Genomic DNA, 72,089 nt, shown 5'->3' on the forward strand with positions numbered 1-72,089 from the left:
CAGGAGGCAGCTGATCGATGTTTCTAACTCTCTATCCTCTCCCTTCCTCTCTGTAAAAAATAAGTAAAATATATTTTTTAAAAAGTTTAAAAACAGCAGTGAAAGTTCCTAGTACTGTTTGTAATAATGAGGCTATCAATGTTATCAATTTCTATGTAATAAAGTATTCCTTAAATGTACATCTGAATAGAGCTTCTCAAGCTTTATCTCCACTCCCACATATTAATTTCAATATACAGTGGTCAAATTTGGAAAAGTTAATGTTCACACTATTAACAGGATTTCTGATTCTACAGTCTTGGGTTATATCACTGAACCACCATATTTTTTTCACTTTAAAATTATTATTGCATGCATGAGGACCCTTCACCCACTTTATTATATTCACTGGGCTTCCCTAAAGTGAGTCCAGTTTCTGTATGCCATCCATGACCTGCTCAAAATATCCCAGATGCACAATAATAAGATAGCATACTTTTCCATAATCCCATCTAAAAGGGCTACTTGTTGTACGTGGCCATGGCTTTGCTGTGTGGTGCCAATGGGTTCAGATGGGGCATAGAACTTGGGAACAGATAAACTTGAACCCACTGTGTGTCCTTGGGCAAAATACTTCTTTGAGCCTTAGAGTTCTCCTCTATAAAGTAATAACAATAGTAATAATAATAATCACAATCATCTCCACCCTCCTTGTTTTGAAGAGTTATAGTAAGTGTACAGGGAGAAAAATGATTTTTTAAAATTCAAAACAGAATAAAAAAATGGAGAGTATAATTGCTCTCCAGGTGACTTTATATATATCTAAAAATGCAAGAATATGAAAAAATCAAGTGGGTAATTTGCAGTGATGAAAGCAAAGAGAAAGCTGAACTTCTCTGCACAGTGAAAACACGTGGAAGTTTTGGAGAAAAGGAGAGCACAGAAGAAAGGGGGAGGTTAGGGGACCAAGAACACAGTGTTCAGGTGAGGAGATGGGTGGCTGTGGAGATCTGTGGAAAAACACCAGCACTGAGCAGTTCCAGTGATGAGCATCTCTAAGAAATTGTGAAGTGATGCCAAGTAATTTTATTGCAGCCAAACTCAGCAGATGGCCTTGCACATGAAAATTTGTACTGTGAATGTTGTATGTGGAAACCAAACATAAGGGGCAATTGGGAACCACATCTGGCCATGGAGAAACAAAAAGAGTACAGTTAATAGGATGTAATGAGACCCAGTTGAGAATGGGCCCTTGAAGGTGACAGGAAGCTGGAGAAAGAACTGAACTTGAGAAAGAGCACCATGCTACTTAGAATTTGGGGAGATCAAACACCCAAAGGAACTTGGGAGAGAGAGTTTAAACTACATAAACTCGTAACTCAAGGCCCCACTGTAATTGTTTGCAAATCTCAAATGACAAGGTGTCCCCAGCTGATATTCAGATTACTTAAAGATTTAAAATACCTACAGCCTGTTTTAAGATTGAATAAATCAAAATTGGAGCTAGGCTCGGGGAGTTTAAAAAATTACATTCCCAGATTGCTAAACATAATTCATACAAAATTAAAGAATATGACTTATTAAAGAAATTCACCCATTGGGACTTGAGTTATTCCTATTCATTAGATGGATGTGTTAACCCAATGGGGGAATTCTCTCACAATGTATATATGCATCAAATCATCACAGTGTGCACTTTAAGTATCTGAAAATTTTGTCAACTGTACTTCAATAAAATAATAAAAGAAGACGCGAGTCAATTATATCAATTTATTATCAACTATATTCTGTATTATAATATGTCTATATCTCTACACACATATAGCTATTAAGCTGAAAATCAAATGCATCAAAATCCTGTTATTAATGTGTTCTCACTGTGGAATTTGTAACCCTGTCGCATATGTGGTCACTAGCTCTTCCCTCTCCTAGGATGGCTCCTTTTCTTCCTCTTCTTAATCTTGTCCTAAGGTGAGACCTCTCCGAACTGCACTCTTACCAACTCTCACCTGCCCAGCACACTCCCTCCATATTCCTGCTTTATTCATTAGTGTATTAACACTCCTCTAAAACAGTTACCACTATCCAGCATACTATAAGTTTTACTAATTTATTTATTGTTATTTTTTCACAGTTTCCTCTCCACAACAAAAGTTCCATGAAATCAAAAGTTTTTATTCTTTACTGTTTTCTTCAAGATTGCTTCTCTCTAGCCCTTAGAACAGTGCCCATTCCCTAGTAGGCATGCAATGACTATTTATTGAATAAATAAATGAATTCTTAACCAGGAGTCCCATTAGGACATGCCATCTTCTCTGTTTGATTTGTCCTATTTTTCAGTTAATGTCCTGGGTTCAGAGTGGCTTGTTTATCTGGTACTACATCCTCTACTATTTGTAATGCATTCATATTTCTGAAATAAGACTTGGTTACACACAAGCGGACATTCTCATCATTTCTATCCAAACTTATTTTAAATTCACATTTTAAAGACAGAGTATTTTGGGGATATCACCTTTCAACATTGTTTTTTAATATGGTGGTATGTTATCTTTTTTAACTGGGAAAATGGTGTTAGTTGCTTCAGCTTATCCATTTTACTTTAAACATAAAATAACTTCTATGGCAGGGAAGCACGTGAGAGGTTGACCGTGTCATTGAGGCCTTCTCTGTAAGAGGCTAATTTCTCTTCTTTCCTCTCTTGGATGCTCAGCTGCTGTCCTGATTGGCATCTAAGCTGTTATTGCCACCTAGTCTTTTCCTCCCCTCTCTGATTACTCTGCTCAGCATCTCCTTCTTCTTCTGTTATCAAGGTCACTGGGACACGACAGAGGCTTAAACTTCAGGGACTTTTCCTTGCCCAGGCCTCTTTCTAGACCCATACATCATTTTATATTTCTAGATCTCGTAGTCTTTTCCTCACCATTTCCCTGCTCCCATACACATATGAAATTGTGTATGTCTTAGCCAGTTCAGGCTGCTATAACAAAGAACCTAGAATGGGTGGCCTAAACCAGGGGTCCTCAAACTATGGCCGGAGGGCCACATGCAAATACAAATATTGTATTTGTTGCCGTTTTGTTTTTTTACTTCAAAATAAGATTTGTGCAGTGTGCACAGGAATTTGTTCATAGTTTTTTTTTAAAACTATAGTCCGGCCCTCCAACTGTCTGAGGGACAGTGAACTGGCCTCCTGTTTAAAAAGTTTGAGGACCCCTGGCCTAAACAATAAACACTTATTTCTCACAATTCTGAAGACTGGGAAGTCCAAGATCAAGGTGCTGGCTAATTCAGTTCCTGGCGAGAGTTCTCTTCCTGGTTATGTCCTCACAAGGTGGAGAGAGAGAGAGAGAGAAAAAGAAAGAAAGTGAGAAAGCCAGAGGAGAGAGTGAGAGAGAGGTTGGAGGAGAGGGAGGGAGAGAGGGAACTAGGTGGAGAGGACTCTCTGTAGGGTCTCTTTTATAAGGGCACTAATCCTATTCATGAGGACTCCACCCTCGTGACCTAGTCACCTCCCAAAGGCCCCACCCCCTAATAACCATCACCTTTGGAGTTAGGATTTCAGCATGACTATTGGGAGGACACAAACATTCAAGCCATAACACCTCACAGAACCAGATCGGTCCTGCCATTGTCCCATGGAATTGTGTAGGGCCTAACAAACTTACCACATGTTATCAAAGATATTTATCTCTGTGGATAGTATTTATGCAGAGTATGGCCTTCTCAAGTCCAGAGTTTTGCCCTATTATCTTTTTATCCTGCGTGTGTGGCATGCAGCCAGATGCATAGTGGTCACTAATAGGCAACCACGGAAGTGATATTTTTTAGAAAGAAATGGCACCACAGTTCCAGGAATCCATCTCACTACTTTCTCACCCTATATTCCGGGTGCGGTAGGGGGAGGGGAACTTCTTTCCTTCCTGCCACCCATTAAAAGTTTCTTTGAATTAGTACCCAGCTCAGGAAGGAGCAGTTACATTTTTCATTTCACTCTTTTCAAGTCCGAGTTAAGCTGTTTACACACTTTGAGGGAACCTACCTTTATGGGAAGAGGGATGACATTTTTAGCTTTAGATCTGGAGCAAGCACCTATATTTGTATGACTCTGGAGAAATCATTTTCTATCTGTAAGCTTCAGTTTTCTTACTTAGAAAAAGCAAACAAACAAGCAAACAAACTCCAAGGGGGCGAGGAACCTGGGGAAGAGCAATACTTGACCTGGTAGAATCACAAGCTGTTCAGTAATCAGGTGGCATTTTATATATGGAAGTCTTGACACTACATAAATCGAAAGTGTTAATATTATTTTGAAGAGTAGGGGATAGCTTTTATTTACATAATCTTATTTATATGTAAACATGGGTTAGCATTACTCTTTAGTTAAATGATTATGATCTCCCAAGCTCACAAATTTAAACTCCAGGATCATAAAGTGATTCAAAGATCAAAAGAAAAAAAATACATAAGTGCACTCATAATTAAAATGTCATAATAATAAAGTTCACTTGCTACTTTTGATTTCTTGGGGTTTAGAAACAAACAACTCGCTCAGCATGTTTTGGCAGAACTTCTTTTTAGAAAACAAGAAGGTTAACTACGAAATTATGAGGACAGCAAATGGAAAAAAACAACCGTAATGTTGCCAAATATAGATATGAACACAAATTCTATATTGGAAATCAAACTAGTGTGTTTTAAATTGGAGGTTGTGTGGGTTATTTTTTTTTTTACTTTCTTCTTATATTGGATAAATTTTCCAAGAGTCTTATTATACTTGAAAAGGAGTTCCATTTTTTGGTTCCTTCCCCCCCAAAGAAGTATGAACTTTTTTTTAAAAAAACAACAACTCTGTGACGTCTATTGACAGAGAAATAAATATGTTCCTCTATTTTAGTCTTATTTAAATACATGTGGTACATAAAGGTGTGATTAGCACTAAAAATACACATTCCATGTGAAGAAATTGTGTCTTTAGGATATAACATGTAGGAATGCAGTAAGAGACTTTTTGTTGGACCGTGTGTGTGAAATAATATTTTATAGCTGTTATACTATTAACAGAGGGCATGCGTGTGGACTCGACCCACCAACTGGGGAGAAACATAAAGGGAGCCAGCCCCTGTGGGAGGAAGGCATAACTCGCCCTTACAATTCAGGCCCACATAGATTACCTTAAGAATATTGTACGGCTCTACCAATTTTGGGGTGAATCAAATTGCTAAGTCCACCGTTCACGTCACCACATACTTGAGCATTCGTAGATGCAGTTTATTAAAAAAAACATATATATCTTTCTTATTGCCAGGTAGGCTGGCAGTTTTCAAAAGATTTCACTAGTGAAACAAGGATGGAAACAAATGGGAATAAAGAGAATTTTCTTTTAATGGCTTACAGAGCACAGAAGGGCTATGCTAAGATAATTAAAAGTCACCTCAGTCTTCCTGCCTGACACTAGACAAGCATTTTCAATCACTGGGTTGACTTGGTTAAAACTCAAGGGTAAAGAGACAACCAAGCTGAAATGGCTTCAGGAGCTATTGTGAATCACAGACTATCTTCGAAGCTACTCTGTGGGGTTACCCATCGGATATGAACACATTGGTTTTACACTCTGGTTTCAGGGTTGAATGTCTTTCTCCATTAGGTTCCTCAGCAACCTGGGAGATAAACGTTATTTCCATTTCTGGTCCCTAGTTTTCGTCCCAAGTTTCAAATCACTCTTCACCCAACTTGCAGGCAACGTTGCTTTCGCTGTGTCACATGGTTTCTCTTACTCCCTGGTACCTTACTTGCTGTCCTGTTTGGCTTGCTTGAAACATAATTTTTTACCCAGTGCTTCTCAAATGATCAGAATGCAAAATAAATAAATAAAATACAATAAAAATGTTTACATGCAGAAAAGGATCCCATGGTGAAATAAGTTTGGGGGAACTGAGTTAATTGAAGTTAATCTGCAGAGTTTCTCAGGGTCGCAGTGTACAAAGTTTACATCCAAGGTGCTGAGCATTTGCCAGAATCATTTAATTGTGGAACATTTTTTCCTCAATGGAGAGTACTTTGAGAAGTGATGCTCTGTTGGAAGTTATATAATATTGATTCTACCCGTAAGCGAAGTTAAACCTTTCCATCTGTGTTTGCATTTGGCATCTGAGCGTCGTTAGTCAGCTCTTCCTTGTCCCCATGTTATTGGTGTGAGAAGATGGAGAGGTGGGGTGGTGTAGAGGATTGGGCACATTTTTTCAAAGATCCTGAACTGACCCCAATTACCTCCTCATTTTATAGGACTATTAGAACACTCAGTATTACTCTCTTCAAAGACTCCATTTTTCCTCTAAGAATTTTTGCTCAGTTCCCCAGACCCTCAAATAGTTGAAATTAAATCTGTGCTGACCTTAGAAGATGTATGGACTTTGAATGCCATACACTCAAGGTCTTGGCTGGCCCCACTCTCCATTTCTATTTGGTCCTGGTTAGAAGAATAGTGTGGTACAGTTGTAGTCTTTGTGACCCAACAACTAAATCATTAAAAATGAAATCTTACTAACAAAAGCCTACATGGTCCTCATGCCCTCATGCCGTGATGCCCTCACGCCGTCACAAGATGGCTGTGCACACAGCGGAGGCGGGGTTCCCGCAGCCACTCCATGTGGCTTCCACCGGGGCTCCTGCAGCCACTCTGGACCCCTGGCTCTGGCCTACCTCTTTGTGGCAATCCATCGAGGAGCCCCGGATGGGTGGGGCCTACCTCTATGAGGCGATTGATCGCCAGGCTCCCTCACTGTGAGAGGGCACAGGCCAGGCTGGGGGACCCCCCCCCCCCAGCCCCCTGAGTGCACAAATTTCATGCACTGGGTCTCCAGTAATAGTAATAACAGAGAGACCTTATTAGTTAAGTTGCTCACTTTTAAAATCTTGACTTCCAAGATTCTAAAGATTAAATGAAATAATGTGTGATAAGTGTGCAACAGAATGCCTGCTACATAGTGATTCAATAAATGGTAGGGACTCTTTGTCTATAACTAAATCTTATAAAAAGAATTATATGCAGAGAATGAAGGACTATTCTATGGTAATTCCAAGCTTTCTAACAAGGGTAACTGAGAGGTAGGTGACCCATATAATGGAGGGGAGGAAATGTGGACAAATCATTCTGCTAAGGCAGATACCTTAAAGAACCAACAGAATACCTGTTTCTCCAAAGCAGGTCACACACCTACAAGGTTGATGTGGTCATATACGTGACACAGTCAGAAAGTCAGTTGTGCTGAAAATAATTTTCTTAGTTTCTCCATAACTGATATCACCTTTGTTCATATGACTTCGACTCCAGTTGTACTAGAACAGGGGTCCTCAAACTTTTTAAACAGGGGGCCAGTTCACTGTCCCACAGGCCGTTGGAGGGCCGGACTATAGTTTAAAAAAAAACTATGAACAAATTCCTATGCACACTACACATATCTTATTTTGAAGTAACAAAACAGGAACAAATACAGTGTTTGTATTTGCATGTGGCCTGCGGGCCGTAGTTTGAGGACCCCTGTGAAAATGTAACCTTGTTATTCTAATGTAACTCAGTTGGAATCAATTAGATCTCATTCACCAACTATTTGGATTCTTCAAGGATTTCTCCTACTTCCTCCAATTCCCTTATTACCAGGCAAAGGGAGTGATCTAGATGCGTGGCTCAGGATACCTAGTGAAGAAGCAGAGAGGGAGCTGGGGTGGCTTGTAAATTGTCCTGGCATCAAGGAAAGTGTGTCCATTCTGTGGTCCTTGCGTGTCCTTGCTGGCTTCAGCTTGTAACCCCATTTTGCTCAGTGGCCTCTATCCCCAGTGCATCACTTGCCAATGTCCATAGTCTTGCCACAGCCCCCACTTCTTCGAGCCACATGTTATGCATCCTTGCTCTCCCCCGGTGAATGGTCACTTCTTCTCTTCTGGCCCTGAAAGCTATTTCTACACCTTGCTCAAGGGTTTTAGGATTCTCCAGTGTTTTCCCTACAACTTACTGGCATTGGCTGACACTTGTAAGCCTACACTCTGACATTTCCCACAGGCTTTGCAACTCTGGCACTCAGAGACCGGATTCTAGGCGTTTCCCTAAAATTCAATATACATATGATAAAAACAACAACAACAACACCGTTTCCCCCTACACTGTTAGAATTGTTCTTTATTTTTCTCTGGTTGAACACAACTTATTTCTTAAGGATTTCTGAGCTCTCATTTATTCTAACTATAAAGTTGTTTATGGATAGCTTGCATGATTACTAAAAAACCTATGTTATATTTTTAAGTGCAAAAATATTAATTGTTAATTATTATATTTGGGATTTGAGGATCCATACTTATTTTTCTTTACCAATCAATTAAACTACTATGTTTCTATTTCAATTTGTAGTATATATTTTTTATCTATCTAGCCAGCTAGTTATTTACTCATCTATTGCTATTGCAAGTAAACCAATTACTTTCAATTAATGATTAATGTTTATGGGAGAGATCTTTACCTTATTAAAGGTCTAAAAACAAATGATAACATACATACCAGATACTCCTCATAATTGTTTCTGGACACATCATAATTCTCCTATTACCCATGGTGAAAGGAAAGAGAAGAGGGCTTGGGGGAGAATTCAGAGTTGATTCCATAGTTACACTAAACAGAGTTAAAAATGGATTGAAAAGACAATTTTCTGTTTTTCAGAATAGAAATAGTATGTGGTCTTCTAGCAATAAGAAAACAGATATAGGGATTAAGAGCAAAATGAGATAAAAGATATAATACACAACTTTCCACCTGCAAATTAAAAGGAAAGCATTCTCTTAATAATACATCAAAGTGTAAATAAACTAAATGAGAAATATATAGAATTGCACAGTAATGAAAACTTTATAAAAAAATATCAAATATAGCAATAGCAGAGAAAATTAATAGATTTACTCATGCACATAAATTAAAGAAGCGTAAAATAAATAAAAATTCAACTAAAGGACTAAGAAAAAGAGTAACAAAATGAACCAAAAACACAGAAGAAAAAAATGGACATAAAATATAATTAATAAATTTAAGAAGCAACAAAAATATAATTCTAGGAGTAGAATAAATATAGACACAAATACACAATATACACATGTTGAATGAGTAATCACATACATTTGGGAATTAAAAGTGTAAGCCACTGTGCTGCTCAAGTTTATGTACTTATATTTTGAAGTATAATTAAAGTAAATTTTTTTACTAAAACTAGAAGAGGTAGAAAATGGAAAATACCAACAATTGCAAAAAAAAAAATACATAAAGATCTACCCCTCACGCACAGCTAGCAGGACCAAATGGTAAATAGATTTTCTACCAAAACTTTAAAAAGAAGTAACTCTACTATTATTTACAGTATTTCAGAGCATTGCAAAAAAGGAAAACTTTTACATTTTTTATAATTCTAGTACAATATTTGCAACTAAAAGCTATTAAAATGTAACAAGATTAATTTTATTTCAAAAATTTTAGCAAGTTTTACATGAAAATATGTCAAAATTTTACCAAAAAATAACAATAAAAACTACAAAAAAGATTTTTCAAAATAGATACTTCAAACAAAGTACTAATCTATACTAATAAAAGAGAAGGGTGCAAATTGACCACACCTTCACAACACCCACCAGCCAATCAGGAGTGAGTATGCAAATTAACCCAACAACGATGTGTTAATTTGCATATGCAGGTGCTGAGCGGTCGAGGGCGGGGTGGGACCTTGCATCATCACCATGGTGATGACGCAGGTGTTCTGCATGGCCCCAGCTGCTCTGGGCCTCTGGGCAGTGTGGGAAGGCAGAAAGGCGGCTCTGGGCCAGAGCGAAGGCAGAAAGGAGGCTCCGGCCAGAGCGAAGGCGGCGCCGGCAGCCAGGGGAAGGAAGGCCTATTCTTGCACGAATCTTCATGCATTGGGCCTCTAGTATATTTAATGATCAAAGTTGCCCGGCTAGTGTGGCTCAGTGGGTGAAGGTTGACCTATGAACCAGGAGACCACAGTTCCATTTCTGGTCAGGGCACATGCATGGGTTTTGGGCTCAATTCCAAGTAGGGGGCATACAGGAGGCAGAGATCCATGATTTTCTCTCATCATTGATGTTTCTATCTCTCTCTCTCCCTCTCCCTTCCTCTCTCTGAAATATATATATATATATGGAGGTTAATCAAATTTAGAAATAAAATACCAATCAGAAAATAACAAAACAGGTAATCATTTGAAATTATTTTAAATTTATGTAAAAACTAGCCAAAAGATGAAAAGTAAAAATTAATGTATAATGGGATATCACTTTTCTCTAATCAAATGTGCAAAAACTGAAGATTATTGGTAAAATAAGATTTTGGCTAGGGTGTGTGGATGTGAATTTAAGATAAATTAAGCAATATTCTTTAAAATTTCTAATGTACTTCCCCTTTGGTTTAATGATTTTACATATATATTCAATCTGTGGATAAATGCACAGTATGCATTTCAGCATTCATTTTTGCATTTTATAGTCACAAAATGTGAAAACAACTGAAATGTCCATAAGAAGGTTAATTTATATATCCATATAAATGTGTACATTTTATATTCATTAAAAGCAGTGGTCTGTGTTTATTGATTTGGGCTGATTTCCAAAATATATTGAATGATCAAAAGCAAGAGGGAACATAGTGTACAAATGTTATCATTTGTGCCCAAAACACTCATAGATATGAAACAGAATAGAGAGCCCAGAAATAAACCTGCACCTTTATAGTCAATTAACATTTGACAAAGGAGGCAAAAACATACAATGGGATAAAGATAGTCTATTCAATAAGTAGTGTTGGGAATATTGGACAGATACATGCAGAAATGAAACTAGACTATCTTCTTACATCATACACAAGCATAAACTCAAAATGGATTAAAGAATTAAACATTACGATCGAAGCCATAAAAATCCTAGAAGAAAACATAGGCAGTAAAATCTGGACATTTCTCAGAGCAATATTTTCTCTTATATGTCTCTTTGGACAAGGGAAACAAAAGAAAAAAATAAACAAATGTAACTACATCAAACTAAAATGTTTTTGCAGAGCAATGGAAACCATCAACAAAATGAAAAGGCAATCCACTGAATGGGACATCATATTCGCTGATACATCTGATAAGGTATTACTATCCAAGATTCATAAAGAACTTATAAACCTCAACACCAGGAAGACAAACAATCCAATTAGGAAATGGGCAAAGGACCCGGATAGACGCTCCTTCAAAGAGGGCATACAGATGGCCAATAGACATATGAAAGATGCTCAACATCACTAATCATCAGAAGAATACAAATTAAAACCACAATGAGATATCACCTCCCATATGTCAGAATGACTATCATCAATAAATCAACAAATAACAAGTGCTAGCAAGGATGTAGAGGAAAGGGAACACCCAGGCACTGTTGGTGGGAATGTTGATGTCCATAGTCTTGTCAGAGATTTCCTCCCACAAGTTTAAAAGAGTATATACTCTAATAAATTTGAGCTTTTGTGGATAAAGTGTTGAGAAAAAAATTCCAATATATTACATTTCCATATGATAAAGTATATTGGCATTTATGTATAGTTAAAAATCTTTAGCATTCAGCATATATAACAAAATATGCACATGGTTTTAGTTATTTTGAATACCTTTTTGAGTGAATAGGAATAGTTTCTTAATCCAGAATCCTAGATACTGAAACTAACCAGATTCCAATCCTATCTAATAAAGAGGGAATATGCTAAATGACTCTCACACCGTCGAAAAGATGGCAGTGCCCACAGCCAATAAGGAGGGAATATGCTAATTGACTGTCCCGCCCACAAAAATGGTGGTGCCCACAGCCACAAGATGGTGGTGCCCAGTCCCCTCAGCCCCGCTGGGATGGCAGCCACATGGCAAGGCTGGGCCCGCCACCTGCCTTCGGAGTCCCTCAGTCCCCTCAGCCCCCCAGCCACCCAGGGCCTACCCAAGGTGCAAGCATGCCTAGGATGGCGGCTGCCTGAGGTGCAGGCAAACCTCAGATGTCAGCTGCCCAGCCACCCAGGGCCAGCCCGAGGCACAGGCAAACCTCGGATGTCGGCTGCCCAGCTACCCAGGGCCAGCCTGAGGTATAGGCAAGCCTCGGATGGTGGCTTCCCAGTCTCCCAGGGCTGCCCGAGGCTCAGGTAATCAGGGCCAGCCGAGGCTTGCGCTGCTGGCAGTAGCAGCAGCAGAGGTGTGATGGGGGCATCGCCTTCCCCTGATCACCAGGTCACCTCCCACCCCTGAGGGCTCCCAGACTGTGAGAGGGGGCAGGCCAGGCTGAGGGACGCCCCCCCCCCCCCTTCCAGTGCATGAATTTTCATGCACCGGGCCTCTAGTATGACTCTAAAAACAAATAATATGTCATTTAAGTACAATGCAATAAAATGTAGGTGGCTTTTGATTTTTGATTAAATGGTATATTGTTATTCCAAAAGACTAATTGGATATTCTGGGTTGAACAAAGGGTAGACTGAGAGTTGGGGAACATTAAATACAAATCAAAAATATGCAAGGTAGCCCTGACTGGTTTGGCTCAGTGGATGGAGCGTCGGCCTGCAGGCCAGAGGGTCCCGGGTTCGATTCTGGTCAGGGGCATGTACCTTGGTTGCGGGCACATCCCCAGTGGGGGGTGTGTGGGAGGTGGCTGATTGGTATTTCTCACTCATTGATGTTTCTGGCTCTCTGTCCCTCTCCCTTCCTCTCTGTTAAGGGTCAATGGAATATATTTTAAAAAATATTTTTAAAAAATATGCAAGGTAACATCCTATATAATAAAAGCCTAATATGCAAATCGACCAAACGGCAGAATGACCAGTGGAATGACCGGTCACTATGACACACACTGACCACCAGGAGGCAGACTCTCAACGCAGGAGCTGCCCCCAGCCCGCAGGCCCCAGGCCAGCCAAGATGGGTGCCAGTGGTCCCTCCCCACCCCCATCACCCCGCCGGTTGCCCTGCAGAGGGAGGGGACTGGTGGCTGTGGCCTCCCCCCTCCCCCGATCGCCCTGCCAGTCACCTCCCACAGAGGGTGGCGACTGGCAGCAGAGGGTGGGACCAGCGAGCCTTACTAAAATCACTTCAGTTTGCCGGCAGAGCAAACTGAATTATAAACCTATGCGCTGACAGGTTCTGCTTGAAGTAGTTATCTTTAGAGCCCAGCTGGCATGGTTCAGTGGTTGAGCATCAACCTATGAACCAGGAGGTCAGGGTTCGATCCCTGGTCAGGACACATGCCCCAGTTGCCGGCCCATTCCCCAATGGGGGGTGTAGGGTGTGCAGGAGGCAGCCAATGGATGATTTCAATCATCATTGATGTGTCTATCTCTCTCTCCCTCTCTCTTCCCTCTCTGAAATCAATTATTAAAAAAGAAATAGTTATCTCTTTAATATTCCCAGCTAATTCTTTTGCTGCCATCAGTGAACCTGAGGTATAGAGAAATAGCTCCAAGAAACAACTGCCAATCAAGCACCATTATCTACCATAATGGCAGCAATTCTAGGCCATAAAGGAATTTCCAATGTTTGAAATCAAAATACGAGAGTATGAAGATTATTTTCCATTCAGTCATTATTATCTTCCCTGAATTAAAAGTTTCAATTTCAGCAGATTCCTCAGATCTGTTTCTTTTTAATATTTTGTTCAAAAGTTGCCTTTTTTCTCCCACTAGCTTTGCTTTCCAGAACAAATAAACATTTCCACTAACCACGGCCGGCACTGTGGCTGGTCCCTGAGCAGAGGTCTTATGCTGGTACATAATACCTTTTCAAAAGGTGGAAAACCAGCTTCTGGTCTGAGGGAACTTGGGGTGGGGGCTACTTTATACTCTCTCATGCGTGTACACTAGAATTTTTCTTTCTCAAATATCTTCAAGAAAATCGCTACCCACTTGCCTGTCCACCGGAAGAATCTACATTGTCAAACGTTGGGGAACTTAAAATCATTCACATATTCTCTGCATAGATTTTGTTAATAGGCATTGACTGTTCCTTCTATATTTAATGTAAGTAACGCAAAGGACGTATCAAATGCTCCTATGATATAACTATTCTCAGTTCCTATCAATTTCAGCAGAACGATACCACTGCTGATAGTTACAAGAGTGGCATCTGTTGGTCACTCGAGTACCTGCGCATATGTGACTACAGAAGAAAGGACGTGATGGAATGACCACTAAGGTATCAATTATTTCAATAGGACACGGCTGTTCTGTGCTAATACTTGAGACACAATGATGACCTAGCACAGACTTGTGTAACAAAAACATTTTTAGAATTTTGTGAATATGCAATAGGGGAGGCAAGGAGGTAAATGCAATAACAGAGATACAGTTTAAGTGCTATTGGTGCTCAGAGGAAAGAGAACACGCTTGTAAATGGGGAACCAAAGAATCCCAAAGGAGGTTGAATTAATGCCATGCGAGAAGGACTTGTGTTATGAAGGACACACACACATACACACATACACACACACGCAAATAAATATACAAACAAAATACACAAACACACACAAATACAAACACACACAAGTACATACACAACACACACACATACATACATGCATTTGGACAATGTAAATCATATGAGACTAGACAGAGATGTTGAAATGTTTATGTTAGTGTATGAGTGATATTAATTAGTTTTGTTCATCTATAGAAAAGATGTGTAAAGAGTAGTAGGAAAAAACTGAAATATGAGGTCTCACCTCAGCTAGGGGAATTAAATGTGAGGACACATTGTTTGCATTTGTGCTGGAGGGGGCAAGAAGCCAAAGAAAGTATTCAAAGAAGGGAATTACGTCTCAGGAAGACTGATTTAGGAATGAGTTGCCCCATAAATTCACTTTCTCAGTCATAGTTAACCTATTATCTTCCCTGGAACCAGAGATAGTAGAAGTCAAGGAGAACACAGAATCCAAGGAGAAGAGTTTCAAGAATAAGGGAATGAATTGCTGCCTTGAGTGCAGTGGGGAGATAGGAGATAGTAAGAAGTGCTACCTATTTTCAATAAATAGATCAGAGGAACCTTCCAGCCAATTTCCTTTGATAAAGAACAAACATTCAGGTATTTGCACAAATTTCACCTCATAGGTGAGACCCTTCCTGACCATCACCATCTAAAATGCCCACAGCCCCTCATCCTCTATCTCCTTCCCCCTGCTTTATTGTTCTTCATAACAATTATATCCTCCCCTGGGCATTATACCCACTGGGCATGGTAGGATGTGTGCGTTGGCTTGTTTATTCCACCCCCCTCCCCACCACCACTTCACTGTAAGCTTTTGGTCAGCAGACACATGGTCTAATTTTTATCTTGAATAGTACTTAGCATGTAAAATGTACTTGATGAATATTTGTGGAATATATGAATGAATGGAAAGACACCAAGGATTAAGTGGGTAACCAGGGTCAGAAGTCAGTGAATATAGGTGGCACATTTATGAATCTGAGTGGCGAGGGGCTAAAAAGCAGATAAAATAGTGACTTTTCTTGTGCTGCTCTGGACTTGGGAGAAAGGTGAAAATACAAAAGAAAGGATGACGGACAGAACGAGGGCTTAATGAAGGTGGCCTCCCTGACTCGCTACACTGTTTGAACATAGAGGCCAGGGGATCCTTCTGAAATGTCTGATCATGGCACTTCTGACCTCTTTGCAACACCGCCTTCTTCCCTAACTCTGCTGCAAGTCTGTGGGCTCAGTGGCCATGCCCCGCAGGAGGGCTTTGTCCCGCTTCTTCCTCTGTCTGGAAACGTCTTCCCAGGAGATCCACATGGTATGGATGCTCCTCAGCTTACCATCGGGTTATGGCTGATAAAGCCTGGTAAATTGAAGATACCATTAAGTCAAAAGTGTGCTTGACGCATCTAACCTACTGAACATTAGCGCTTAACCTGGCCTACCTGAGATGTGCTCCAAACACAATACCCGGGAAAGGCTTCTGGGACTCAGTCCACCGTGGAGAGCTGGTTGTTAACCTTCCAACCCCGGGGCTGACGGGGAAGTGTGGCTTCCTGCCGCTGCTCAGCTTCACAAGAGAGGAATGCACCACATATCGCAGCCAGGGAGAGATCGACGTTTAAAATTCCAACGTTTAAAGTTTCCACCGAATGCGTGTTGCTTTGGCATCACCTGTGAAGTTGAAATGTGTTAAGCTGATTCATGGAGATCGTATGAATGTGCAGAAGTGTAGGCTCCCCATGGCTGTCTCCCTAAAGCCCTTCACATCTTTGCTGAAATGTTCCCTTAGGCCTCGTCTGACCCTTTATGTGAAACAGTACCTACCTCCTCCCATCTTAAAGTTTCTCTGCAGCATTTACTGCCCTCTGACATATTCCGTGTCTTTGTGATTGTTGACCTCCTCCGTCTGGAATGTTCCATGAGGCATGGGTTTTTATCTGTTTTGTTCATTGCATGTCTCCCAGATCTAGAAAAGGGAGTCAAAAAATATTGTGGGGGGAAAAAAAGAGTGAGTCTGAGCATAATTGCAATGAAATGTAGGAATGAGCAGCCATAGAGGAATTTAATGAGTTCATCAGATGGGTTTGGTTGTGACTGTTCACTCAAGAAGGTCTCTATCAACGGTTCTCAATCAGGGGTCTGCTGCACCCCTGCCCCTCCAGGAGGGCATTTCACAAGGGGTGCTGCTTGCGTTGTCACCATCCGGTAGAACCTGGGCCAGGTCCACAGGCATTGTTTAGTGTTCTGAGGGGCCAGGGGTGATAAATGCCTTTTAAGACATGAGACAGTCCCTCACAGTATTTTCCCACCCAAATGTCACATCACGCCTATTGAGAAACACTGCTCAAAAATTCTTCCTCCTTATTTATTAAAGATAACATAGAAGGGTTGCCTATTCCTGTTATGCCTGTTTATTAATAAATAGGTGAATATTGCCCTAGTGAGTTTTGCTCAATAGTTAGAGGGTAAACTGTGGACTTAAGGGTTGCAGGTTTGTCTGGTCAAGGGCATGTACCTTGGTTGCAGGCTTGATCCCCAGCTCTGGCTGGGGTGTGTTTGAGAGGCAACCAGTAGATGTGTCTCTCACATCAATGTTTCTCTCTGTGTGTCTCTGCTCCTCCCTTCCACTTTCTCTGAAAATCAATGGTGAAAAAAAGTATCCTCAGGTGAGGATTAACAAAAAATATATATAATAAGTAAACAAACAAATAGATAATAAAATATTAAAAATACATGGGCATTGTGTTTTCCTTCAGGGATGATTTGTAATTTCTCTGAAAACTTACTAATATAATCATAATTTCATATAGTTGTTATATAGCATGATTTATCATTTTATTTTCTATCTCCAAAAAGTTATTTTATGTTCTTAGCCTTCATTTTTTCTATATAAATGTGTTTCTCCTTCTCACTGGCTTAATAGCTTGAGTTCACAAATCTGGTAGAAACAGATTCTCACTTTCTCACTGTTCTGTGTACAGGAACTCTCTAAGTGAATGGAAGTCCCAGGTTTCAAACATGACCATGAATTCAGACATTTCCAGATTGCCTGTCTGATTTACATAAAACTACTGCACTAACACAGCCCGCAACACAATTCTCCGTACTTTTTACCTCTTTTTCTGTAGCCTCCTCTAGTTCTTCAGTGCACACAGTGCAGCAGAAGCTGCAGAAGTTGGTGCTGCTCTCTCAACATTTCATTGTCCGCCTAATTCTTTTCCATATAAAGGTGAAATCAGGGCCACCATAAAAATGTCTCTCTGGGCGAATGTGTCATCGGTTGACCATTCAAACTATATGGACCAGTTCCAAAAGGATATTAATTTAATTCTGATTTCAGCTGCAGATTTAAAGAAAGTATCAGATGAGGGATACTGGTATTCTGGAAAACAGGCTTGGTTAACTGCTTCTCTGGTAAATTAATTCTGTTCATTCTTTCTAAGGATAGAGATCCCATAGATTTCCTGTTACTTTCCGGAACATTATGAAAAAAATAGCAGTGGTGATAAAAATCACGATTTTTGTTCATTCCTTACCAGAAACTGTGTGTATGTAATGCTTTATGTGTGTTACCTCATTTATCTTTACAACTCCATTCATTCATCCTATATAATAAAAGGCTAATATGCAAATTGTCCCCTCGGGAGTTCCACTGACCAGGAGTTTGACCACTCGCTATGACATGCTCTGACCGCCAGGGGGCAGCGTGGAACGAGGGAAGGCCCTGATTGCCTGCCACGCCTAGGGTGACCTCCTGTCTCTAGTTGGGAGACACCCAGGAGACCAGTATGTGTAATGCACTTTACCACCACAGATCTCAGCTCAGTGATCACAGTGCTCACGCACTAAGTGCAAGAGAAGGGAATGTGGAGGGGAAGAGTGTCAGTCACGTGACCTTCTGGGAGGTCAGTGTGAAGAAGCCCAAGGAGGGGGTGAACTGGGCAGAAAGAGAGGGAGAGAAGTAGAGAAGGATGCGGGAGGATGAGGCAGAAGCCAGCCCTGTAGAACTCTGTAAGCAGATAGAACACTGAGTCTGTCAAGGGCATTGGAATGTCACCGGAGGTTTCCCGCAGTGAAGTCACTGCACCTGCTTGACTTTCACAAAGACCAGTCCCCACGCGCACGCGCGGTGAGGGGGGGACTGTCGGAGGGGGAGCCCAGCGGTGTGTTAGGAAGCTGCCAGTGTGCAGACCTGTCGCCTCCAGACATTTGGGTCGTGTGCCCTTATTTATAAACAGTTTTGTATCTTGCACCCCACTCTATATAACATAAGTTTCACCAAGTGCTAATATATATTAGACAGTATACCATGTGAAATAGAAATAACAAATAAAATATGCAGAAAATTTTTATAAAAACCTTCAAATGATTTCATCAATGTTGTAAAAACATTTGCATTCACCAAAACATTCTTTTGATATTCTATGATCCCTTTTACATTAATTTTAAATTTTATTAATGCTTAAATTTTTCATCAGAGCCATATAACAACGTGTGCTTAATAATTTTGAGGAGTTTTATTTAGGGCATGACTTAAAGCTACATTTTACATTTCTGTTGGTTTAAAAATGTCTGCTAATCATAACTGCTTAACTTGCACCAGCAAATATATCAAGGCAAATGCTCATTATTAATGCATAATAGAATATTTACCACATCAAATAGTCTTAAAAATTCTTAATTCTTTGACAAGTTGGTCAAGCCTGATTAGATCATTATTGTTTTTACCTCATACCATGGTTGACAAAAATGCTTGCTATCAGAAGCAAGGTAATGATCAACTGTTCAATTTCCTTTGTGTTAGCTTGTGCTTTCATTATTAAACCCTTTTAAATCTGGCTTCTGCGGGAATTCTCTAAGAATGTTTGTCAGTGTTGAATAGAGGCTGGGTTTCAAAATTAATTGATTCTCAGCCCTGAGTCTCTAAAACGCACTATGTGCAAAAGCCCTAAAAGCTAACAGCCACGTGAGGCCCCCCCGGAGGGACACCCCACTGCCCACAGGAGACACGTAACCCTGACATGCATAGACCTAGGGAGGGCAGTCATGTCAGCCCATTAGCCTGTGGGAAATCTTAATAATGTCTTTCTGATTTGCTCGATAAAATTAAATATAAGTAAACTCTTGGGGTTTTTTTTAAGCACTTCTCTCAATGGCTCATCTTCTGTGCTTTCTGGAAGGACAAACTCCTCTTTGGACACCATTAATCTACGTGAGAAACGATGGTGGCTTGGGGTAGGACGATTGCAGCCTGCGGGGTGCCAACGGTACTCTCAGAGGTGACAGCAGCCTGGGGAATAAATGCGCTTGTCACTACTGGGATGCCGTCGCACCGAGGGCTTTTCACCGCTCAAAGCTAGCGAATATTAATTTTCCAAAAGAATATATCTTGAGTTCATAATGACATCTAAATGTTCCTATTTAATGATTCATCATTACTTAACTTTTAAAAAAATTGTACCTCTTTTTGCTTACATTGAAAACGTTGGTCTAAACCAGTGATGGCGAACCTATGACACGAACTCATTTTTTTGGTTGATTTTTCTTTGTTAAATGGCATTTAAATATATAAAATAAATATCAAAAATATAAATCTTTGTTTTACTATGGTTGCAAATATCAAAAAATTTCTATATGTGACACGGCACCAGAGTTGTTAGGGTTTTTCAAAATGCTGACACGCCGAGCTCAAAAGGTTCGCCATCACTGGTCTAAACAAATAGCCTTATTTCCTCCTTGCATTACTCCACTCCTCCTCCCCTCACTAATAATGCTAATGGCAGACTGCTGAAAAAAAAATGTTTTTTGCAACTCTGCCTTTACAAGATATTCCCTTAGGGCTGTGCACTCAAAATACTGTTTCAAAGTCATTGGAAATATGTCTGTCCCCTCCATCCTGTTTCCTTCTTACTCCTAGAAATAATCATTTTTAATCCTTTTTAAGTTTACGATTCCACTTTTCTTTTGGCAAATAAAAACAGGTATGTATTACAAATGCATGTGTGCATATATATGCATTATTCCCCCTAAGCTTTCTCACAGGAGTAGCATTCTAGTTATACTCCTGTGTGCCATGCCTCCTCACTTGGTATCATCCTGGGAGACCGCTCTCTACCAGTTTATAGAGATTTCTCTTCTTCCGTATTTCAGTTGCATAGAATCACCTTATGTGGACTATCATTCAGGCCACGCCCTCTTGGTGGACCTCTGAGCTGTTTCTGGCCCTTTTCCAGTACAGATGACGTTATAATGATTAATGTATGCATGCCATTTTATGAATTGCCAGTGTGCTTCTGGAATGCATTTGTGGAACAGGAATTGCTAAGTCAAAGGGTAATGAAATGTAAAATCTCAGTGTGACAGATTAAGGCCACATGCCAGGTCCTTGCTTCTCGTTCATCAACAGTGAGAATTGGGCCCAAGAGATTCAACTCAGGTTGGTGACGGGTCTCCGGTTGGCTAGGACAGGACCAGTGTTGGCTCAACAGTGTAAGCAGGACTCGGGAAGGAGTCAGTGCCCCTGGCACTACAATGCCCAGGTGACTGTCTCAGAAGGAACTGGGTCAGAGTCACCCGCAGTGGAATAGGCTTTGCTCCCAAGAGCTTAGTCCATTGTTTCTGGGAAAATCCATTGTTTCCGGGAGAGCCCTTGTCAGGGTGTGCTTGCTTCTCATGTGCTTGCCTCCCATAGCTGTCACTGAGGGGAAGAAGGAATGAAGGCATGAGACCAGGTACCCACTATACCCCCCACGTGTGCATTGTCAGAGGTGTGCAAGTCTAGGAGGTTAATACTTTTTTGCATCCATTAGGCCTTGTCTGAGGCTGGGATCTGCTGAACACACACACACACATACACACACACACACACACACACAATGAATGGAGTCCTGTATTCATTCATTGTGGAAATAGATGAAACTTTCCAAACATGTAGGTGGGAACCTGGAGACTTGAGAGGAGAAAGTGAAATGAGCCCTAGACGATTTGGGTCAGTGGATAGAGCATCAGCCTGCAGACTGAAGGGTCCCAGGTTTCATTCCGGTCAAAGGGCAATGCCCAGGTTACAGGCTTGATCCCCAGTAGGAATCATGCAGGAGGCAGCCAATCAATGATTCTCTCTCATCATTGATGTTTCTATACCTCTCTCCCCCTCCCTTCCTCTCTGAAATCAATAAAATTATATTAAAAAAATGAAAGTGAAGTGAGAAGGGAGGACTAGCAAGAGGAAGAGAAGCTGAGTGATTGCCTCAGGCCTCCCGGGGATGATCCTCTGAAAAGTCTTGTGTTGGTGAGGTTTTCTCACCTGGTGTGGAATATGGGAAGGAGGAATGTACAGTTCTAGATTCGGTCCGTCTCCAGGAACTGGGTGGGACCTACCATCGCATCAGAAAGGAGTGACCCTTCTGCAAGGCAGAGCCACCCTGGGAATCACAGCCTTGGGTCAACTGGTGCTTCTCCCCCAGGACCACAATGGTTTCTCCCGAGGCTGTCGGTGTGGGAAGCATGAAAATATCTATGTTCAACTCATGCAATTTCCTCAGCCAGAATTTCTTGATAGTTATTTTAGGTGTAAGTAGAATAAGAAAGGAAGAAGGAAAGAAGAATGAAGGGATGGGAAGAAAGAAAAGGGGGAAAAGGAAAAAAGATGTGTATTTTAGTGACGTGTTAAAAAAATAATCATTGTTGTTTTAGAAAAATAGATCATCGCTTATCAAAATTAACATGCCCTCTAGTTCTGAATCTACTTTAAAACTCTATTGAAAACAAAAAAAATAAAAAGAAAACAATTGATTATAATCTTTTATTGAAAGAAAAAACAATATAGCTGAGTTCCAAAAGCCATCCTTGATAAGCTTTATAAGGACAGAGGTTTACACAGCTTCTATGTATGTACACATTCATGACATTATATCACATCATTGCAGGCACCAAGCATGGCCACAGTGTTAGGTAATGAATAAAACTCACCCAAATTAACCTTTTTAATAAAAATATCTAAAATGATACAATATATGGTAGGTTTATGTACATATTCGAAACATTTAGATACCTTAAAAACACATTATTTTCATATATGCATCACAATTATCTCTAATTCTTAAAATATTATGGCACCAACATTCTGTTTGTCAAGTAACACAAGATGATGTAATCTATAGCAAGCACCAGTTAAAGTCAGCCTTTAATTCTCCAAATAAGAGGCTTTCTAACACTGCGAAGTGAGTGGGTATTTAAAAGAACCATTGAAATTATTCAGAGCCTCAAACTTTGTTTCTTTCATTTGTTGATTATTATAGAGACAATGGGCTGGGGTACTAGATGATTTAGATCAATTTTTTCTGTTTGATGGAATCCTGGGGCTCTCAGAAGAAACTTCCAGGTCACTGGGGAAGATGTGGGGGATAAGCAAATCCATTTTTTGTGTATTTAATGTCAGAGCTTTGTATGTCATTGAGATAATGAAAAGGGTTCTGTTGCTTTAAAATAAGTTTGAAAATACTAATTTGGAAAACAGCCTCAAAGCATATTTCATTAGGTTATGTTAACATGGTTTAAGAAACATCTCTTTCCAAACAGATGATCACATCAGTCGATTACATACCTCACCTGGGAGTTTACCTAAGAATACGGCCCATTTAGTTACAGGGGATGTGATTCTAAACATTTGTTAGGCTAAAAGGAGTTTGAATGGAATATTAAAATTGTATTATTAGCTCAATAGTGTGATCAAAGAACATTATCACATTATAGACCAACAAGTCCAGGTGAGGAGATAATCCTTTCCTATGTGGAATTAATTTTTTAAACCTATCTCCTTTTTATCTTATGCATTCTGCAAAGTAAAAATAAATTAGTGCTTCTGAAAGTGGAGCACACTTATGATCTTGTTTGCTAATTTTAAATCTAATTGTATTTAAAATGTAAACCAAATAAAAAATATTTTAGTAATGCCTAGTTAAAAAGCAAAAAAAAACCCCAACAACATTGTAATAAGCACCTCAGAACTGGAAAATCATGAAAAACATTATTATTTAGCAAAGTCAATACCAAGATATAGTATCGCTCTTATTCTCTTAGAAAAGTATGTCAAAAGAGTCAAGCATTTTCAAATACTGTCAGATTTAGAGAGTATTTGAGAATTCTAAAATTATGCAACTTAAATTTTTATTGGACAGAAGAAAGGGCTTTTGTTTCAGGCCAAGTAGCCATCAAGAATTTGTTTTTACAACCGCCAGAGGGCGCCAGGGTCTGCAGTATGGTTGGTGTAGGTGTTTAACCTTTAGGCAATATTTGAATTTGGACATTGCCAAGTTAAGAAATGCCTTAAAAGAAAATTAGTAACTTCAAAAATAAAATTACATTTTGTAACACTAAAATAATTTTGGGCTTTTAGATTAAAAATACAGTTCACTGGCCTGTTTCTGGTTAAGATTAATTTAACAGGATTTTATTATTATTTCTGAATCGGAATTGAATGGATAACACTTTTAATAATGACTAAAAAGAGCCTTATGAAAGCTATTAACACTAACAATTCATTTAGCACCATATATTTAGCACCAAAATAAATGATAGTTCACACTTAATAAAAACTTTAATTGCAAAGAAACCTCAAAATTGTAACAATTTTGGTGGTTGTAATGCATTTTCAGCACCATTAGCCAGTTATTGTTAAACTTCCTAAGTTTTTGATTGGCCTCTCATAAGTCAAAGTTACACCATGACATAATTTTAAAAAATCAGTTTGCATGTGTTTAAACATGTCTTTCCCCATACATATAATGGCAATATTAAAAAATCATACATAAGCAATGAAAGTGTCAGACGGGTAGGACTCTAACTCTACTTTCCTTAAATGCTTCAGTAGATAAAGGCTTCCATCCATGTCAAGATTTTCATCCTCTGAGACTGCGGGACCCGGGGAATGTTGTCACCCAAGGCGGAGAACATAGACCTCAGGCTGAGCGTTACTTCTCTATGGACACATTCAAATGACCTGTTCAGCTTATCATTCATATAATAAGCAGGGGATGAACACAAAACACTTAAACTGGCCTAACTGTGTACGAGACTTGCTTATGTAGATGTTATAAGTTGATTTAACATAAGCATGTATTTATGAATATATGTGTGTGTGTGTGTGTGTGTGTGTGAGTGTGTGTGTATGGTTTTTATTCAAATGTTCAGAGTAAATTATATTGCTTGAACTTGCCCTAGTGTTTGGTCAACTCTGTGCCAAAGCTGCCTGGAGCCTTTAAGTGGCTGTTTGCATGGTTTCCAGTGAGTATGACCTCACTGCCAAGTGAAGTTGGTAGGGACACTCTGATGGCTCACAGAAGTGAGGGTACTTTGATTGCTGGATAGAAGCAAAAGGGATAATAAGTACTGGTTCTGCCACATTGTAAAAGCAAGTTGATCTATCATAACCAGGAACATTAAGACTGTTGCCTACGCAACCCAAATACAATTTTATAAAGAATCCATCAGTTTAACAGCAAAATTTATCATTTTTCCAGTCTTGTGATGACATGAAAGCCAAAAAATATATAATGTGACAGATTTTGTTTTTTACTTTTTTACTAAAAAAAAAGGTGGAAATGAAAAAACTATGCCATAGAGAGGATCCATGCTGTAGAATACGTATGCCAATTACCGTATCTTTTGAATGAAACCTTTTGAAATGAAAACTTCAATACTGACTGTTTAAAGCTGTTCTTATGAAATAGCTTATCTCTAGACCCTTTCTGCCTCTGGGCATTACAGTGAGAAATTGTTATCCTAGCACCTTCGTTGCATGCTGTAAAAATATGACAGGCTACTAGCAAACTGTCATTTGCTTTAGCCTGGGAAATAAAACATTTTACATGGCCACATTATATCACTAACTTTAAAAAGTATAGATAGACGAACAAATATACCCGTTACGTTTTCAGCTGAGTTGTTATATTATAAATAAACTTAGTTCTAGCCATGATTTGGAACAGACTGCTGAGTAAGTTATAAGTGTGTAGACCTTAGTCTTCATCTGATATGTCTGACGATTCATCTGGGTTTTTGATGCATTCAAAGTTTTGTACTGAAGACATTTTTGTCTTAATAAAACATGGAAAGTTGGGATCCCTCTAAATTGTTGCAGTTCTAGAGTTTTTAGTTAATACTGAAAATCCATTCGTAGAAACATTTATTACATTACAGCCAACATATAAGAAGCTGAGATAAATGCAAAGAATTAGAGTTTCTGCCAAGGAAAAGCTCACAAAAAACTTACTTTTAATGAAAAGTGTCACATTAATGATAATTTAATCTTCATAAATCCTATTACTATGATAATTTTACCTTCCTAAGAACCTCTGTGAAATGTGAAGCAAATATCATTGTTCATTTTTAAAACTAAGAAACCAAGCTACTCGAGTAAACCAGTAACAGAATTGGAACTAAGCATGGTGATCATCGGTTGAATAGTACTTTCCTACTTCTGTGCAGCAAAATCAGGGATGGAAAACATTTTCTACAGAAATCAAGCCAAAATCCTACCAATGAGATTTCTCTCCAACTGCCTATTGCATGTTAGATAAAATTTGAATTGGGGCCTGAACCATATAATCATGTCTATCCTTCATTTAAGTCTCCAAAATATGTATTTTTGATAAAGTCTATATAGGTGCCCACAGAAGCAGAGTAATAGGATGTCAAAACATTTGGTCACCATATCCAGTTTGGAAAAGGAATCAGGCCAATTATTTGTCATCGTGTCCATTAAAACTCCAGATGGGCATTTCTCCCTCATTGAATGGATTTAATTAACTATCTATCCTCTCAGTGCATCCACCCTAAGAAACTGCAAGTGTGCAGGGAATTTTAAACAAGTAGCTTCCTCCTGTTATTTGCATTCTGGAACTAACCATGTTTTCTTAGTCAGAAATTCTGTGGAAGTATTATACAACCTAAGCACCTCTCTCTCTCTCTCTCTCTCTCTCTCTCTCTCTCTCTCTCTCACACACACACGGTATATAGCATTAAGTGTCTTGGCCCAGATAATTGAGTTTTCTCTGAAAGCAATTTCCTGAATGAGGAAATGTTGCCTTTCCAAAATCACACGAGTGAAGTTTTCATGGTAATTTTGAGCTCCACAATCAAACCTAATTAAAAACTCAACTGATAAGTATTCGTCTACATAGACATAAAATTTGGTGACTCGTCCTCAGAACGTCATTCTGAAGGGGGCTGTTTAACACGTCATTGCTGTCTGTGGTGGGCACCCAGGGTCTTTCATATGAGCCCCAAAGTCCCACGATCACAGTGAAGCAGTGGAGGTGTCCTTGGTACCGAGGTGTTTCTTTCTGGTCCTTTCCCTCCTGCTGACAGACCTCACGATACACCAGGCCCTCAGGATAGGCCCTCCCGCAGCTCTGCACCTGGAGTTTTTGTGACTTTCATACCTGTCTCCTCAATCTTACTTCTCTTGGGCCTCTTCAGTGTTCTTAGGGTCTAGCTTTCTGCCTTTCTTCCAAAGGCACAACTGTCTACTCCAATCCAGTACCTTCTGGGCAGTTGTTGACTCCTTCCTGCCTCTTCTGGTTCCAAGCACTGCAGCTAAAATTCCACACTAATCAGGAGCCTTACCGACTGCACAGCGTGATTTATCCCCTGTTCCACCTACAGGTGGACATCGTTATTGTGTTCACTTCCTCACAGCTACATGAACATCCATTCGTTAAAAAATAATAATTGTACAGCCAAATCATTGGGCTGTATTATTTCCTGAATATTTTTGTGAGCTTCTGAAGGCAGGAACCGAATCTCATTATCTTTGCATTAGGAGAATATAACCAGAAGAGATTAAGTAAAAGGTAGGATTTGAAGCTTACATAGTTGGAGCATAACCTTTCGTAAACCTAAATAAGAAAAAATGTCTCCAGAATGAAATCTGGGATTGCTTAACTAATTTATTATATCCAGGTATCACTGAGGGTTATTTTGCAAACTATTATTTTGTGGGTATGACAGAGGTGGGTGCAGGACATGTCCCGCCACCTCACATATACTTTGAATAGAATATTTTAAGTTTCCCTTCAGTTTACTACTGAATCATATTATTATCAATGTGTTACATCATCTGTTATGTTTGTGTGTGTAAATATGGACAGATAGATGCATATACATGTGTATGTCTATATATGCACACACATACCCTACAGATCAACTAGATTTTTTATGCCGTAGGAACATAACATAATTCTTTTGGAAAGCAAGTTTTAGAAGTGGATGCATCAACGATATCAATACTACCTATACAATATTTTAATTTAGGGTTAGAGATCAGAAAATAGAAATGGATGTTCTGATGACCTCAAAAGATTAAACAAACATACTAGACAAACACTAATTTATACAAGGACTAATAAAAGGAAAACAAAATTGTTATAAAATATGTATAATATGTGCAAAACTCAATATATATATAGACCTATGATTCCCAGAAAGCATTCAACTTCCTGGAAGAGCCGATAAGCTTATTTGAACCAGTATAGGTAGTTTGACGTTACTCCGGGAAAACAAAGGTTGTCAGTACAAGATCCCCCGTAGCTCGGAGGACAAGCTGAACATGGTACCCCTACTTTATATGGCGCTTCTCCAATCCAGTTGCCCCTAGAGAGAAAAAGAAAAAAATGGTAGCATTAATGTTACTTGCTCATTTACAATTTTTTTATTGTTGCCCTGGCCGATGCTCAGTGGTTAGAGTCTCAGGTTCAATTCCTGGTCAAGGCCACATCCTCAGTTTCCAGTTCGATTTCTGGCCCCAGTCGGGCTCCTGCAGAAGGCAACCAATGGATGTGTCTCTCTCTCTCCCCCTCCTCCTTCTGCTCTCTCTAAAAAAACAAAATCAATGGAAAAAATATCATGGGATGAGAATAAAACATTTTTTATCGTTGTTAAACACACGATCACATGTATTGACATGATGATTTTTTTGAGAAGTTCGTCATTTTGGAAAAGCACTGAAAGTTATATCCATTTCTTATTTATACAGTAACTTATTTATACAACTTACTTTTAAAACACGTTCTCTCTGAATTAATAGTATCTTAATTTATAGGTAATAAGTGACTCACTACAATAAGTAGTGACATTATTAGTCATCTGACACCAGGCTTAATGCTCATTCCAATTCACCGCATCTGTCTCTTTCCCATAGCCATCCTCTGGAGCACATAGGCCAGATTCACATTCAAAAAGCTCACACTAATAAGATTCTAAGGATAATAAAAATATATGTGTATATACACATTTATAACTGTTTTTGTGCTTATGACAAGTTCCTACTCATGTCATCATTTCTGGGAGGCTTAGAAATGATTAAATGAACAAAAAGTTGTCATAAGCACACACCAAAAGTTATAAATGTTCACAAACTTTGTTCCTAAAGTTGTAAAATACTGTAGATTCTCATTATTTATAAAATGAGATATGGAAAACACCATTTTTGTAGTAAGAGAATGATGGCCCACAGAAGCAACTAAAGGTGATTTCAAAACATTTTCCCATAAATACACTCCTAGACCTTTTTATAGTAATGCTATTCATTTTTTGATAATAAACACATTTACCAAATTACTTTGTGTTCTCAGTATTTTCCTTTATCTGTATTGATCACCAATATCAAAATAATACACCAGTTCACTATTTAGGAGAGTTACCTTACTGTTACCTACTGTTATTTAGGTCCTGTAGTTACAAAGGAAAGAGGAATAAATGTACTTTCATAGCCTGGTGTTAGTAACTAGAGTACTGGGAAATAGCAATATAGCCAACAATGGGAAGGAACTTGAATGTTCAGGAGAAATCTGGTTGTCAATAATAAAAAGTCAGGGTAGAAAATCAGACGACAGTAGGTAAGAGGCTAGCATACGAGACAGGTGGTTCTCAGAGTCTTTATTTAAGACCTGAACAAGACCAAGCAGGGACTCAGAACCTGTCTCTATAGGGCGTGAAGGTCTCAGTGTAAATCAGTCATTTAAAAATCCACACTTGTCTATAAAACATTTATCTACACACAGGTAAAACCTGCTGATTAACGATTCCTATTACAACATGAGATGAGATTCTAAGACTGTCCGCCAAATCTAGTTTGTTCTACACTCTGACCTCCAGAGAAGCTTCCTCAGGTGTAATTTTGATGTCATAAGCTTGCTCAGAAACATCCAGGGGCCCCATTCTCTGATGGGTGCAGCTCCCTCCTGGCTCCTAAGTTCCCCCGTTCTATATTCAAAATCGTATTTCTCTAGGTATTCCTACCCAAGCTACATCTTTATCAAGATTATGCTATTTTAATTTGATATTTTTCTTTTTATTCTATATACTTCTTGAAATTATACAGCACATATTTTGGTAACATAAATTTAGAAGTACAATTTTATCTGTAATAATTATATCTTACGTTATATACTTTTACATAAATCACAGATTTTTATCGAATAGAGAATAACTAATAATATTCAATAGTAAATCAGCCAATTAATACAACTATTATTTATTCTCTTATTGTTTTGTCCTCGTGCATGTAATTAAATTCTCCCTCCCTGTCTCTGTCTCTTTCTCCCCCCTCCCTTCTTACTTTTTACCCTGAAAAACGATTAGGCTTGAGATAACTTCTTACTGGCATTAGAAGAATCATATTCACATATCAGTCAGGATTTGAAAACTTTCTTCATTGCCTAGGTTTCAAAATAATGGTCTTTTATTACAACAAATATAGCATATGAACACAATATCTTAATCTCCTGGACCCATAAAACAATCAAATCTTTCATCGATAGTATGAGAAATTCTAGTCATTGGCCCAAAACAGAGAAGTAAAATGAATAAAATAAAAATGTCTTTCATCATCTGGGGAGGATACTTGGCCTCTTTGTGTCAGAAAGAAAGGTAAAAGCTTAACAGGAAAATATAAGGAGTGAGACTGAAAATATCAGTCAAATGCACAGTTCCATACTTTTCATAAAGCAGACACATTCTACTTTCCAAATCTTATACTTCTAACAATTGTGAAGAGGGGTCCATCGGGGAAATTGCTCTTTCTCTAACTCTGCAACAACACTGGCATACTACCACACACATGAGTAATGCAGCTGTTTGTGAAACATTTTCTCATTCCCTCCCCATACTGGCAATGCTAGAGAAAATCTTTGGGGCTTACTTTGGAAAACACCAAGAATGTCATAAATCCTTTGCACATTTTGGTATTTACTCCAAATGGGAACAGACTCATGAATAAACAGTGCAATCTTTTATCAGCTGAAGAGTTATTGTTATCAAGAAGGCATTTTCTCGAATGTTAACACATGCTTATTTATTGCAAAAAAAGTTCATAAATATGTCCATATTCTAGAAGCTGTAATCAGTTTCACAATATTTTTATGTGTGCCATAGGATGAAATTACTAAATACTTTTATTAAAAATGTATTTTATTGATTTTTTTTACAGAGAGGAAGAGAGAGGGATAGAGAGCTAGAAACATCAATGAGAGAGAAACATCAATCAGCTGCCTCCTGCACACCTCCCACCGGGGATGTGCCCACAACCAAGGTGCATGCCTTTGACCAGAATGGAACCTGGGACCTTTCAGTCCGCAGGCCGACGCTCTATCCACTGAGCCAAACCCGCTAGGGCCTAAATACTTTTTAATACTGAAATTTAAATCATGGCAAAGCCTCAATTGAAAAAGAAGTCATAGCTTGTAAATCTCCCCTTCCAATATTGAATGCCTCCCTAGCCATCTATGGAATTAATAAACCATAGTTTTCAATTTTACTCTTAAAACAAGGAAGAAAGGCTTGTTTTTGCTTTCCTAGGGAAAAAAGTAAGTTGACATTTTGGCACTGAGAGGTGGGAATATCATGGTGTTGATAAATTCCCTAGAAGATTGTGTTCTGATGCTTTTTCATGTAGCTATCAAAAGCCCTGGAATACAGAGTTTATTTTACAATCGCCATGACAAAGGAAAGACTGTGAGAATTTAGTGAATCTCCATACTCAGATTGTTTTGCCACCAGTTTTGGCCCAGAATCCTTTTTCTTGGGCAAAGAAGCCTTTCAGCTCATTTTTTCAGGTTTATGAGAATAATGAAGGATTCAAGATCAGAGGCCCTTGTATTTAAGTCCCACTCATATTAAAATACCCAACAGACTGCCCTAGCTGGTTTGGCTCAGTGGATAGAGCATCGGCCTGAGGACTGAAGGGTCCCAGGTTTGATTCTCGTCAAGGGCACATGCTCAACTTGCGGGCTCCATCCCCAGTAGATAGCGTGCAGGAGGCAGCTGATCAATGATTCTCTCATCATTAATGTTTCTATCCCTCGGTCTCTCTCCCTTCCTCTCTGAAATCAATAAAAAGAAAAAGTCACCTCATTAAGGTAATAAGAGGCACATTAAAAAAAAGAAAAAGAAAAAATGCCCAACAGACTGAAGATATTGAATAATCATGAAAGGTTCAAGGAAGCAGCATGCCACCTGGGACTTACTTTGGGGCATAGTTGCACACCAGGTACACTGCACGGCGCCACACAGTTCCCCACACATTCATGTTTTGGCAAGTATGAATTGCACATCCGATCCGATTGGAGGTGGCCCAAACCATCTGCAAAAACAAGCCAATATACATTACTGAGGTCAAAGCTAAGAACACGCATGTTCACCAGAATAGATCCAGAGACATGGAAGCATGCAACACATAGAGGATCCTCAGAGGGAAGGAGGGGTGGGGAAGAGATTAACCAACAAATGTATATGCATATATGCATAACCCACGGACACAGACAATCGTGTCGTGAAGGGCTGGGGAAGGGACAAGAGTCGGGAGGAGGGGTCAGTGGAGGGGAAAAGGGTTCGTCTGTAATACTTTCAACAATAAAGATAAATTTTAAAAAATAGTTAAGACCATTTTTTTAAGAGTATGACCCCAAAATTAATAAGACAGTTGAAATAACCTGTGTATAATGTGTACACATGGGGCCAAAACATCTCATAGGACATCTGGGGTTGCAGTCCTGGGGATACGGAAAAGCATAGTCTTTCACTTCATCGTACCATGGCTTGACCAACTGGAGAATAGAGCGATATCTAGATATCAAGATAAACAAGGAGGACTTAGAACACATGGCAGACTCGTGTTGAATTGTAAGTTAATTGTTCATTATGCAGATTATTCACAATGAATCAAGAGCATGCCCGCCCCTTACAATTACCATCACCACCCTGTAGAATCCTCTATTCCTTCAAGTAGGACCAACATAAAAAAGCCCAGAGTTGGATCAAGTGATCCTATATTTGCATAAGTTTACATCTGATCGTTTCACAAACAGACATGTAGATATTTCGGGACTTATCATTTTATCTTGTTTTATCTATGTCAAAAATTTCTTCCGTCAGAATCTTATGCACAGTTAAGAGTTGGCATATTAGAAGTAGTCATGATAATAGAACTCAGTGTGGGTTTTTTCCTTAAATTTATATCACTTTAATTTTAATAATAGGACACCGATTTTCTTCCCCCACACGCAAGAGACTGGGCCTTTGGAAGGTTGTATGATGACATTCCACAGTGGCAGGAAAATTATCCCATCACTGGGAACAGCTTTTCCATAGTTGCATATAGTTGCAGATAGGTGTGTATGTGCATATGTGTGTATACATATATATGTGAATATGTATAACAGATATATGCAACTAGGAAAAAGTTGCAGACACACAAGAATGGCTTCTGCCATTGTCGGGATTTTCTTGAGGTAGAAGAGACAGGATACAGGGTATAGCACAGTGGTCAGCACACCGCTGCTCGTGAGCCACATGCGGCTCTTTGGCCCCTTGAGTGTGGCTCTTCCACAAAATAACCACGTGCGGGTGCGCATGTACAGTGTAATTGAAACTTCGTGGCCCATGCGCAGAAGTCGGTTTTCGGCCTGGGTGAGTCTATTTTGAAGAAATGGTGTTAGAAGAAGTGGGGGTATGTTCGCTGAGGTCGACCCCTCAGATTGAGGACGTTTTTAGCAAAGGCCAGCTTAGGAGTACCCTAATTAAGTTAATAACAATGTACCTACCTATATAGTTTAAGTTTAAAAAATTTGGCTCTCAAAAGAAATTTCAATCATGGTACTGTTGATATTTGGCTCTGTTGACTAATGAGTTTGCTGACCACTGATATAGCACATGCTGATCCTTTCACAGCTTCTGGGATGTAAGTGCAGAATGAAGGCTAAGGGAGGGTGCTTCAAGGGTGAAATGGGAAACTGGTTGTATTAGGTCCCTTGAACCAATTAAATACTCCTTGAAGATATCTAAAACAGCCCGGGGTCCAGCACCTGTGCCTGGCACATAGCAAGCACTCAATCAACATTGCTGATACGACTTGAAATTGGTGTCACTCCCTCTTAGAGTCTGTGAGTAATGACATTGTGTGGACATAAAGGGTGCCAGGGAAGCTGCTTCCTACCTTCCAGTTCGCACAGAGAGATTTTGGCCCAAAAATCTCAGTAAGTAAGAAGGTCCATGTTCCCAAATGCAGGTGGCAGCCCAGGCCTCAGCAGATTTTGCAAGATTTTCATCCCAAACCTGTGAAGGGGAAAAAAAGCCTTGAGCTTTGCCAGGTTTTGCTGGTAAGAAACAAAAAGGAAGAGGGCAGAAAAGGTGCTACTGGTCCCCAAAGTTCTTTTTTTAAAAATATATCTTATTAATTTTTTACAGAGAGGAAGGGAGAGGGATAGAGAGTTAGAAACATCGATGAGAGAGAAACATCGATCAGCTGCCTCCTGCACACTCCCTACTGGGGATGCACCCGCAACCAAGGTACATGCCCTTGACCGGAATTGAACCTGGGACCCTTGCGTCCGCAGGCCGACGCTCTATCCACTGAGCCAAACCAGTTAGGGCCCAAAGTTCTTTCAATGCTGGTTCTTGAGGCTGTTTTGACTAAAACAAAGAAAATCCAGGCCATTGATACTTGAAGTTCTATAATGTAATATGATTATACCACCAAAACGCTGTTGTTTTTCTAGTGTCCCTAGATCTTAAGTCTAGACATCAGTTTTAGTAAATGGTTGGTTAACAAAAATACTGTATCTAGGTGTAAACTGGGGACACCTCATACTGACCACTGAAATTTGAATCTTCCAAAGTCAATTGATTTCCCTAGAGGCCATCTTCACAGCAACAAGGAACCATGCTATTCAAATATCTTAAAAACTAATATGATCAAAGTTATTCAAATCAGTTTATCAAAATTAATAATGTCTAAAATTATACTGAAACTTTCAAAGGTCAAACTATATTAGCATGCAATAAATCCCATGGAGTTTCCACATGTTATATCATTTGAATATTTGGTAATTATAACATGAGAATTACATTTTAGTTGGCATGAACTGGAAACAAACTATGATAAAAAATAACTTGACTATGCTACATGGGGCTGCTATAAAAATATAGTGCATTATGATTCAATTAAATAAATGATGAAAAATAGTAGTTGTTCTTGAAAAGAACGTGGTTTACACTGGCAAGGGTGTTATGGGTGTATAATGACTTTTCCATTATTAAAATATTTGTGGGATAAAATTTAAATGAGCCTTAGCTTTAGTACACATTTGTATTAGTTACTATATGGATTGACATTCTCATTTCCAAAGCTGTATGGGGAAATCAAGCTCTGAGCATTTGTGGATCTTCCAACAGTAAAGCAACACTAGAATGATGATCTATTTTCTAGCAAGTTACAAGGTACAAAACACAAAGTAGAGATTATTTATAATTCATGTACATAAATATAGAAAAAATGCTTTCAAAATTTCTCCCTGGTGAAAATATAATTTAGTGAAGTATTTATCTCTTATAAAAATGATTTTGAACTAAAAAGTTCAATTCCATGACATTATTTTATCAATTATTTAAATATTGATATGCTATTCTGTCTGAAGAAATTGGTTCAGATTGTGATTAGACAATAGATAGTAGTATATTTTGGAAGGTAAGACTGTGTATGAAAAAGGAAGTGATAGTCTTATGTTACTCAAATGCAAATGAAGTTCCATGGATGAGGCCTGTGGAGATGTCCTTCTGCTAATCATTGTTTTCCTGCTTTTCATAGTCTTCCTTATCTCATCATCCTTTTGGTGACTTTCTCTTCCACCAGGTTGTGTGGAGCTAAGCAAGACTCCCCTACATTAGGGTTAATAGCCATTAGTTTACTATGTGTTACCAAGCAAACTCATGGGACTGCTTGACCATAACACTATGAAGCCATAGTTTTCCTCAAGGATAATAGGATACATAGATTCATTTAATATAATAATATATTTAACTAAAAGGAAAGTAATTTAGTGACTTTGAAATAAAACAGGAAAAAACGAAATAGATGAACTCTTCAAGACACATTTTCACTGTAGAGGCCATGGCAGCTGCCCTCAAAAGAGATTTGTTAGTAACTCAGAAGTTGTTTTAAATGAGAAAAACAAAACCATCACACATACATTGATCTAGAATAGCATTAAAATAAGCTCACAAGCCCAACCAGCTTGGCTCAGTGGTTGAGGAGGTCATGGTTGATTCCCGGTCAGGGCATATGCATGGGTTGTGGGCTCAGTCCCCAGTGTGGGATGTGCAGAAGGCAGCCAATCAATGATTCTCTCTTATCATTGATGTTTATATCTCTCTCTCCCTCTCCCTTCCTCTCTAAAATCAATAAAAATATTTTCAAGGTAATAAAAAATAAACAAACTTACAAAATTTGTATAAAATCAGAATTATTTATAAGTATCTGGAGTAAATCAGAGGTGAAAATGCTACTTCTCCTTTGCCCATGTACAAGGAGCTATAGCAAGACAGACTTTTAGTTATCCAGAATATAATTTGCCCATTTTGTGTGTTAAATTAAATGTGGCAAAATATTACATAATATCGTTTTAATAAATAATGTTAAATACAGTATCAGAAATGAGGATAATGCTCATTCTATAATATTTTATGAGCTAGTGTCTTGTGTATTTGTGTTTTCCCTAAATTTATATCATGGTCTTTTACAATTATGAAAAAATTTTGTACTACTTTTTATAGCTAATTTCTTAGCTCAGTAAAATCTGTTTGACAGAAATTATATGAATCACTATTTCAAACTTCTCCTTTGTTTTGTTTGTAAAGATTGGGAAAAGTATATCAGCAACATATAATAAATGTATAATGAAAATTGTAGAATCATAGGACTGAAATGAACTTTTAAAAGCATTTGTTTGGTGAACTTATCTATTTATCCATTCTTCTGATGTTTGTGAATAAAATATGGGTTATAGTTCATCGAAATACAAAACAACACAATTAATTCACAAAGGACTTCCAGATGGAATAGCATCAACACAGTTTTTCTCCTGGAGGGTTCTTAACTAATTGTAATCACTTGAGAAAAAAAATGCATCCACATATTATTTACATATTGAAATACAGTGTGCACACCAATCAATAACTGCTAAAAACACTTAGAGTCTTGTCCTGAATATCAGCATAGCATGGCACAAATAGCATTGACTTAAGAGTAAAGAGTACTGTGTTCTAACCCTGATTCTGCTGCTAACATCATCTGAGGGCATGTTCATTATTCCTTCTGTCTCCCACTTAATTCACCCATGAAATAAGACTGAATGAGGTCATCTTTAGGGTACCTTTCACCTTCAACTACTCATGACTTAATATACTTGAATAGCCCAGTATAGAGCCAGGAAGATCTATGATTTACATGTGTCCTATGGGTCTATGATTTACTCAGTGCTAGCCCTTTCCATACCCTAGAGCAGTGGTTCTCAACCTTCCTAATGCCGTGACCCTTTAACACAGTTCCTCATGTTGTGGTGACCCCCAATTTCATTGTTACAAATTGAACACAATTAAAGCATAGTGATTGATCACAAAAACAACATGTAATTATATATGTGTTTTCCAATGGTCTTAGGCGACTCCTGTGAAAGGGTCGTTCGACCCCCAAAGGGGTCATGACCCACAGGTTGAGAACCGCTGCCCTAGAGAGAGTAAAACTTTTCAAAATTACTGAAAACATTTAAGGCAGTTGAAGATTTGAAAAGTAATTTAGCATATATGATCCTATCTTTACACTCATTCACATATTTAAAAAAATATATTATATATGTCAAAAAGATAAACCAAAAGTTTATTCCTGAACAGTATCTTATGTGAGCATTCTTTTTAACTGTGATAGGGGATTTTGATGGGAAGACAAGGTATTATTACTGATTGATGCCTACATTTTTTTAGGGGTTTCTATGTACAAAAGTCACAATTAAAATTTTGGAGAAAATAGTTGTGGGGGAGGAGGAATAAGGACTGTCTCTCTCTCTCTCTCTCTCTCTCTCTTCCTCTCTCTCTCTCTCTCTCTCTCTCTCCCATTTACTTTTAGGGAACTGATGGCAGGGGTTTCTGCCTGTCTCCATGTCCCTGAAGGAAGGTGCTGGAAGCTTGGTGGGCACTGGCCAGGTCCCACACAGACAGTGGGTCACTTTCCCTCCCTATGCAAGAGATGATCAACTCTCCCTTTGATGCCCACTGCAGAGTGAGTCAGAGTAAGTCTTTCTTGCCTCTCTGTCCCCAACAGGACTCACACCCATCCTGTAGAGAGGGGCGTATCCAGCTGGCTCAGGGAGCACTGAAATGTGAGGGTTACATCAATCACATCTATCGGGAAAATTGAGACCTGCCTTTGCTGCCTCTGTCTTTCTTCATTGGTTACCACTCTCATGAGAAAGTGGGTAAATTACGTATCCCCTTAATCTTTGTGGTATTTGATTGTATTAATTTGATGAGGGGTCTTTGAGGTTGGAAAATAGCAAGCAATGATTACTTTATTTATTTAATAACAATAGGAAATTTCAACAAAAAAACTGGGGGCTGTAGGGAGTGGCCCAATATTATCTGTTCTTTCTTAATGGCCCAATATTATCTATTCTTTCTTAATCAGAAGCTCTGAACTACAACGAATGTTGCCAGTGTAACCATGTGAAAGAATTTTAACAACTTACAGAAGTTCAGGGCCCTGGCCAATTTGGCTCAGTGGATAGAGGGTCAGCCCATGGACTGAAGGGTCCAGGTTCAATTCTGGTCAAGGCCACATACCTCGTACCTTGGTTGAAAGCTTGATTCTTGGCCCCCACCGGGTCCTGCTGGAGGCAACTAATAGATGTGTCTCTCTCATATTGATGTTTCTCTCTGTGTGTCTCTCTCCCTCCCTTCCACTCTATCTAAAAAATCAATAGAAAAATATCCTCAGGTGAGGGTCAACAGCAACAACAAAAAATTCAGGGAATGAAGATGAAAATTGCTAACCATTTAAGTTGATATATAGGGTGTCCCCCTAAAATGTGCACATGCACTTTGAATAATTATTAAGCCAGTGCTTATTAAAGTACACTTCATTTTCAAAATTGAGCTATCAGAGGTAAAGTGTGTATACATTTTTTGGGACACCCTGTATACACTTCTATTTGCTTGATGGGCATCTGCTGAATCCCTCTGAGTACCTGTGGCATTTATTTGAAATGGCTTTACTATTATCCCCTACAAATACAGCAACAGAACAAAGGGCACCCAGGTGACTCACTTAGCGTTCTGTGGAATTCCTCGTAAACATACAATATATTATTCTCTGTTGGTGAAAAAAAAACAAAACTAAACACCTACTTAGTTTTTTGAAAAAAACCTGATACTTAGCTTTTATTCAACCAGATTTAAAATTCTATAAATAGATAAGATACTTTCAAAGGTAAGTTAGTTGTGGCATTTAAAATCTGATCTTGCCTCCTAAAAATGAGACAAAAATTAAGAATATGTATGGATACAAAAAGATATTGACTGGACCCACTAGAGGATACTATAATTAAATCAGGTAAATCACAAAACAAATATAGCTTAAGACAATGTTGGAGCATGCATATGCTTGTAGGTGTACCCTATTGTACCCAAGTGGTTTTCTTCCATTCTCTGTTGTTAAGAACCATTTAGTTGCTCAGCTCATAAACTGATTTAGCTTTGGGCTCAAATGTTCACCATGAGCTATTCTGCTTATAAAGTCAGCACCTTGTCTGTGGCAACCACATAGTTGGACTGAGCCATGAGAAATATCCCGAATTCAAGCTGATGTCATGTAAATATCTAAAAGACTTGTGGCTCCAAGAGAGAGGAAGGATGTGACAAGAATGCAGATTCTCATCAAGTTCAGAGGTCTTTAGAGCTTGAGCCAAAGACATACAAAACCGAGTGAAAGGATTTTCCATCACGGGAGAAGGTTGTTGACATTCTCAAGTGGACAGAAGAACTACAGAATGATACGCTCCGGCCAGGGGTGAGGTTGTTTTCTCGGCCGTTTCTGTAAGCTCAGTATCCACAACAGAGTGGCAGCCAGATTCAGGGAGCATGGTGCCATCTGAATCTCTCTTCTTAAGTCCCAGTCAATATCTCTGGACAACAAGAAATTGAGTCTAGCTGGATGGCAACCTAAAATTACGTGGGATTATATCCTTAACATTATTTGAGGTGACAGACTGTTTTTTGAAGTGGGTAACATCTTTTAATTCCAAACATAAGAATTAAATGTAGAAGTATTTGAAAAAATCATATTGAAGTTATTAAAAAGGATAGATATGTCTGGATGAAGAACCTGTTCATATTTGATAGTATTAAGATTTTTAATGGTTAAGAGAATGTGGCTTGTTAAAGCAACAGGTTAGCCTTGTAATTTCAATAAATATATCAACGAGTAATTATTTATATTTGTGATTTTAAGTTGAAAATTAGAAGACTTGTTAAAATTTTTTAAGCAGTATTGCAAAATTTAGAACTTGAGAGTCACTGTGTACCTTAGATTTTTAATACATTATATATATAGAAATTATTATTTTCAATCAACCAATTGAAATACTTTAAAAATCAAACATTACAACTATCAATGCTGTTTTGAGAAATTCAATTTTTTAAATTTGTTAGTAACAAACGTTAAGGAAATGTGATTGCCAAAACTTGCTAAATTTATGGATACAACCAGAGATTAGGAAATGTAAGCTAAGTTAAGGAAGAACCAGGAATATTACTTGACAAAGCAAAAGATACCTCTTGACAAATGTAATACACAGTTGGAATCCATCTTCAAAGACAACAAATGTTAAATAAAAAAAAATCGTACTTTGAGTCTTTGGAGATGTATTTCTAAACTGGTTATGATAGTAATGGTATTGGAGACAGTATGGCATATGCTGTCAACATTATTTTCCTGGAAATTTATGTGATCATTCCTTGTATATTAAGATAAAAAGCAAAATCAATTTAGATAGACACGTTTTGGAGTTTTTAAAAAATAATTTAGCAAGGACTGTTTGATCTTTTCCTGCGTTGGTCAGATTGGGAAAGGAATATTGACTTACAGAAGTGGGAAAGAGCCATTAAAAGGAAATTAAGTGATGACAAAATTATTTCCCCTGAGGGCAAAAAAATGCTTTTAATGCACTTTAAAACAGCTTTAAATCATGGGCATAATTGCAGTTCTGTTTGGTGGGTTTATTCCCATTAGGTGGAAATGCTTGTGAAATGCCAATAAAGAAAACTCAGAGCTGAGATCCAGGGTTAACCGGACAGGAGGGCAGAAAGGAGTATCGAGAAGGAAGGCTGGGGTCCGGTGGGGTGAGGTAGGGCAGAGGAAGAGGAAGGGAAATTTCTGGTGTTCATTCAATTAATTAAATGATTTTAAACTGGTTCTACTTTATAAGAGAAGTAGAGAGTTAAAGGAACTTGACTAAAAAATTCCCTCAAGCCACAACAATACCTATAAATGATGGGACAAATTACATCATAAAATATCTAAGTGGAGTCCTAAGCATTTGGTAAATGTTTAAAAGAATATAATGAAGACTTCCCTCAGATAAGATGAATGCCACCTTGCAGGTAGATGCGGTAAATTTCTGTAAAGAGATGATATAAAGTGCACTTTTTTTGGAAGGATCATTGCTAACAGCATACATTTCTTTTTTTAAAAATATATTTTATTGATTTTTTACAGAGAGGAAGGGAGAGAGATAGAGAGTCAGAAACATCGATGAGAGAGTAACATCGATCAGCCGCCTCCCGAAACCCAGGCACATGCCCTTGACTGGAATGAACCTGGGACCAGTTTCGGCAGCATGCACTTCTTAAAAACAAACCAATAAAGCCCTTTTTCCTCATCCTTTTTGTCTTCCAATTATTTCAGTATTCTTCTCCTTCCTATAACAATAAAATTCCTTGAGAGTTGTCTTAATTGAGAATTTCCAGTTTTTCTTCTTTTATTCTTTTTTGAGCCCCGCATAGGGATTCCCCCCTCCACCTCCACTCTACCCAACTGCTCTCCTCAATGGCCTGGTCACCAACTTCCTTGGTCTATCAGCAGCTCTTGGCATGATCTAGTCACTTGCTCTTCCTGGACACACCCCCATTCCTTGGTCCTTGGTCTCACCATCCCGTACTTGCCTTGTTGAGCTCTGGTTGCTGATTTTCCATGTTTGATGGTGCCTCCTCATCCCTCCAACCTCTATGTGCTGGAGGGGCCCCAGGCAGAGCCTCTCTCTCTCTCTCTCTCTCTCTCTCTCTCTTGCTTTATCTGTGTTCACTGCCTACATAATCTCCTTCAGTCTTATGGATTGACATGCCATTTACATGCTATTGATATTATCACTCCAAATTATATCTCTAAACCTCTCACTTGAATTCCAAACCTAGGTACTTGAAGCCTCAACCTAACTTGTCCAAAGTTGAGCTCCAAATACTCACAGCCCTGCCCCACTTCCCACCCATAACCTGCAGTCTTCCTCCTGTCAGCAAATGGCACCATAGCCCGTCTTCTAGTTCCGGGGTCACCAGTCTGTCCCCTTGCCTGTTCATATATATCTATGGCTGTTTCCAAACTACAACTGCTCTTGTATTGCTCAGGCTAAAAATCTAGTAGTCATCTCTGTGCTTTCTTTGTTTCATAATCTGTACCTGCTCCACCCGTAAATCTTGTTGATCCTGCCTTCAAACTACTGTATACACAAAAGATAAGTGCTGACAGCCACCGCTATTGCCACACCTGGTCAAAGCCACCATCATTTGTTATCGGGATTACTGAAAGGGACTTTTAACTGAGGGAGTGATCCATATGTATAAATAAACGAGGGCATGGATAAAAGCGAAAAAAGAAATTTAGGATTTGAGGTAAAAGTACTTAAATAAGATTGGTGATTAGGAAAAAATGGAAAAATTTTGAGTGCTTTAAATCTATGCATGGCTGTGAAACTGTACTTCAGCCAAGTGCTGAAAATGTCCAAACTCTTTAAATATAATTAAACTAAATGATTGCATTGTGGGGATGGTCTACTCATGAAGATGACTAAATGTAGTATTGGGTATAAGATTACAAAGTGCACCTGCTGCTTGACCTCTATGGAGAAAGAGAGAGAGAGAGAGAGAGACAGACTGACTCTCAGAAATAAGTGAATTTGCTGCACCCAAAGAGGCTACTCCTCCCCTCTCTAAGCAATTGCTAACAAGTAGGAAGAAGACTCAGTCTCTCTAGACATAACCATTTTCAGGATAATCTAGAAATCCTGATATACATGTGAAATGTATTAACTTTTACATGTGGGCAGTTAACTTTTAAAAATATAAAATTATGTACAATTCAATACCATACAGAGCAAAATAAACATACCTATTAGAGTGGTTGATGGGCCTGCAGGTTATGAACTCTAATGTAGGGTGTCATTGTCACCATTCCACCTACACCAATGAGTCCTCTTCTCACTTCATATCCATGGATGGTGGAAGGACATAGCAACCCTGTACCTGCATTTGCCTCAAACCTCCTTGCAATAAACTTACCACATGGGAGGGCTGCTTTGTCCTCAACAATGGAAAGTGCAAGAATGCAAGTTTCCATATTAACCAATAGGATTCTAGGTAACTCATTCATCTAGACAGTCAGAAAATGAGTATTTATTGGGAGGCACTGGGTACTGTGAATTCAACTGTCAGCAAGACTAACAGGGACTCTGCCTTGCAGCTTAGGGAAGAGACAGGCAACATAAACCCTACCAAATAAATAAGCAATAATTGCAAATTACAATAGATTACATAAGTTTAGTATTATACAACTCAATATACATATATGGTGTGGGGATGGGGAAAAGTGGGCATACAGTTGTAATACAATAAATAATACAATTTTAATAAATAAACATACAAAAATAAGCTGTGTTTCATGTACTCACAACTGTAAACCTACTTCTGCCCATCCCTGTATAACAGGTACAATGCATTCTATGAAAAAGCTCTGAGAAAACCATGTGCTACTAAGTTTGTTTCCTTTGAAGTGTCCTTAGTTAATCAAGTACATTCCCATGTAAGCCTTGTCCCATGCCGCACACACCTGCAGCTCCCCCAGAGCGCCCACATGCTGTTTTTTGGAAACAGGTGCTGAGTGAGCATTCAGTGAAATTTTGTGATGATATAGCAAGTAGCACCTGAATAATTCTCTTGGGTTAGCCTCATCCTTATTTCAGTGTATAGTCTCTCATTAAATAAGTGGATATTTGAGCCACAAAATACTTTTCTCAGCTCAGTTTTGTGCCCTGAACCATGACCTGAGATAATTTGTAAAGCATGTATTAGAGTTCTCACCTGGGAACTTACTCCAGGATCCCCCGGGGAAGCTTTGAGAAGAGATGCCTTGCCCACCTCTGGACCAGAGTTGGGAATTTTGACTGTGTATTGCAAAGTGGCTCTGCTCTCCTGGGCAACAAGTTATCTAAAGCCCTACTTGGGGGCGGGGGGGGGGGGGGTCATTCTGATCATGAAGAACTTTGGGCCTCCTCTCGCCTATCTCGCCCCTACTCACCCCTCTTTCCCCACTGCACTCACACACCCCATGAGGGGCTTTGGAAGAAGGGGCATTTCTGGTAGTTAATGTCTGTTAATTTTCACTTTATGAGCCCTCATATTAGTACCCTTCCTTTCAGCCCTGGTCTGTTATTGATTCATGTACCCGGTGACAGTGAGATGCTCTGTGAGGCTGTCTGCTATGTGTACACATGAAAGCCTTATGGGTGGGAGGGGTAGAAAAACAGTCCTGGATGCTGCTGTACAAATAAGCTGACATCACACTTTCTGAGAACAATCATTCCAGGGGAGGGGACATGTGGTCTGCAGCTACATGGGTACGAATACTGAGATGACAGATGGTGTTCATAGCGCCTGTTTAAGACAACATGGGAACTCTAAATGGATTTACTAACTGAAGTATCAAAAGTAACATGTGGAAGAACAGTGTGCATCACTTCCTGAAAAGTCTAAAAACTTGAAAGAAAGGCTTTAAAAATTTAAAGTAAGGCCATCTCTTTGCATTATAACCGCACACTTGTATTTAAAACATTCATTTGACCTACACATGACTTAGTTAATGAAGTTGCAGGAGACTTTGGCCACCACATCTGCCAACCTCCCCTGAGGGTGCATCTGCAGAAGCAGAACAAATGGGGACCAATGTGTCATCACCTCTCTGCGCTGGTCAGGTCACCTCCATTCCAGGCACCTCACTGTCAGAATAACACACACAGGTTAGAACCCAACCAGGGATGCCAACCAGGTGAAAGCCCATCTTTGACCAGAGCCACACTGCTTCCCAGGTGTAAGGGGCGCGGGAGTACCTCGAACCTCCATCTCCTTAACGACACAACTCTTACCTTTCCCAGGATTTTCAGAAAAGCAAACCTCTTTATGCAATCTTCCCTGATAGGCAACACTCTGGAGGCCAGAAGTGGTGTAGACAGCAGGTATTGAACACAAAAGGGCTGGAGGCTAAGAAAGAGCTGGGTGACTGGGGTCAGCGGTTAAAGACATAGATGCTCACAGCCTCCAAAGACCTGAAGTACTATTCTAATGCAGAACTTTCCCACATGGTGTCCAAGGAAGAATGTAGGAAGCAAGGTTCAATGCCACGGAGAGAAATACTTTCTAATATTCAGTGTTGTCCTCAGATGAAATGCATGTAGGGAAATGTCCTAGAGCAGGAGATGAACACATGCAGGGGAGTGTGTATTATTGTCTTTCCAAGCATGGACTTTGGGGTCAGGCAGAACAGTGTTCTTAACCTTTTGACCTGCTCTCCAGGTTCAGGTTTCCTGTCTGACCGTGGTGAAGGCTGGGTGAGCTAGTGACTGAGAGCATGGAGCCCAGCTCGAGCAGCGCAAGGGTGGATGTAATGGTGGATGTTATTAGTAGTGGGGGGTCCAGGCCCTGGATGGTAGTGAATGAGAAAGCCGCCCAAAATGGGAGGCAGTGAGGTGCCCTTTGATCACATTATCTGGCAGCCTAAAGTTTGAGAGCCATCAAGCTTTCATCTCAGCTAAGTGTGTAACCAGATAAAGGAAAGCCAGGCAAACCCTAAAGCAACTAAATAATCAGAAGCAGAATTATGTCTAGATAACAAGGAACTTGCTTCTGGGGAAAAATAACATCAGACAGTGGAAGATAAAAATTAGGGGGATTTTAGGAATGTTAAAACTTATGAATTCCCCAACGTAAACCCGTCTTTCACATATGTTGTGTCTCTAAATTTGAAGACCGTTTGATGGTGGATTCTAGCAATGGCCTGCTCTCTGGGGAAATATAATGCCCATTGGCTATCATATAATTTCGAGTTATGAGACAGGAAGACATTTTCACGCGTGGCTAGTTCTTTTCCCCGAACTCAGCGTCACAGCAATCTAAAAAACGGATTCCTTGATTGTTAAACTCTCCTGTGATACACGTGCAAACCCCCTCTCTGGCCATTGCCCTGAAGAAGTGGAATGCCTTTCCGCCTACCTCCAGCCTGCTGGCAGCTAGATCTCCCTGGAATCTAGCAGAGACCCAGATTGGGTAGAAGGTTCATATTTAATGAAATTATGAAATGTGAATTTGATGCACATTTTAGGAGGAAAACACATGTGTCCTTAAGTAACATTGCTGGACTGTTTCCGTTTGGAGTATGTGGTGTGAAATTTTAAAAGTCATGAAAAGTTTAGTTTGAAAATACAGCTTGTTAGGCATTCTTTCATCTTTGTGTCCAAAAAAAAAAAAAAATGCTTGATACCTGATTTTAGACACAATGGGGAGCATAGCCTGGAACCAGTGGAGCCCCATCCCTCCAAACCTCACTCTAGGGTAGATTTTGTACCAAGCATTCTTTCTTGACCAGTTTGAGCTGTTAGTCTTTCCTCTCGTTGCCCCTCCCCACCATTCTTCAGAAATTCTCACAGACAATTTAACATCTCAAGTTCCGCCCGGCTGTTGAATGGCCACTGACTGGCTGTGAAAAGGTTTTCAGATGTACTGAACTCAGATGCCAAGCTAGTCAGCTGCTAGTTTTCTGAAGTGCTTTGGATAGTTTCCAGAAAGACCTTTTTCTGAATGTGGCAGAAGGCCTCGATGGGCCTGGTGCTATTTAGGCCCCTGAAACAGATTTGAATTTGTGTTGATTTAAGTCTCAGCACTTACTCTTTAAAAAACACAAAAACATGAAGCTTTCTTGCAAACATTCTTGAGTTGATTCCCAGACATAAAAACATCCATCCATGCTGTCTCCATGATACTCCCCGACCCCTTATGCAAAGTGGTCCATTTTGATGAGTAAATCATATGCCCACCCAACATTCTTTGTAGTGGAGCAGCGATTTTCAACCCTTTTCATCTCATGGCACGCATAAGCTAATTACTACTATTCTGCAGCACACAAATTTTTTGCCAATGTGAAAAAAAAGGGATAATTTTGATTCATTCACACTGGACAGCTATTATTGTGTTGGCTGTTTTCAATTTTTTTTAAAAAAAAATTTGACAATGTAAGAGAAAAGAAATCAGTGCCCCCTGACTAAATAGTTAGGTGCTGTATATTTGAACAATTCCTGCACCAGCTGAAAATTGCCGGAGTTGAAGAATGTTCCCTCCCACACCCACTAGCTACTTCTTTCAGCTTCCATAGGTGTGTACCCAGATGGTATACACGCAGCCCTTAGAGATAACCTGACCCCCACTCTTTACTTTGTGTTCTTCCACTCAGAGAAACCCAGTTGTTCTGCTCAAAACGGAAGGCAGCTCCTTGCCTGCTTTCTCACACAATCACTTACCCCTATTGACTTGGTCTCTACATGTACTTGGTCATGTCCCTGTGGCCTTAAACTTTATGAGGCTTCAATTATCGCTCACCCAGACTGACAAAGTCAGTAATGGCCTCTGGATTGTGCTCCCTGCCTTTACTTCTGCCTCCCTCCAACCCCTTCCTCATGCTGAAGCCATGATGTGAATGAATGATATAACTTCCCTGCTTCAAACCTTCAATGAATGATCTAACTTTGATCTTAGAATAAAACTCAACAAGTTCCTGCTTGCCTTCCCAGTCTCATTAAACATCACTTTTTCCTTAATATACTCCCTCCAAGCCCCCTCCCCCCGCCCCCCGCCCTTCCAATTTCTATCCTTGCCTGCAACACACCAAGAGCCTTCTTGGAACATGCTCTCACACCTACAACAGGTTCTCTCTTTCCTTAATGCCCTCCTCTATAACTTTTATTTATTTTTCACATTTGATATTTGAAATATTGTCTTTTAGAAGCCTTCCCGGCCTCTCTATCCTGAGTCCAAGTCTGGTCTAGGTACACCCCCTGTGATCCCAAAGCACCCCTTAGCGCTCAGCTCATTGTGTTGCCCACTCACTGGTCTGTGCACAGTGCTCCTAAGGAAAGGTGTCTCAGCTCCCCATTTCACTCCCTCAGCAGAGTGCCCGGCACCTGGCTAGATATTGCGGGATGAGTGATTGAATGCTGCATGGCTCTTGCCTACCGAGCACCAGAGACATGTGCTCTTTACACTCATGCCAGTGGAAGTACTTCATTCAATTGTTCCATAATATTCACTGAGTGTTCTCTGTAGACCAGGTATGGTCTACCAATACTCAACAGGAATACAGTAAACCCTATATGTGGCCTCCGTGTGATCACAGCTTTTCTGTCTTCCCCCTAATGGTGACCTTCTGAATTGCATCCTGTTCATGTGTTTACATTTGTGCTTCTTTGGGGTCTGTCTTCAAATGGTCTCAAACCAAATGTTCTTAAGCTTCCCTCAGCTGGCTCCACGCATGGAGAGCTGAGCATACAGCACCAAGTGATACTAAGCAACGTGCACCTTGAAAGAAAATTCCTCCCAAACGTGCCCAGTCTCCATCTGAAGCCAAGACACTTGAAAGGTTCTGCATCTAGAGCAGGAATGCGGAGTGCTGGCCCCGTGCCTCCTGTCAGCAGCCACCTCCCCGCTAACCGCAGGCTGGCAGCGGCTCTCAGGAGGCCTTTGAGCCGTCAGAGAAGCATTCATCGAAAAGATTTAGGTTAGACACATCAAATTTCTCGTGTTTATCACAAGAAATTGAGCTATCTTTCTCGAATGAGAGGAAATGCGCCATCTGGGACAATACATGGTTTTATTTTTTTCACAATAATAAGGACATCACATGTGTTCAGTCAACTATTGAATAAAGAAAAAAATAATTTATATTACCTACATTCTCTTCTATGTGAAACCCAAATAAATGAAATCAGCATTTTTCATGATTCCCAAGTCAGAAATCATTGTCGGCAAGTAGTTTATTGGTTATTTCCGAGGGTGAATTAATCTATTCCCCATTCATTCACTTGAGTCATGCTTTCTGTTATGTTACTACCTGCTGCGACTTGGTAGCTAGTATTTTTCTCTTTTCCAGAAAAGCATAAGAGGCCGTGTTCCTTTGGCTTTGCCAATAACATCTGCAGGCACCAAACAAATGAAATCGGCCACATTATCAATATAGCTGTGTTGGCTTATTGAAATTACATTACACCTTTTATTTTCAGCTTTAAGTGCATCCTTATCTTCACGCTGCCCCTCACCTGCCTTCCCACCATTCTCTACTACAGTGGTCGGCAAACTGCGGCTCGCGAGCCACATGCAGCTCTTTGGCCCCTTGAGTATGGCTCTTCCACAAAATACCACGTGCGGGCACACATGTACAGTGTGATTGAAACTTTGTGGCCCATTCACAGAAGTCGGTATTTTGTGGAAGAGCCACACTCAAGGGGCCAAAGAGCCGCATGTGGCTCGCGAGCCGCAGTTTGCTGACCACTGCCTAGATGTGAGGACTGCTATCTCACACACTACACCTCCGTTAGTTGTTACTGCCTGTCACTGTATAGATGTAGGTGCCCAGCTCCCTCCTACCTGTGCCTAAAGCAATGGCATCTCTGACTCAGTGGTTGTCACCTCTCCTGTCACTTTCATTGCTGATTGAAGTCCATCAGTTGCCAGGATCATCTTTCTAAAATGCACTTCTGACCCTGCTCTAAACTCCCACAGTCTCTGGAAACCCTTTGCATTAAATGATCCTCAGTCTCCTTTCAAACTCCCCCTAAATCTGGTCGATGGACTGTGATTTCTCCCCTGGCAGTTTTGTTCAGGCCTCGCTTTAACCTACCATAACAGCCGACCCTTCCCCTTCCTGATCAGGAGTCTCAATGCCCCTTCTCCAAAGAGCTTTTTGATTTTGTCAACTAGAGATTATCACTTCTTTCCTTGACTTCTCCATGGTATTTATCTGGACCTCTTTTATTACATCAATCTTATGCAGCAGTGTATTATACTGAATTATATGCTTAGTGGTTTTTTTCCTGTTTGTTTTGTTTTCTTTTCTACTGTTTTGTTTTATACTTTAAAGACAGAGATTCATGTTATTTTTGGATCTCATATTCTCAGGGAGGGACTTCAAATTTTCTAAAGTTAATTTACTCAATTGACTTGGATTCAAAGAAGATCCTACAAATTTTACTCCATGTGTGAGTCTTGCAATTTCATTCTTTTGGGGATAATTCTTATTCTAAGAAACTAGTGTGGTTTGTGGTTTAGAGTCATGGTTTAAGCTGCCCTTAGGAAGAATGAAAAGCAGCTGGTGTCCAAGGAGCTCTGGAAATATGTCAATAAACTAATTGGAGAACAGAAGCCAAGAGGAGAGAAGTTTGACTTGCATATCTTAAGCTCTATCTATATAATGACTTTTTTGAAATTATGCAAAACTTATTTTGGGTGCATGTGATAAAGTATTATTATAAATGATGATAAAATTTCTGTAAAAATATAAATTTTACAGTTGCCCCTTGGTATCTGTGTGAGATTGGTTCTAAGGCTCCTACAGATACCAAAATCTGTGAATGCTCTTTATATTAAACTAGAGGCCTGGTGCACAAAATTTGTGCACTTGGGGAGGGGAGTGTCCTAAACCGTCAGTCGGACATCCTTAGCGCTGCCACCACTGCTGCACTTCCAGCTGTGAGCCCAGCTTCTGGCTGAGCGGCACACCCCCTGTGGGAGCCCACTGACCACCAGGGGGCAGCTCCTGTGTTGAGCGTCTGCTGCCTGGTGGTCAGTGTGTATATAGCGACCGGTAGTTCTGCAGTTTGGTCGATTTGCATATTAGCCTTTTATTATATAGGATGGTCTAGTCTTTGCAGATAAGATACGCACATCCTCCAGATATTTTAAATCATTTCAAGATTGCTTATTATGCCTAACACAATGTTAATACTTGTTTTACTATAATATTTAAGGGATAATTATAAGAAAAAGTCTACATATTATAGGTCTGACTATATAGTATATGTCAGCAACTATGTAATAGGCTATTTCAAATATATTTGATCTGCTGTTGGTTGAATCCATAGTTGGAGAACCCATAGATAGGAGTGCTGACTGTCATATCAAAATTAAAGCTACTTAAAAATAGAGATAAAAAGATGACTAAACCATAGACTTAGCACCCTGAAAGCTTAAAATAAAGAAGTTTGCAGAAATATACAAATAACTGTAAATCCAGTTCCATTTTGATGAGAGCAGTATAATAGACATATAGGTTATGGTGCTTCAAAGGAGAAATCAAATGAGGTTGTGATCATAGGAAATATCAACAAAGGACACGCATTCTGATTATAACTTGAAGGGTAGGATTATAGATAATGGCAGACATTAATTAGGAAACATTAGAAGGAGAAGAAATGGCATAGGAAAAGGTTCTGAGAGAGAAGTTGGGATGAGAGAGATTACCAGTCAATCTGGTGTCATTAGGAAAAGCCCTGAGCTGAAGACCGCCTCCCATGAGGCTCCCATGGTGATATAACTCACTGATGGGGACAATTTGTACACATGGCTGGTGGCCATAGTGAGCTAAGTGAACCAAGTTTTTGAGATACAGAGTAGAGCTGGGGACTGAACTCATTTTCAAATTGCTCACAATCCAAATCAATGTTGAACAAGTTAAAACAAAGATAACTGTTCAATTGAGATCTTCATTTTTTACCTGAGCTTAGAGATTAAAGTCAACTACATCCTGACCTACAAGCTACCTATTATATTGTACCTCCCTCAATAGTTTCTCTGAGTCTTCTTGAGGGGTCCATTGAATTATTTCCATGGGTCAGTTTACTCAGGGAGGTCTACAATTTCACTACATGAAGCATATTTTTTAATGGAACTAATAAATTTCCTGTCTCAGGGACTTTGTCCTTCCTTACTCTCCCCTCTGCTGGGAATGATCTTCTCTCACCTATCAGTGTGGCTCCCTCCCTCCTCTCTCTCCAGGATACTCTCACTGAGCTCTTCTCTGACCACCTTATGAAATTTCACAACCTCACCACAATCAGCTTTCTGTTTCTTTATAATCTTATTATCTTCTGATGTACTGTGAACTTTATATATTTATCTTGTTTATTGTCTGATTCCCCACCCCAGATGGCTAAGGAGTGTCTGTTTTATTCATGAATGTTTCCCTAATGCTTAGAATAGGGCCTATGTATTAAATTAATAAATACTTATGCAAATGAACTATATGCAGTGTTTATTTTTAATACATTTTTATTTATTTTAGAAAGAAAGAGAGAGAGAGAGAGAGAGAGAGAGAGAGAGAGAGAGAGAGAGAAAGGGAGATGAAGAGAGAAATATGCATGCAAGCTCAGAACATCGATCCCTTCCTGCATGCTCCCTACTGGGGAGCAAGCCTGCAACCCAGGAATGTGCTCTGACCTGGAATTGAACCAGTGACTTCCTGGTGCATGGGATGACACTCAACCAACTGAGCCATACTGGCTAGAGTTAAATGCAGTTTTTACATGATAATTGAGACAGTCATATGTTGCTTTATAGGACTTAACTGTTCTAAATACTATTTTTCATTAACTTTCCTGAGTTAAGGAGGATTTATAGAGCATCTATCATCTAACCAGCACCGAATATGGTTCTTAAAAAGTAAATTATATGTAATAGCTCCTGTATCTGAAAAAAAAAGAAGAGGGGAATGGCAAATAAAATATGAATGCTATAGGATTTCAGTTGGCAACGTAAAGAAGAACACAAATATATCCCAATATCTCCGGGGGTTGCCTCCAGTAGAATGCTTGCTAGATCTAAATACATGTACATAGATGTTCCCAGTACAAGCATGGGCTTTGGAATTACACAGACCTAAATTCTAATCCCAGTCATCTGGTTCCACATGGATAACAACCCACACCACCTTGGCCTATTCATGAACTTCTCTGGGTCTCAGTGATTTCAAGGGTAAAAGGAAGACCATAGTCTTAACCTCACAGGAAAAATGTGAGCTATCAAATGAGGTCATCTGTGGAAACAATTAACCAAGTCCTTGGCACATAGAAGCAATTAAATAAATAACATGTGGAATGAATTAATTCTTGATCAGTGGGGAAAGATATAACTAGAAAAATGTGGCTTTCTTCATCCTATTTCTACTGTGTTGTACCCCACCTATGCCTTTATTCATGATGGTTCCGCTTCCCTCCATATCATAAAATTAGTGAATTGCACTTATGTACTGACAGGTTCTTATGTAAATTATCATTCCCATTTTACAGATAAGAAAATTGAGTCTCAGCAGTTTAAGTAACGTATACAAGACAATAAAGTAAGCAGCAGAGTTAGGATTTCAACCCAGATGAGCTCATGTCCAAAGCCTGTTCAGTTGCCTTGAGTCTCAGACTGCTTAGTAATGTTATCCCAGCCCTAAACCCACAATCTGGATATCACATCTTTCTGAGTTCAATAGAACCTTATGCATATTACTCCATAATTGAGGGTAATTTTGAAAACATATTTGTTTCTCTTCTCTCTATGTCTATATGTCACCTTCTAGAAACACCTCTTCAATGTGCATAACTCTTACTACTTCAGATCTTGAATGGGTTTTCGCTGGGCACCTTTCACAAGAAGTTCATGGAAACCCATAAAAGTTAATGTTTATTGAACATATATTTTGCAGTAGGCTTTGGTCTAATTGCTCCACCACTCAACTTACACATTCCTCATAACAACCCTGTATAGCAGATACTACCTTTATCTTCATATTAGAGATGATGAAATGAATGAAGGAGTGAATTCACTCATCTTCTATCCCAGGCCTGGGGTTTAAACCCACACAGTTAGGTTCCAGAATTCATAGTGTTAATCATGAGGCTATATTGCCCCTTATGCTCTAGGACTGATTACATCTCCTTTTCCTATTTCTTTAAAAAATCCAAGGAACATGCATTTTTATAGAGTCTAAACTGCACTCCTATGAACGATGACTCTCCTACGCTTGGCAAGCCTTTGATTTCCCTCTGACAGTGATAGCTGCAATTAGTCAAACTTAAAAAGCAGACTTGAATAAAATAGATGGAATTTATAATCTGATCGGAATCCCAAAATTTTAGGTCAGCACTTATGAAGAGTTGTTAGTGGTATTTCCCCCCCGACACACACACAAACCCATCTTAGAAACACCATATCGGTGGTCTCCATTGCCTTAAATAGGCTCCAAGCTGTGCTCTTAGAAGGTACTGGAATTTAAACCATAACCTTGCATAAATTCAAAACCAAAAAGAAACATTAAAAAGACATCTATCCTTTCAATACCATCCCAATTTGAAACGTTCTAAGTAAAATGATTTCAGCCCAGAGAGCCTATTTTAAGAGAGAGCAAAGAATGTGTTCAGAGCAAGTTGGAACAGCATGCAAGTCAGTGCACACTGGCTCCCTGCTCTCTGCGGGGCAGAGCAGTAAATCACCAGGAGGCAAGAGCAGCGTGTTCCCTGAGCACACTGTACATGAGCATCAGAAAGAGCTTTGTCCAAGAAAGGGAAAGGACTCCTACCCAGACAATAAATCATGCCCGCAAAACCTATAATTTGAAAAAAAAAATGATTTTCAATAAATGTCTTAACTGGGACATGTGGCTATCAGCTAAACAGAGCCCCCAAAATTTTCCATGAATTTTTTTTTAAAGTGGACCTTCCAACTGTGACCAGTCAACACACCTCCCCCTTTACCTTTGTTTCTTATATGAGACCTGATTCATGGATGGTTCTGGAACCCACAAAAACTCATGAGACACCCCCACCCCCCTTTCCTTCTGTAATAGGACAGCGCCTAAGCTTACCAGACACACAGAACAGGTTCTTGTAAGCAGGTAAAAAGCGCCCCGCATCTCATACAGACACTCTTTAGGTTCCTCTCATGTACGATTGGAACAAAGCATTCTCAGGACGGACAGAAAAATTCCTCTTACCATGTATTCCATGTTGGCGGCCGGTGGGAACACTTTGCCCCGGACCTGGTTATGATAGTCAAGGATGGCGATCATGTCATTTTGCGAAATGTAGCGCTTCCGCCTGGCTTTGGGGATGTCCGCAGAATCGAGCTGAGCTTTCAGAGCGGCTTCAATATCAGTGAAATTATTGGTTGGCGAGGATGAGTCAGTGGAATTGAGTAAGACAACAGCACTTGCCTCACACAGAAGGGAGAACAGGAGCGCGCCGCTGATGGCAGAGGTTGCTGTCATTTTGAGGCTGGAGGGAGGCACCGAGTTCCCTTTGCTTGAAATCAGAAAGGTAGAATTAGGGTCCAGGAAAGGGGGGAGATGGGCCTGAGAATGTGGATGTACAAGTTGTTATTTGGGAGCATTGCTTGCTTTGGTTTTCTCCAAAATAAATAAATAAATAAATAAAAAATCCAAACACATGTTGAATTCAAGCCTAGGAGACAACCTATAGTAGTCTCTTTGCATTTTGTTTGGTGTTAATGAGACAGACTCCTAAGAGGAATTTCCTACAGCTAGAGAAAAATTAACAGTCTGACTAACCCTAAAATGCATGTGAGCTTGTGAGCCGTTTGTCTCAAATTCCTGAACCACAAAATGCATTACTGCATATGTATTTCAGAGGGAAATCTTTAGAAATTAAAATTCATCTGGAGAGTGGAGAGGGAAAAAAAAATGCATCGCAGGTAACAGCAGAGAATGTGCTGATAATGTCTCCCAGACACATATGGACACCAAGTGAGAGAAACATACAAACGAGCCATAACCATCCAAACTCATTTCTAAAAGTAAAAAAATAAAATAATAAAATAAAAAGTGTGAGCTACTTTAAAATCAATGCATGCAAAATAAACTTGTTGAGCTAAATAGCTTACCTCTGCACAATGCCAAAATGAATATTTTGTTCTTCCAAAAATGTAAAGTCTTTGCTAAGTTGTAGTATGAACTCTTGTAAGAGGAGTGTGTCTTACTACAAACTCTGAGAGTAAAAGTCTGCAAGGTTTGAAAGCTGCTGGCTACAGGAGCAGCTAACAGCTTTTATATGTCCCAGTCGGCAACGTCCAGAAAGGGCAGTCTTTCTTAGGGTCTCTCCCAGCCAAAATCAAAGGGGAGGGGTTTGGGATAGAAAAAGAAAGAAAAAAAAAACCAGTGATTGGGTGGCAACCTTTTTTATGTGGGTGGTGAGGAAATTGAGTCACACCCACAGCTTACAAAGTACAAACCATAAAAGACAAACCCCTTTTTCTTTGGGCTTCTACCTTTACTGTGAGTGGTTAATTTCCCCCATTTAATAGTTTCTAGTTCCTGGTTCCCATACAAAAAGAAGAAAGAAAGAAAAAAAAATAATAAGAATGTGAGTTCTTGAAAACACAGATGCCTGAGTAACAAGGAGTACATTTTTTAAGATAGTACATGACACGGGAGCTGAAAAGAGCAAGCTGATATTAAATCAAAAGATCAGCTCCCATAGCTCATCTGGGTGGCCACAAATATGATTCAAGAGAGATGCCAGCCAAGTCCTGGTAGCCAAGCTATAGCATATGATATTAGGGTAATAGATGCTCAAGTGGTAGTTCTCTGTCTCCAAGTGGCTTTATTCCTCTAGTTTCTATATTTATTCTCTCTTTTGTTTCATCCCCCCACCCCCTTTTCTTTCTCTACAAAGTGAGGCAGCAAATTACCTGCCTTGTATGTAATGCAAATAGACAAGCCCATGGCAAATGACGGCCGCCAAGATAACATCTGTTTCAGGTTTAGGAGCATATAGTTGAAATTTTAAGCAGAGAGTGGCTCAGCCTCTCAGGAAGCGTATTGGAGGGCACAGCACAGAGCCCATGAAGAATTTAGCAGCAGCAACAGCAGCAGCAGCCGCCACCGCCAGCAGTCAGAAGTGCCTTCTTAGAAAGATGCCTTTGGAGCAAAATCCGTGTCGGGCAAGACAAGAGCCAAGAACACGAATAGCAGGACAATCTGTAATGAAAGCTCCCTCAGCGATGCCATGTGTCCTGGTGACATTAACAAAATGTGGCCCATTCACAGGGAGTGGCCACAGGAATCCTGGAAAATACACATTATTCCGTTTACTGAACACAGTGCACTGGCTCGTCCAGTGTGCCGAGGTGCTCGTCTCCTGCGTGTTTCTGCAGGAGGAGCACTACGTGAATTCACAGCCGTCAGAAATGATGGTCATGTGGTTAGAAGCACACCAGACTGAGAGCCAAGTTTCCTGGGCTCTATTCCCAGCTGGATCTCCAGCAATATGTGTGGCCTGATGCGTGTTCTTTAACTCTTTATTAGCGCATCTAAACGTGGGAGGGGCAAGGTGGATACTCATGGGGAGGCTGACTTCATCAAATTCCCTAGGAGAGCAGAACAATGTTTGAAACGGGACGTGCCACTGAAGTTCAAAGTACAGTGACGAGGTGCCATGCAGGATGTCTGGTGGCAGGTGTCAAAGTTCAGGTGCTGCTATATTTTGATGAGTATCAAGCTTTTCACTAAAGTGGAGTCATTTTAGGAAAGCTCCGATTGCAGTACTGAAAGCTGTAAATAATCCTTAGCACTGTGGTGTTGAGAAGGCAGGACCATGTAAGGGCAGGAGGTGAATAGGAATAGTGTGAAACATCAGAGCAGCTGGAGGAAATGCACGTGACCGCTCACAGCTGCAGATGTTTAACAGCTGGAGCTGTCCAGCTAGGCGGGTCTCACCCCTTCAGGAAGGACTCCTGGTGCCTTGAATGAATCTCAAGGATATTGTGTTAAAGGTCTCTGAATTTGAATAGGAGGTTAGACAACATACTCTTTATGAGCTGTCCAGCTCAAAGGTCCCAGGACATTTTGAGAAATTAGTGACAGCACTGATTAGCCTATACTTTCCAACATATGCCATATAGCAGTCCAGCATATAGGGGACAATAGGACTTTTAATGCCTAAGCAGTGGACATGAGCCTTTCTTTCTTCAGGGTGGCTGAGTTCTTGCTTAGAATCTCATAAATATCACCAGTTGCTTTCATGGTCAAACCTTTGTCATGCACATAAAGAGGTATTGTCTCTCTCTTGGGGTTTGACTTGAGGGACTTCCTTTCGAATAAAAAAAAAAGTGTTCCTAGAGAAAGTTGTCTGAGCCACAAATGGGTTTACTGTAAAAGAGTGGAAGGAAAGAGGAGGACAAAGAAAGAGAGGATTTCTGAGATAAACCTAAACATGCCCAATTACCCAAGGGCACATCTGATAGTTGCTTAATCTTAAGACCCTCAGGCATGTCAATGATTTCAGATATCTTTCAGCACACACGGATTATATTGTGGAATTTGGGACTGTTAAGTAAACCCACAGGCTATGGAATCATAAAAAATTAAAAAGACCTGTGGGAGGAGAGTTCAGGATTCTGCTTCAGGCAAATGTTATTGCCAGAAGAAGTATTTAAAATGCTTTGGAAGTAATTTTAATTTTAAAATACTTACAAAATGAAGAGGTATGCATCCAAGTTGTCAGTAAAAGAACTATTGGTGAACAAGTAGTAATGAGATGGTTCTCTATGAGATCTCTTCTTGAAAAGACCACTGACATATTTAGAAACCTTCAAGGAAATGCTTGCCAACAGAGACAGAAGTGGAATGCATTCAGTTATATTACCCAGAGGAAATATGTATACCATTGGCAGCCACTAACATCCACCTTGAAACCTGTGAGAAAGTGATTGGGATTTTAAAATTGAAATCAGGCACAGTACATTGAAACTGTCTCAGAATGGCACACCTGCTGAAGCGAAGGTACTTTGTGTGTGTGTGTGTGTGTGTGTGTGTGTGTGTGTGTGTGTGTGTGTGTGGCTTTAGTCTAAATCCTTTCTAATCAAAATGTGTTCCAAGGACCAGTGGCATTGGCATCCTGGGGAGTTTGTTAGAAACGCAGAATTTCAGGCCCCAGCCAAGACCCACTGAGTCCGAATCAGCATTTTATCAGAATCCTCAGATGACGCATCTGCTCAGAGTGTGAGAAGTACTGTCTAAATTTTTTCAGAAACACACAGATGTTACCTATGACACACATGCCCATTAAATAAGCTCTTTGTGAAAATCCATTTGTCTAATATTATGGGGAGAATCAAAGATAATACAGGTATGCAAGTATCTTTGAAGAGGAGAACATAAGTCAATCTCTGCTACATAAGGAAAAAAAAAGATGACTTGGTATCACATCTCACAAAGAAATGATTCAGTAGTGGTCGGAGCCTTTTTAAGCTTGCTTTATAAACCCTACTTATTACTGAATGCATATGAATTTATCACAAGATTGTGGAAACAATGGAAAGCAGTATAAATAGAAGTGTTTTGTGAATTGCAATGTGCCATATAATCAGAAACTATAACTTGACTGGTCATCCCCAGGACACAAGCCCAAATCATCCTCTTTTCCTCATTCTTTCTCATATTGTTTTTAAATAAATCTACTGGCTCTGCAAAACATGGGAATTTTGTCACTGAAATGTCTCAGAAATCTACCCCCCCTTTTAAAATTATTACCAGAGGCCCGGTGCATGAAAATTCATGCGCTGGAGGGGGGTCTTCCCCCCTCGCACAGTCTGGGAGCCCTCAGGGGTGGGAGGTGACCCGGCCATTAGGGGAAGGTGACGAAGGTATGGTCAATTACCATGTTTGTCTATTATTAGATAGGATAATATATACATTTTATATATTATATAATAAACATAATTATGATATGTAATACCAAAATACTGCATTTTCAAAATATTTTTGAGACATTCTATAAAATATATATGTAATTCTATTTGTGCATATATTCCACTGTAATTTTATTACATAGTATTGTGAAACCGTATTCAAGTTTTTGTATTTTAATTAATCATTATCTCTTTTTTTCATGGTCTTTTTTACAAAAAATAATTAGGAACTAAATATCACATGATATTTGTGTGATGATTTCAATTTCTCTGTGTTTATTTTTTATTGATTAAAATATTACATATGTGTCCTTATCCCCACATTACCCCCTACCCCCCACTCATGCCCTCACCCCCCTGTTTTCCGTGTCCATTGGTTAGGCCTATATGCTTGCATATAATTCCTTTGGTTGATTTCTCCCCCTTATCCCCACCCTCCCCTACCTTCCCTCCAAGGACCGATGGTCTGATCGATGCCTCTCCATCTCTGGATCTGTCCTTGTTCATTAGTTTATGTTGTTCATTATATTCCACAAATGAGTGAGATCATGTGGTACTTATCCTTCTCTGACTGGCTTATTTTACTTAGCATAATGCTCCTTCTTTTTTACTGCAACGTAGTCTTCCATTATGTGGATGTAGCACCGTTTTTTAATCCACTCATCTACTGATGGGCACTTAGGCTGTTTCCAAATCTTAGTTATGGTCAATTGTGCTGCTATGAACATTGGGGTGCATATATCCTTTCTAATTGGTGTTTATTTTTCTTCACTTAAAAAAAAAGCACTTTTAGGTTTTCTGCACTGAAACACCATAAAAATTAAAAATTTTAAAAGTGTGACCAAACTTGAGCTTTCTCATCGAAAATGATTCTGAAAAGCATGTTTCCAAAGCAGTTCTTTTAAGTCTCTGATACACTTTGATTCTAAAATAAACAAATAATACAGAATAATAAGGAGGACTTATTCAGTGAAATATTTAATGTAAGAGTAGAATAGAATTGTTTATATTCATACAAGGTTTTCAGACATTACCATTTGTGTACCCTTTTTGGAAAGCTATTGAAGAATTTGCTACAACCAAGCAAAGGAATAAATCAAGAAGGAGGTAGATATGGAATCAAAAAAATTGGTGCTACAAAATGAGAACAGTGGATTGCCATGATGATGATTAAGGGAGTTCCCAAGGCGAGAATGTTGTAGTAGCCCAGGAAGAGCCAGTCTATAGTGAAATAGAATCATAAAGAGCTTCAATCTAGAGTGTTTCCAAGAGGAAAAATGAAATTGATAGATTTCATATACTTTTTAAACATATAACATTTTGTGTATGTATAAACATTGCAAGGAGAAAGAAGATACAATCACAGCATATTAAGTGGCTCTGTTATGAATATTTATATACATTATAATACAAACAATCTATAGTGTGAGAACCCAAAGTTATGAAATTATTTTATTGGAAGGATGAAGAAAGAACTGAGAATATGTATAATTAAGAGAATGGGGCAGAGGTTAGAAGGGAGCTAAATACTCACCTTTTATTACAGGAAATGTAGTGAAACTTATCAACCATTGCACAACAAATTATTCCAAAACTTAGAGGTTAAGACAACAATAAATATTTATCTCAGAGTTTCCATGGGTCAGGAATTTAAGAGTAGCTCAGTTGGTGTTCTGGCTCAGGGTCTCTCATAAGGTTGTAGTCAGAATGTTGGCTGGGACTTAAGTGGGGCTGAAAGATTAGCTTCCAAGATGGCTCATTCACTTGGCTGGCAAGTTGGTGCTGTTGGCAAAAGGCCAACACACATGGATTTCACCACATGGACCTGTCCATAGAGCTGTTTGGTGTCCTCACAGCACTGAAGCTGGCTTCCCCCAGAGTGAGTGATCCAAGAGTGAGCAAGGTAGACTGTCCAGTGTTTTAAGGCCGACCTGTGTGAGTCATGCACCAGCATTTCCACAGTGTCCTGGTAGTTACAGGAGACACAGACTTGGGCAGTGTGGGAGGAGAATTCACAAGGCCATGAAGCAGCAGGTGAGCATTCTCATCGAAGGTCATCCTGAAGGCCAGCTACCATAAGACAGTTTTAGAAAATAGTTAATTTTTTTTTTTTAAATCAAGAAGTATGCCTGTAACTTGGAAATAAGGAGTTAATTCCCAAGAAGAAACTATTAAAAGAAGTGAAAACAGTTGCTTCTGGTGAGCAGAAATATAGGTGGGAATGAGGAACATGGGATAACTCTATTTTTTATTTTAACTTTGTAGGACTTTTTGACTTTTAATATATATACATTTGCAACTTGGTTAAACTAAAAGTTATCTAATTAAAATTAATTTGGTAAACCATTCATATTAAAGTATATCTGTCCACTGAGCAAACAAACAAATAGCAAAACAGGAAATGGAGATAAAGTGAAACAACATTGAGTTTCCCTAGGATCTCTCTCATTGGGTTGGATATGTTACAGGAGTTTCTGACTAGAACCTTTCATCTTACTAATCTCACTCTAGAATAAGCTTCCTATGTTTTAAAGGGTCCTGTCTGCCTTCCTTGTCCTAGTGAGTTTGAGGCTATTTTCATCGTCCTATGATTCAGTGGAGAAAATGAGCCCTGAGTAAACATGCGTGTAGCAGTTGCTGCTATGGATAGAATGGGTTAATAGTCTGGGTATTTCTTGGCCCTGGATAAAGAGGGGGTAGCCTTAACTCTTATCTCAGGGATTATGTTGTTGCCTTAAAACCAAGTGCATGAACACCATTGTCCATGGTTTTTTTCGGGCCAGTGAAAGGTGAAGGCTTCCCTTCAATTATCAGATCAATCCTGAAAACAGGTACATACTCTTCTCTACCTCCTCTAGACATTCTTCAGAAATGTTGGGTAATAATCTCAAGGCTCTTAAGACCAAAGTGTATTTAGGATCAAAAAGAATCTCATACCTTAATTAGACTTTAGCCATTAATGGACTTTGCCAGCCCTGAAGGAGGGTAAGCATGAAGGAACTCTTCAATCAGCTACTGTGTGTGTGTATCAGCAAAACAGCCAGTTAGAGAGCTCTGTTGTTCTCCACTAGGAGGCTTGCAGACTCCCTGGAATTTATTTTGTCTAAAAGATTATATAATTTCATGTATCACCATCTGGCTCCAGAAGTTATAAAAATCATATTCATGCGAAGCAGATAATACATACAATTACATTGATAAATTCAGGTGTAAAATATCAGATATATCTGGTGAAACACATGAAGAGTCAAACATACTTTAGAGGGAAATGGTTGGAGTTGGGGTATGGCAATTGATTACTTAGTGAAGGAAAAAAGAACGTGGGTGTTAGAATCCTCCAGTAACTATGTGGATACTCTACAGAGACAAAGATTCCTAAAGTTCTATTCTAGCAAAAAATAAATAAACAAATAAATAAATTATTTACTTATTTATTTCCCCTAATATTTAGGATAAAGTTGCTGCTAGAAAACAAGAACAGTACAGTGACCCAGGGTAGGCTATTTATTTTCCATGTGCCAGGAATATATCAAAAGAAAGCCCAAGAGGTCCATGCTGTGGTCAAGTAGACTAAGAGATTTTAACGCACTTATTCATGGCATAATTTCAGACTTTGCCTACAGTAGGCATTCAAAAGATATTTGTTAAGCTTGATAAATGAACAAATGCTGTATCAGCACAGCCTTTTTCTAATCCAGGACCTCAGCACACAGCCAGAAAAAACTTGGGCTCTCCAAAAGCCATCTGCACTCTGGCCAGAGGCATCAATTCTCTTTGGTCCTTTCCCTGTGAAGAAGGTCTGGATAAACTTTGTGGGAAAGTCTCGCTAACTGTCCAGTAAACTGTTTAGAAATTGAGATAAGAGATGGTGGTATTAGGATGCCTGGCACTATTAGGCAGATTATCTTTCGTGAAATCCATTATTTGTCATTCACAAAGACCACGATTAGAGGTGTGCAATCAGGCTGCCCTGGTGAGGGGTGATGGGAAGTGCACTGAAATCTCTTGAAAATGGGTCATTTCTGACATTTGAGAGTAACCTCAGACTATTGGGTAATCAACAGTTACGAAAAAGTCTGCTGAGCAAAATTATACGTAATGGGTTAATATTCTGAAAATAACAAACTGAAACAATTATTATGTTTCCCCTAAGTCATGTTCCCACAAAGCCTGCCTGCCACCATGGCCCCAGTGAAGGGAACAGGATGAGCAGGTTATCCCATAAGAGACGTCCCTTCTAGACAGAAGAGGAAGACAAAGAAAGCCTTCTTTGATCCAGAGAACATAGAAGAGAAACAGGAAGTGAGATGCAATAGCCTAACTCATCACCGCACGTCACAATCCTGGGAGATAAAACATGATGGCAGGAGAGAGGCACTTCATGTACACAAAACAGACAGCCTAACGTAGAAAGGCTTTGACTCGCTTCTAATCTGCGCTTTTAGGAGGAGAGCACTTTGCAGGCATCTCACACCAAAATGGGATTCCCACACCTGGTGAGAGGGTGGCATTGGTAGCGTGGCATATTTCAGCGGAGAGAGGAGCAAATGTAAGATGTGATAAAATTCCCTCTGATCACAAGTATCACAGAAAGCAATCTTCAGCATGCTCCAGTGGCAGAGAGGTTTTGGGGACAGAGGAGGGACAATCATGGACGGGGTAATCTTGTCACAGAAGCTGCAGGTAGATGGAGTTGGGGAGCCCAAGTGAAAAGTGAGAATGAATTGCCTGATTGAAATTCAGAAGACCTGTGGCACCAGTTAGAGCTGAACTGAGGGCAGATCAGCAAGGGAGGACCACTGGATATGGACTGTCCTACGTGATAGATTCAAGTTTCACCCACCACGGTTTCAAGAGCAGATATTAGTGTAATGCCCAGCTACTAGGCATACAGGAGACTTTGACACTTAAGCAAATTAGTATGCAGGAGACATAAAGACAGACACAGAATTAAACTGTTCTATCTTCATGAAGTCTTCCAAGATTTCCTCTTCCCTTGATGTCATCTTGTGTAGGAGGTTGGAGGAGAAACCCTGAATTATTGACCGTTTACCCAAAACACATTGAGTTAACCTGTGATCTTGGTGTTATCTCTGGATGAAGTCACATGCCAACAGAGAGCCCCATTTCTTTGACCCTGCTCCAGTCCTGCTGTAACTGACTTCTGCATTGGTACTGTGCCTGTCAGGAGAACAGAACACTCTTAGTAATTCCAGGGATACCGGTAAGGGTGTTGCCAACCGCACTGTCCAGTGTTTCCACCATAAGTCTCAGTATGAAAAGCTAATTTCCCATAGATAATAGGATGATCTTCATTTCTATGACAAATTTGTGTGTTTTTCCTTTACGACTATTGCAAACCTTGAAAATGACTGTTTCCTTTCTGCCTGGGTTAACAAACCCCTGAGAGTCAATGTCAGTGCCCACCACTGAATATCTGCTTGTCCTTCTGGTTATATATTCCTGGTCTAACTGTGCTTTTGCAAGCCATGATTTTAAATTATTAGCTTTCTTTTAATATGGCCCTTATTCACTTTTTAAATTAATTTTTAAACATCACTCAAAATTCTTTCATAATAGCCACTGATGATAATAATAATTTCCATGATATATTGAGACTAGCTCTTCTAAGATAAAATGTAATCTTCACGACAATTCATAACCTATGAAAAAGTTTTCATATATTCCTATTTTTACTGGTAAGAAAACAGGTTTAAAGGGATTAGGCAATTTTCTCAAGTTCACAGGGCTAGAAAATTTTCCCACTGGGATATAAACCTTTATCTTTCTGAGGGCAAAGCCTGATCTCTTAGTTTCTATAGTATTTCATCATTCTCGAGCAAAGTGAGCTTTCTATAAATAAATGATCAATTACTAAATAATTATCTTGTGCTCTCTCAATTTTTAATCCTTTGTTGAGCACTAAAGATAATAACAAAAATAATAAAAATAAGTCAGCCAACCTATGCTCTTAAGCTTCTTATATATTTGTTGTGGAAATAAGACATATATTGAATTATTACAAAATATAGAGTTGAATTTACAACTAAACATATTCCTGTACTACATAGTGGAAAAAGTCATCTAAAATTTCTAAATGGAAGGAAACCTGCAAATACTAAGTTAATTGGGAATTTCTTGTTAAGAAATGAAAATGAGATGAATATAAAGGATGGCTAAGAATAAAATTAATGGAGGAGGAAACAAAGCCTTCACAGAGACTTTGTCTTCCACGTAAGGAAAATGGGTAGAAATTAGACAGGGGACAAAAATAAAGGATAGCACTTTTGTGGGACAGAGTGATTAGATATAGTCAAGAAATAGGGTTTAATAGGTAGATCAATAATAAGGTTTTAAGCCAGGATTTTTAAAAAACATATCTATGACCAAGAGTTTGGGAAGAAAATCCCATTCGAGGCGTAAAATGGGAAGCTTAATGTGTATGTGTTGAGTTTGAAATGATATCCAATTGGAAATATCAAGCTGTGGATTTGGAGCCATAGTACAGGGGCCTGGGGAATGGTCAGGATTTATGACTCTGAGGCAGATGAGAGGAAGACATAGAATATACTGTATGTCAGGTTCCGTGGAGAAGCCAATCAATACTAGAGAGTTAATATGTAAATAAGTAACTTAGTATATCTTACTCCAGGCAAGGAAGCAGGCATAAAGTTAAAAAGTCTATATCAATGAGAGGAAGAAGTGGAAATAAATCTAGGGGGGGAAAGCAAAACCAGAATATGCAATGTCTTGTTTGAGGCCCTAGTTATATGTTCCTTCCTCTAAGTGGGTGGTTAGTAAGAGTGTGCATTTGGAAATAATCAAAGAGATTAGTAGGCTAAACATTACCCCGAAAGAGCTATTAAAACTATTCATTATGATTTATTACCCTTTGCAACAGCATGGATGGACCTGGAAAATATTAGCTGAGTGAAATAAGCCAATCAGAGAAAGAAAAATATCACATGATCTTACTTATAAGTGGAATGAACATAATAAACTAACAAAATAGATTCAGAGGCATGGAAGCATGGAACAGATGGACAGATCTCAGAAAATAGACAGGGGGTGGGGGGTGGGGGGAGGAGGGGGAGATGGGAAGAGATTAACCAAAGAACTTATATACAAATATGCATAACCAATGGACACAGATAATAGTGTGATGAAGGCCTGGGGTGGATCAGAGGCTGGGAAGAGGGGGTAAAGGGTGGGGGAAAATTGGAAGACATTTGTAATACTGTCAATAATAGAAATAATCTTAGAAGACTAGAAGTAAATATAATCTTCAAAATAGATATGCCACTAAAATCCTTGAAAGTGTGCCCTAACTGGTTTGGCTCAGTGGCTCGAGCGTCGGCCTGCAGACTGAAGGATCCCGGGTTTGATTCCGGTCAAGGGCATCTACCTTGGTTGTGGGCACATCCCCAGTGGGAGGTGTGCAGGAAGCAGCTGATCAATGTTTCTCTCTCATTGATGTTTCTGACTCTCTATCCCTCTCCTTTCCTCTCTGTAAAAAATAAAATAAAATATATTAAAAAAAATTCTTGAAAGTGTACTAGCCATTTAAGGATGCAGTGGTAGAGAGAGAATAGTCTTTGGAAAACAAGAGATGTTAGGAAGTGTTAGGGAGAAAATCAAAAGAAAGGGATGAAGGAATGAGGAAGACAAGAAGAAGAAGGAACCAGGCTGGTATCCTTTAGCTATGATCACACACATTATGGTTCACTCTAACTTATCTGAATTTAAAGCTTATATAAAAGTATGCAAACATAATATAATCTATACAGTGTAATAAGCTAGAAAATAAAGGTTTTGACTAATTCAAAGATGTCCTTGTGTAGAGCTGGTGTTCCATCCCCAAATGGTGACTGATTATAATGTATATTTTAAAGAAATTTCAAGGCTTTACTTACCACTTAATCTTCTCACTCTCTATTATGCTAACCCCCTTCTCCTTTCCTAATGGGAAATGCCCAAACTTAGAATCCCTAATAAAATAGGCAACAAATGCAAAGCATATGTGTCCAAAAGGTCAATGATAGCATGCATGTCTGATACCTAAAATAAACTTTATTTCCTTTCCCCATCAGCACACTGATACCCTAATGGATTTTGCTATGTACCCCTTGAAAGGCCAAGATGGTCTGCCCCAGGAGTCTCCCAAGCCCCAGAGGCTTGTAGGGGCTGGGAGCCCCCCATTTTTCTTGGAGCAGAGATTCTCATACTTGAGCAAGATTAGAATCACTTGAAGGGCTTTTAAAACACAGGTTGCTGGCCCAGTTTTCTGATTTAATAGGACTGCATAGGCTCAAGAATTGGCTTGTCTGATATATTCTCAGGTCATTACGGTATTATGAGAACCACTGGTTTAGGAGAAGGTTGTAGTTATTTGTGCAGTTAGAGTTGCCAGTTAATTTCATACTTACCTTGTTCACTAGGCAATAAGATAAAGCGAAGACCATCTCTTGTTCATCTCAGATCTCCCACTGGGCTGACATCCTACCTAAGGCAATGACAAACCTGGGCTGCATAAATGAATAAATGGGTGGATTCATTTACCCTCATTTCTGTATGAAGACATTGAGCTTTTTACAAATATGTATGCCTATTCTCTAATTTAGTTCCCTCCTCTCCCACTTTTAGAATAAGAGCTATCTTTCTCTTAAACATTAAATCTTCAAACTTGCAGCTTGATTTCCTACCTTTTTGGAAAAGGATAATTTTGGAGGTGAGGCCGTTCCTTTCTTCCCCTTTCAGGCCTTCAGTCCCAGGCCTTGGGACCCTTCCCTTCCCATAGTGCCTCCTTCAGAAAGCTGTCCAGACGTCTTTCCCTTCAGACTGAGCCACTCACTCAAATCCCAACCTCATACTCCACACCACCTTCTATTAGATAACTTCACCCTCAGCAATACCAGACTAATTACCCCATGCTTCATAAAGCAGTTTCTCTCGCCTTCTGTCTCTACTAGTTTCACCCTTGGTCTCCTATTCATGTCTAGTATGCAATGTAGCCAAAACCTACCAATTTTCCCTTCATGAAGACATGAATATCCATTGATCTCTCTCCACTGGAGATTTTATCACCCCATCTTAGGCACTCATGACAGGGGATGCTCAAATTAATGCTTAACTGTTCGACTTCAGTTTTTCCTAGTCTATGTAACTAACCTGTTATTTCCAGAATTTCATAAACACCTTTACACCTTTATTATTCCTCTATTTAAAGTTCTAAAAGACTCTTACTTCCAGAATATGAACCCTTTCTTCATCATACTATCCATTCCTATTTCCCATTAACACTGGGCTGGTCAGGTCAGTCGCCTCCACATAAGGCAATGTCTATGCCTACTCCAGTGTCTGTGACTCTGCTCAGGATGTGTTCCCAATCTCATAGATTCACACCCTCTTCACCTCTACAGATCTCTGCAGGCTCCTAGACTACTTCCACAAATCGTCTCAAATGCCTTTGGGGACGAGATGGAGAAGGCAAACCAATATTTATCTCATCCATAACTGATACCATTTTATTCTTTATTTGATTATATGCTTTATTATTTCTTCTCTGTCTTATGTAGATTAATTTTCTAACTACCACAAAATCATAAATCCCTTATGGACAAGGACTCTATCATTGCCAGCCTCACTACACCTAGAAAAGTACCTTGTATGTAATATAAACTCAATAAATAATGTTTAGCTGTTGAATGAGATATATGAGTCAAAGAGAACATAGCTTAATGTGAAGTACATCACATACTATGAGTGGAAGAAAACGATATAAAAAGGTTTAAATTATGAATAATACAAACTCTTAAAAACTTAAATAAAAGGTGCCCTTTTTACAGTGACTGCCCTTTAACATTTGCAGTGACATTGTCTTGCACAAAAGACCACATGCCTTTTCTATCTCTGATTAACATTGACTAAAGCAAACAGAACAATTTCCCAACATTTTGGTGGGAAAATCATCTCCTAACCCACTCTTCTTGCAAATTTCAGTTGTTTATGAAACAGCTTTTGCTGTGTACACACTCCCACCACAGTGTAACGTCAGCCGAGTAATCTCTTAACTCCTCCACGCTGTGTTCTTGGCCAAGGGCCACAGCCCCAAGTCTACTTCCCAGGAATCTGAAAAGTAACAAGTGGTACCCAAGCACTGAAAAACCATAGAACACAGAAAATTTCATTTTTCTTTTCCAGAAAATGGTAGAAATTAAGCCATCAGGCATGTAGTAAGTCTTCTTTCTTCTTATCTCTTCCCAGATCTAAGATCCTGATGCTTGTACAGGTATAGCCTCCCCTCTCTTACAGGGTTCCCATGTATCATTGTGGGGCGGGAAGAGTGTGGACAATATAGTAGGACAGGATTCTTCTGGAAACACACCTGTCCTCCAGCATGTATCCCTCTCCACCTCTTCCCAGCTCCAAGGTTATCTGCAAATTCCTGAAGTTTTCTCAAGCCCAGACATTTTCTCATTAGAGGAGGGCTAATCATGTACCCCACAGTTTTCCTGTGAGAAGTGATCTGTGGAAAACATATAACACACACACACACACACACACACCGTAACATATTTAGAGCATTTCTGCTTATGCCCGAGAACCTCGAGAAGAGGGAGGAAATTGTGGGAGTAGGGAAGCGGGAGGATAAGGGAGTAAAGGAAGGAGACTGTCCAGAATCTTGATAAAAGGGAAAAACAAAACACATGCTCTTGGAGTATTCAAATTTTCTTTAAATGGTACATAGTTGAGAAGATATTCAAAGAGAGTAAGAGAACCAAATTTGAGGTTAATGAGTGAACTTAATGTCATGGAAGAGAGAAGCATGAGGATCACCAGGAAACCACTGTAACCAAGGGACAGGCTCCCACAGCTGTTCATAAGGGCCATTCTCAGTCCCTGCATGAGGTGGTCAGACCAACTGCCAGAGGACCACAGGCCAAATCCCGAAGAAGTGTGGGGCTGGAAAAGGCAGGGGAAAGAACTGATAGGATGGAAATAAGTAGGAGTATGTAGGGCACATAGACAGTGACATGACTCAATTGGACTGTGGGAAAGCCCAGGTGGCTGGGCACACCAGTGAGGTCTTGGTGTCCCACTGTCCTAGCACACCGAGTAACATTGAGAACTGGACAGACTCATGTCCTTTGGTCTTTCTCCTTGTTTCACTTTCCCACCAATGCTGATTGCCTCTGTGCTTACAGAATCTCTGTGCATCATCTGAGTTGCAAGAGTCCATTGAATGATGTACTTGTTCAGAAAGAGATACATGTGACTGTCCAAATGTCCCAGCCAACTTTAGAGGGCGCCAAGCGAGATCCACTTCAACAGATCATAATTTATCCTGGCAGCTGGACAAACAAAAGCAGAGTGACGCATGAACCAGCTTAAGAAAATTGCCAATCCTCCACCAACTGCTTGTTATATTACTCTTAAATATTTCTAAATAGGTCAGTTAGAATAACATCATGTGGGCCATAGTAAGTCAGAAGAAAATAAATGTCACTTTTAGCAAGTTGAATTCTTCCTCTAACTGCCTTCTCTTCAGTCCTTTTATTTAACCATCATCTGGCTGAGGGTAAAAAACAAAATTGTCCTGGTTTTGTAGTGGTCAGCAGTTTCAATGATTCGCATTTCAACATGGCCCTGTGACAACTGTGGGTCTTTTCCAGGTGGTTTTTGGCATTGCCTACATGGCTGGTCATACGGTGTATTTTGCCTTGGAGGCTGGAAGAATAATAACAGTGACCCCATCTCTCAGAGAACCACAACCTCACTCTGGCAGAGGTTCTGAGCCAAAAGATCGGAGATGGTGAGCTCTAGGGTAGTAAGGAGTTCCAGCACCTGGGGTCACCCAACCTCTCCTTCCTCAATAGTTAAAGGACAAGATAATCCCTGGTAGTGTCTCAAATCAGTTCTTTTTGCTGAGGTTGGGTCTCACGTCAGATGTGATCTCGAATAAGACTTTAGCCAAATGGGGTTGTGTTGATGGTTATAAACATGTGGAAATGCAGCCAGAGGAAATTTGTCAGCAACAGGAATTGCAAAGGCCAGTTGACTTCTTCTTGCTTGTGTAGGCTTTTCTATTGATAATGCTATTGGTGGTGGTGGTGGGGGTGTTACCATGGTCCATTTTTGAAGCAAGGAAAT

At 39.6% G+C, this 72,089-nt stretch overlaps 1 protein-coding gene across 1 annotated transcript; it reads right to left on the reverse strand.

Moving 5' to 3' along the window:
- Positions 1-27,937: 27,937 nt before the first annotated feature.
- On the reverse strand, positions 27,938-56,243 carry PI15 (peptidase inhibitor 15). The gene is made up of 6 exons (XM_070392213.1): positions 56,133-56,243; positions 55,228-55,534; positions 33,997-34,115; positions 32,495-32,627; positions 32,030-32,145; positions 27,938-28,157 (listed from the first exon to the last, which is right to left on the reverse strand). The coding sequence occupies exons 2-6, from the start codon at positions 55,498-55,500 to the stop codon at positions 28,022-28,024; spliced, it is 777 nt and encodes a 258-aa protein (XP_070248314.1). The 5' UTR covers positions 55,501-55,534; positions 56,133-56,243; the 3' UTR covers positions 27,938-28,021.
- Positions 56,244-72,089: the final 15,846 nt, after the last annotated feature.

This window comes from Myotis yumanensis, unplaced genomic scaffold (genome assembly GCF_028538775.1).
Source record: "Myotis yumanensis isolate MYYU_CA2020_CCGP unplaced genomic scaffold, mMyoYum1.0.hap1 SCAF_15, whole genome shotgun sequence".
NCBI lineage: Eukaryota > Metazoa > Chordata > Mammalia > Chiroptera > Vespertilionidae > Myotis > Myotis yumanensis.

What these genes read in the sequence shown, in the direction of transcription:
- PI15 (XM_070392213.1), bottom strand. Translation starts at nt 55,500, where the DNA reads ATGACAGCAACCTCTGCCATCAGCGGCGCGCTCCTGTTCTCCCTTCTG. An exon ending in CTCTCTGTGCGAACTGGAAG is followed by an intron (nt 32,628 to 33,996) that starts GTAGGAAGCAGC and finishes CTTGATATCTAG; the next exon opens with ATATCGCTCTATTCTCCAGT. An exon ending in GTGTGCAACTATGCCCCAAA is followed by an intron (nt 28,158 to 32,029) that starts GTAAGTCCCAGG and finishes TTTTCTCTCTAG; the next exon opens with GGGCAACTGGATTGGAGAAG.